The sequence below is a fragment of the Agelaius phoeniceus genome, chromosome 14 (genome assembly GCF_051311805.1).
Source record: "Agelaius phoeniceus isolate bAgePho1 chromosome 14, bAgePho1.hap1, whole genome shotgun sequence".
Taxonomy (NCBI): Eukaryota; Metazoa; Chordata; class Aves; order Passeriformes; family Icteridae; genus Agelaius; species Agelaius phoeniceus.
In genome coordinates, this window is record NC_135278.1 from 4,125,001 (window position 1) to 4,182,662 (window position 57,662).

At 44.3% G+C, this 57,662-nt stretch overlaps 2 protein-coding genes across 2 annotated transcripts in view; both read right to left on the reverse strand.

Annotated features, from left to right (window-relative positions):
- Positions 1 to 12,987, reverse strand: part of ALG13 (ALG13 UDP-N-acetylglucosaminyltransferase subunit) — a 27,053-nt gene extending 14,066 nt beyond the window's left edge. Inside the window, exons 1-14 of the mRNA XM_077186159.1 lie at positions 12,602 to 12,987; positions 12,027 to 12,192; positions 11,705 to 11,843; positions 10,405 to 10,498; positions 8,513 to 8,740; positions 8,082 to 8,165; positions 7,230 to 7,280; positions 6,469 to 6,515; positions 5,306 to 5,378; positions 3,909 to 3,990; positions 3,383 to 3,563; positions 2,589 to 2,694; positions 1,769 to 1,877; positions 504 to 568 (exon numbers count right to left, since the gene is read on the reverse strand). Coding sequence (XP_077042274.1) covers positions 504 to 568; positions 1,769 to 1,877; positions 2,589 to 2,694; positions 3,383 to 3,563; positions 3,909 to 3,990; positions 5,306 to 5,378; positions 6,469 to 6,515; positions 7,230 to 7,280; positions 8,082 to 8,165; positions 8,513 to 8,740; positions 10,405 to 10,498; positions 11,705 to 11,843; positions 12,027 to 12,192; positions 12,602 to 12,682 — 1,506 coding nt within the window. The 5' untranslated portion in view covers positions 12,683 to 12,987. The remainder of the gene's footprint in view (positions 1 to 503; positions 569 to 1,768; positions 1,878 to 2,588; positions 2,695 to 3,382; positions 3,564 to 3,908; positions 3,991 to 5,305; positions 5,379 to 6,468; positions 6,516 to 7,229; positions 7,281 to 8,081; positions 8,166 to 8,512; positions 8,741 to 10,404; positions 10,499 to 11,704; positions 11,844 to 12,026; positions 12,193 to 12,601) is intronic.
- A 12,540-nt stretch (positions 12,988 to 25,527) lies between these two features.
- SERTM2 (serine rich and transmembrane domain containing 2) lies at positions 25,528 to 35,039 on the reverse strand. Its single transcript, XM_077185949.1, has 2 exons — positions 34,553 to 35,039; positions 25,528 to 31,704 (listed from the first exon to the last, which is right to left on the reverse strand). The coding sequence occupies exon 2, from the start codon at positions 31,108 to 31,110 to the stop codon at positions 30,835 to 30,837; it is 276 nt and encodes a 91-aa protein (XP_077042064.1). The 5' UTR covers positions 31,111 to 31,704; positions 34,553 to 35,039; the 3' UTR covers positions 25,528 to 30,834.
- Between the last annotated feature and the right edge of the window lie 22,623 nt (positions 35,040 to 57,662).

The window sequence follows — 57,662 nt, forward strand, 5'->3', positions numbered from 1 at the left end:
GCCCTCACTACATATAACCTCAGAATACAAAGAAAACAGACCTTCCTTTCAGCATCTCCTGTCCAGATCATTCTACTCCTCCCTTTTTAGCTCTTCCCTTTTTATTTTATAAAAATATTTTGCTACTTCACTTTTGAGAAAGATAAGACTATCCAGAATTGTTGCTTAGCCCAAGTGAAAAATCTAAAGACAACTACATCAAAAGCACCCCCGTGTGCATTTTGAGCTCTGCCTGGAACTTCCACACTCAGAGAATGTGGATGACAGGTTTACACTGAATCCACAAACTGCTTTTCTATCAGACTACCAAGTTTAAAGGTAGATTTTTAAATGTAAAGAAATTACATTTAAAAGTAAAGAAATTACATTTAAAAGAACACCTATAGGGAAGAGAATTAGAAAAGCATTAGAGAATTCTATGAAGTCAAATGACTTTGTTTATCATAGTCCATTTAAAGTAGTTTTAACAGTTGATCATAACTGAGTCTCCTTTGAGTACTGACCTGACACTTATCTCCTAAGTAGTACTGTCTCCCAGCAAACACCATGTAGTCAGTTTTTTGAAGCTCTAAAAGGAAATGAATAAATAAATAAATGGGGGGAAAAGCCTTTAAGCTACTGTTCTTTCTTCACATATTCTACAAGTATTTCATGACAGCAGCCAACTACAATTTATAGGCCAATTGAATTAAATACTTCCTGTGCATACCTGAATATTCCCCATAGTAACAGTGGAGTAACTCTAGGTGTTCTTACAATAGCCCATAACCAGGCTAAGTCACATGAGACCAGCAACAGCCAGATAATGCAGCAAGCAGCACTGCTACAACACTGCAGCTTCTGTGGTGGCACAGAGCTAATCCTGCATTTAATATAAATCCTGGAATTCAAAATGTTGGACATCTCTTATCTTGCCAGAGTCCCAGTGGCACTTGGCAAACATGAAATATCATCTAGGAAAAGCTAACATTGCCTAAAGTCTCCTTGCTGTTAGATTTCAGCTTTTTTTACCTCTGTTCCTTGCCTGGCTTTTCTGCACGTCAGTATTCTACACAGATAATTGGTTACCACACTCTGTTCCAAGAATTTTAATGATCCTCATTACTGATTACGCTGTGGTGAAATGCTGGAGTTCGTCAGCATGCAAAGCACTTTGGGTCAGACATCAAGCATCACTTAAAAACTTATCTTTCTTGGTAGCTTCTTGCTTTACAGATCAGCCACACTGAATGCCAAAAAGCAGCCAACCTTTCCCAAGCCACAAGAACCACAAAATCTCTGCAGAATGTTCAAGCCCAGGAGGGCTGGGAGGCAGGAGAAAAACTCATCTGACAGATCTCAATGCTAAATTTGAGATCTTCATTATTATACAATTCTGAGGCCAAAATCGTGCTCTAAAAAGAAGTCTTTGCACACATGCAGTAACAAAAAACTCTCACATTTGAATGCTTTCCAATACAACAGAATGGCTACAGAGTTCTGTGCTCTGCTTTGAATCCTCCTATTTCCTGTGTACAGTCAATGAGTAGCAGAGATCAGGTTTTTAGCAACCTTGTACCATTATACAGTATCAAAAGCTGGGTATTCTGTGCTTTGAATGGCAGACAGGACACCAAGAACATGTCCTACCTACGGCTATCTGCTGGGTTCACCTGTGTCCTTCACATTTCAGCTGTGAAGAAACAGGTGACAGGACTCAAGATTCATAAATGTAATGGTAACCCTACTACAGGAAGAGTTTTTGGCTTTTCCCATTTCCAAAAGATACCTTTTCTACTGTCCAGCCAAACATCAAACTCCACATTTCGATAGATGGTAGAGTCCAGTGCCTTTAGCACTTTATAAGGAACAGGCATCTTTGGAGGATTTTCTGGAGGCTAAAAACAGAATTGGAATGGAGCATTAACAAGTGCATTTCATGTGTTCAGCATAGTCTCTATTCTGCCAGCATCTGTGCACCATTTAAAAAAGTACAGATGCTATTTTCCAAAATTTTCACTTCCACTGTATTTCCCTAAAAACTAAAACTCAAGAGTATGAAAACAGATCCAGGCACTCAGGTGCTGAGCAAACTGACTCTGGAAAGCAGAACAGGCTCAAGAGTAACACTTGGAATTGTTCTGTACTCAAAATGAATCAAAGGAAGCCAACCAGACCAATGAGATGCCACAGCTTCAAAAGTAAGTGAGCATTTCAGTTATTGCATCTGAAAACTCTGTACAATTTCCAGAAGTATTCTGAAGCAATTTATACTATGGTCAAGACAAAAGTGAATTAATTTAAACCACATTCTGGGAAAAACAAACAAATCAGGAAACATCTGCTAAGCTCCATCTTTTGGGGGAAATAAAAATCAGCTAGAGAAGGACTAGAGAATTTCAGAAAGTAAAAGAGCCATTTTCAGTTTGAGAGAATCTCAATGGCAAAACCAAAAGACAAGTAGGTGAAAGAAATAAACCACCTACTAACCAAAAACAGATTTGTAGAAAGTGGTAAAGAGTATTTAGCCCTAACAAGGGTAACATCATACAACAGGAAAAAAAAACCCAAAAGCAAACTCTAAGGATTTTTTTCCTGAACTGCCAAACCTTTTGTTCTTCAATGCTTTGTTTGAACTTGCTTTCCTGTGGATTGTCAGCATCATTGCCTTCCCAGTCATCCAGTCTAAAAAAATTGAAAATAAGATTACAAAAGCTACAACACACAATTTCCAGCCAGGATTAGTAACACCAACTGTTCAGACAACCTGAAAAAGCACCATGGTGCCATCAAGTGGCACATTGTGCCTTAAACACCAGCAAGGTGCAATGCAGTGCAGGACCAGCCTTTTCCAAGCTTTAAGAACTTGACCTTTGCTTGTTCCAATACCCACCCCTAATGAGGGCTACTGCTTGCATTAGGAAAGGATGAAGGTGATGCCACTGACTGAATTCTTGCAGTGTCAAGGATAAAAAGACACTCTGTGCCAGGTACCATCAAAACCAATGCTGTCTGCAAGCATTCAGAGGCAGCTCTCAAGCCTTTCAGAGCTATGGAGGCTTAGAATACGTCTCTCATTAAAATATAATACAAAAGCTCTAATGAATAAGGACCAATTTTACTTACAAATAAGCTGTCATTTTACACAGTTACACACAACTATAGCAGAGCCTGCAGCAGAGGACAGGCAATTATATGGCACTTCCCAGCTCCAAGAAAAGCACACTCTCTTCCATGATATACTTGAGCTTTGTGTTTGTGTCATAACACAGGAAGAAAAGAGTTAATATTCCATAAAATTCATAGAAACTTGGAAAAGTTGTCCTCTGCAAGGTTTTCAAGTTTTGTTTTGTTGTTTTTTTTTTTGCTTTCCTCTTACCAGATCCCCCTCCCAACATACTACCTCTTTTCTGATGGATTTCGGGGCACTTTTTCATGGAGACAACCAAAGTTTGCATCCTCACTTCCTACAGGAGCACTGTTTCTGTTCTTCTTGGATCCACTTCGAAACACCTCAACTGCAGACCTTAATTCTTCCTCATCCATGCCAAACACATCTTTGTAGAGGATCTCATATAATACAGCTGAACAAACCAACACAAAGCTCGATAATATGAGATCCATAAGAACTCCTGCAGTTTAAGGCAGGCAGATCTTCAGATATTATCTACTGTTACAAGGCTGTAGTGACATCAAATGCAGGTAAGGACAGCATCATAAAGTAACTCAGTTGGGAATAAGGGACCTCTGGAAGTCATTTATTTCAAAACCCACTTAACAGGTGAAAAAAAATGAATCTATGCATAAAAATATACTAGAAGTGAGCTTCCATCTCTCTTCTCCCCACCCCTGAAAACTGAAACAAACCCTGCCTCTAAACATATGAAAACACACAATTCTCTTTCACAGAAAAACGATTTCAAGTTTACCCTGGCAAATGGCAGCATTTTCCTGAAATTGTTTTGTATACACAGAGTCATAATGGCCGTTACCGGAACAACACAGTAAAATCTGGGAAAATTAAAAAAACAAAGTTTTAAGGCTGGAATGATGTAATCCCATCAATTATGATGAATTCAGTAAATTCTGATATCCTTTTATTCTACAGTTGACACCAACTCACCAAGAAAACAGTAAATATTCTCAATATAAACATGAAATGCTGAGCTTTTTTTGAGCTGCACCATCAGCTCAAAACTGAAATTTAGGTAAAGTCTCTAAGTAACTTTGTATCATACAAAGAAAAAAAAACCCATCTGTACATCCTGCTGTATTGAACATGAAATAGGAGCTTGTTTCCAAGACCACCATTTGCTCAGGAGGTAAAATAAATACAACCCATTGCATGCAAACTATCCCAAGCGTCAAAGGCACATTTCATCCTTCTCTACCTGCAAGACTAGAAGAGCATTTACTTCTGTAGCCCTTAAAAACTTGCTTTTAAGAAGCAGAAGAGATGCTTTCTGCATCACAGGCATTGACACATCATGTAAACACGTGCCACCAAACTTCTTGGCACACAACCACAGCCAACTGCAATGGGCAGAAGCCCTGAGGCAGCTGTCAGCACACTGCCAGCAAGGATGCTTCCCAGAAAACCAGCTCCCAGAAGGAGCCCAGATGCCAGGACTCTTAATTCTGGGTGCTCTGTGGATTCTGCCAACACAAGCTCTCCTCTTGTGCTGAGGAGGAGCAACACCAGAAGGAGCTGCTGCCCAAACTCAACAGTGTAATGCCAGACAGCTGCCAACACTTAATGAGACTTCTGGTGGGAAAGCCTTGAGCACTTGGACCATGCTGCTTGATTTTTAAACTCAGCTCATTCTGGAATTAAATTAAGCTACACAGGAAACTGTGTAGATGAAGAAAGAAGCACATGTAATGAAGACAGCAGTGCTCATCAACAGATCAGTAACAGCTGCAGCAGCACAGGTTCAGAGCAGACTGGCCACCTTGGCAAATCTAGCAGCTCACACTGAAATCTACAGCACAGCAGCTTCACTGGCATCGTGCCTGAAGTAGCCACATAATTGTGCACCCACATCTACACAGCTCCAGAGGGGTCAGATATAAGGTAACACACAGTATTTATCCTTTATACCCCTTCCTTTTGCCCCTATCAGTGCTGATGTAGATAAGCTGTTCCAGTAACTCACTCTAAACCGGGATCAGTTTGTAGGTCACAAAAATCAATTTGTTACAGTCATCCCTTCCCATTAACTTCCCCTTTTCAGGAAAAAAAATTGCACAACTCATCCAGCTTTAGGAAAAGTAAGGAAACAGACTGGCAGGGGAACAGCAGGAAATTGCCCCCACTTCTACTGACCTTGTCTTCAAAGCCATTGTCTGTAGCACGTGTGGGTGCCTTCCCGGGGTACCGGTACACAATGAAGTCTCGCCTAGGTGAGCAGAGGGAAAACAGGACTTGCAAGAGCACACTCTCAGTAAATCATCTTATGAAGAAGTTTCCAGGGACCAGTTTAGAACTGTTGGTTTATAGAAAATCAAGCAAAACATTTTCCCTGATAAATGAATGCTACCATAAAGGAATAGCCATATGAGCAAACCTATCTTGAGGGGAAAACAAAAGTTATCTGTGAAAGACCATGCTGCTTACTCATAGATTAAGTCAAGTACTTACACTTACAGAAGGGTGTTCTATTCAGTCTAAGTGATTTAGGCACCCTGCAAAAGGACTAGAACCTCACTGCAGGGAGCTAATAATTCCTGCTTTACTGCTCTTACTATTCAGTAGGAACAGTAACAGTAATTATTCTTACTATTCAGTAAGAACAGTAATTCCTGCTTTACTGTTCTTACTTAATTTCTGTTCTTACTATTCAGTCTAAGTGATTTAGGCACCCTGCAAAAAGACTAGAACCCCAGTGCAGGGAGCTAGTAATTCCTGCCAAACTTCAGTTGTTCCTTTAGTACTGGGACAGCGTGAGCCTGCAAAAAGGGGCTTCTATCTCCTACCACTAGAGAGCCAGACTGCTTTTTACAATTGGCATCATTTAATTAGCTAAATTCAGCAAGACAGCAGCACCTGCACAATTCTGTGTTACCTCTGAAATAACCAGCAGTGTTTACACACCAGGTAGGGCAGGTACTCCTCACTGCTGGAGCTTTCAAGAACACCTACATGAGTTTTAGCCATGCTTGAAACTACCACACAGTGTTTGCACTGCACACAGCTCCTCAGTTTTGCCCATTTTCCAGTCTTCAGCCACTAGAAGCAAACACTTGACATTCAAGTTTAATATCAGCAAAATGATAACAAACAAGCATCTCTGGAAAGTGACCCTGCCCTCAATCCCCATTAGAACAGTGGCTGTGATGGCACCATTTACATGTCAGTTAAGGTTTTAGGGAAGCATTTTTCATCCTGTTTCACACATTCACCTCTCAGTGGCAAACACACAAAGTTTTGGGGCCAGAATCCCCACACCAAGGGCAAAACAAAGTAAACCTTAAGAAAGGGGTACGTACTTGTACATCATCGATAAAGCACTCAATTCCAGCTGGCCAGCACTTTCCTATGCAATAGGATGAGATTATGTCAGATAGCAGAAGAATCTAAACATCAACAACTATATTCTACATTTCTCTAGTATTAAAATTCTGTACTATTAAAATAGCTATTCAAAATCATCAGTTTGTTAAAGCAATAATGCACTGAAAGTTGAGATATAAGGATTTGGGGGAGAGTGAGGTAAAAGGAGTCTGCTGCCTGGGGTGGCCACAATTACCAAAATTTTTAAGACTGAGCTGCTCCAACACATCACTGTAGATATATTTTTTTTTAACCCACATTTGTTTCAGAAAGTGCTGCACTCACCAAAGTTACTGGTTAAAGACTAAAGAACTAGAAGTCTGAACAGCAAAGGAGGAAGCAGGGGATTGTAAAGCCTGACAGACATTTCATTTAAGGTACACTCTGCATATTTAGTTTTTTTCTTCTTTAAGAATTACAGTTATGAATAAGCTTTTACTGTCCAGCCTGCAGACACTGCTCCTTTGCACCCATGCAAATTCCCTACTAAAACTGGTATTGTTTATACATGTACACTTTGTTCACATTTATCAGTACAAACCCTTAGTATTACTTATGTAATTCATTCCCCAAGATCTGGGTCTATCTAAAAAAAAACCCCTCAAACTCAAATAACCACATTTCAAATAACTATCTAAACACCTTCCTGATCCAGTCTCTTCAAACTTAAATCTCTTAAGTCTCAAATCAGGCTTACCTTTGGATCTCCTAGTCGTTCTAGGTATTTCTCAAATGAGCCTTCCACATACTTTAAAACAAAAAAAAAAAAAAAGAAGAAAACAGATATAAAAACTTTGGCAGTTGGAAAGCAAAGTTAAAATTAAACCTAAAGACTGCTTAACAGCTACCAGCTGTTGATTTGGAGGGGGCAAGGCACATAGAACATAGGAATGATTTGGGGTATCAAGGTGAGAATACCAAGAGATTCTAAAAAAGTATTAAGGATATGAGTCCAAGTAATATTCAAGTTCCTCCTACATGAACTTGATGATTCAAGATCATCATTAAATGAAGCACTTAAATAAAGCACTAATCATAGATTAGATTAAGTGCTTAAATGTGATTAGAGGGAAAACAAAGAAAAACCCCAAAACACATCAAAACCCTACAATACGAACCACACACACACAAACTGACACAGATAAAACCAACCAAAAAACATACCTCAAAAGTCCACGACTTTACAAAATTATTCCAGAATTTCCCACCATCTTTCAGTATTCATTTCTTGCTCCAAAAATCTACACATATCCCACCTACTAAATCCTGCAATGGTCACGCCACAGAGAATATACTACACAAATAACTTGCCCCACTCACTACTAAGGTTTTAATAACTTGCTTATTTACAGGAACTTAGAACCAAAGTCAAATATAACTTGTGCAACTGCAACTCAATATAAGGAAGCAGTCACCCTGGAATTTCTCCTGTCTTTCAAGCACCAAGCGTGACAAACCATCGTGTTCTCGGTGCTAAACCAGAGACCTTCTCCCACAGCACCTCCCAACCGCACGGACCCAGCTCAGACACAGAACTCACGGTACTCACGGATTCAAACCTCGACTGGTGCCGCCTCATAAAGGAGACGCAAGCTTTCCTAACTTCTGCGTGATGAATTTGAGATGAAAACAGCTGGGAAAATAACGGTAACAAAGAGATAACGTCAATAGTTTAACTCACGCCTCGCGTTAGGCATGAATCCTCCAGTCTAACGCCACCACAACAGGAGGCGGTGCAAAGGCTGGGGGCACCTGGGGCACCTGAAGCTGAGGGGAACCCAAGCGCCCGGAGCCGGTCGCACCCATCCCCACACACACTCCCGGCCATCCCCACACACACTCCCAGCCATCCCCACCCATCCCTCTGCCACCTCCTCGCTCTGGGCTCACGGCCGGCTCTCCGGGAGCTCTCTGGGGGCACCCCCGGCCCGCCCCGGGCCTGAGGCGCCCCGGCTGCCCCCAGCCCGGCCGGCTGCGCACCTGCTCAGAGACGGCTCGGAAGAGGCAGGAGGCGTCCTTGGCCGTCATCTTGCGGTACAGCCCCAGGCTGCCCAGGTACTCGTCCATGGCCACCTCGCTGAAGGACTTCTGCCCGAAGTACTTCTTGGAGCCTTTGTGCATCTTCCCGGCCGGGGCGGCTGAGGCAGGCGCGGAGACGCGGGCGAGGCGCGAGGCGCCAGGCTCGCGGCCGCCGCTAATGAGGCGCCGCTAATGAGGCACCGCGCCCACCTGCGGGACGGGACAGCCCGGCCCCGGCCCCTCGGATCCCGCCGGGGCCATTTTGGGTTGCTTTAGGACAGTTTTTAGAGTGCCCGGCGCCCGGCCTGGGTGCGCATCCCAAGCCGTGGGAAGCGGCTCCTCCCGCAGCTGCCTTGGCTGAGCTCGCTCCTTCAACTTCATCGCTCGGCTGCGGGGAAGCAGCGCGAACATCGCTCCGGTGGTTATCCAGGATTGCCTCTGCGCTCCCGGGCTGGAGGCGAGTTGTTACCAGTGGGTTTGAAATAACTCCGTAGAAAACGTTAAGGGAGTGAAGAATCTTAGTGGCTTCTAATCAAATATTTGCGGCAAACTTTGGGGGATTGGCAAAACTGAGCCTTGCACAGCTGTGCGGCCTGATTTCTGATTTATTTCACCTGTGGCCCTTTGTGTTTGATTTGAATGCTTCTATGTACATTTAACTTCCTCATGAAAATTGTACTAAGACATCAGATGGGCCAATTCAGGAGTTTCATTTTCTTGTTTTAAACAACAAAAGCAACACTGCCCCCCCCCCCCCCCCATCAAATAACGTCCCTGTAGGAAGGGCAATTAGCACCAATTATGCAGTTCTAAAGTTCTAGAGCATCAGAAGCCTAAGAACATGAGCATGAACATTTTAAAGTCGAAACCCCCTTTGGTTTTCAAAATATTTACTTGAAGAAATCGATGTAACACATCATTGTTAAATTCGATACTCTAAATGGGAAGCTCTGATCAGCATCGAAGAATCCCAGAAAGGCTTGGGTTTGCCAGGACCATGAAGTTCATCTGGTTTGAACACCCCTGCCATGGGCAGGGACACCTTCTAATATCCCAGGCTGCTCCAAGCCCTGTCCAGCCTGGCCTTGGACACTTCCAGGGATCCAGGGGCAGCCACAGCTGCTCTGGGAACCTGTGCCAGGGCCTGCCCACCCTCACAGGGGAGAATTTCTTCCTTATATATAATCTAAATAGAAACACTGGATGTGAAGAAGTCCAAACTGATGGGTTATGATGGGGTAACACCATGCAAAAGGAGCGATTGCATTGCCAAGCCCATTCCTGTCCTATGTTTTACTTTGTGGGTAATCACCCAAACAAAGGGCAGCAAGTTTGCAGCTCGTGACTTTTTTCACCAGGATGCACCACATGTCTTTTTCCCTTTTCAGGCTCAAATAGCTCAGTTTTAAGCTCTCTTTCAGTGCTTCTGTAAACACATGAACTAAGAGCTGAAGGCATTTGCAGGACATCAAAGGAACATCAACAAAGAGAATTTATTTCCACCTGTACTTGGCAAAAAAAGGTCAAAAGACCACAAGGCATATGCCATGCCTGTAAAGAAGTAGTTTAGCTTGTCCTCATCAGTGGAATTACCATCCCAGTGCAGCTTTTGTGATAGAAATATGTCTGTCCGTGCCACAAGACAGTTCATACTCCCTCCTTGTTGGCATTGTACTCTTTTAAGCATAAAGCTGAATGAGTTTGACACTAAATTGGAAGCCATTTAATATCAGTTAATATTAAATGATATTTTCTTTGAATGTTTGGCCCAGTTGCAGATCTTAAGTGGAGGAGATGAGACATTTTATTCCAACTTTTTTATTTCTCTGTTTTGTTTATTGTAACTCAAGAACTTTATCCAAGAATGAAGCAAACTTTTCTGGCTGTCCAGGAGGAAAAGGTTTCAAAGCTGCCAAGTCCATCGACTGCAGCGTCTCCACAAGAGTGCTGTAAAAACAGACCAAAAGCAAAAATTAAAGAAGAAAGACCCATCCCACAGGGAATGTTTTTATACAGTTTTCTTTCTAAGCATCCATATGTAATTCTTTAGCATGGAAAGGAAGAGAATGCCCAGAGCAGCAGGCCCCAGCCAACACTGGCTCGTAGGCAGCATTGCTGAGAACACACTTCCATCAGCTTCCTGAGACAAACTCAACTTTTAAACTTTCTAATCTTCTAAACTTTTAAACTTGTTAATGCTGGGAGACTGAGCAAGATCTGAGGCTCTGCTCCATAAACCATAGGAGGAAATCCTTCCTATTTGAACACATGGCAGAGTTCTCCCCTGATCACAGAGCCAGAAAGAACAGCTACATCAATCTGTTACTTGCTATTATCAGGCTGCAAATAAAGCTCAAATGCTTGGCACTGCCCAACACAAAGAAATAAAAATTCCAAAGCTGACAGAAGCACCAAGATAATGAGTTTAAGAAACTTGCTCAATTTAAATGAATGCCAGGCCTGGTCTGTTCAGAAAGCTCTTCTGAAACATATGAAATTCTGCTTGCAGGGTAAAGGAACAAGATGCAGACTAAGTAATGGGAGTTACATTTTTTCTGCCTTCAGTTTAAAAGTCATCTTTTATTTTTAGAGTAGATTTAATCACAAGTAAAGAGAAAACAGTAAGATACAGTCAAAACCAGGAGAAAAAATAAACCTAACAGGAATCAGGATGAACTTTAAAAAAAGGAGCTAGGAGTTTTGGTGATGGTGGGATTTTTTCATGCATTGTTTGTTTGTGGGGTGGGTTTTTCTCCTGAAGGGACAGGCAGTAGATCTGTGAAATTCCTTGTCAGAGGGTACGGTGGATTCAGGAAGTTTGGTTAAAAGGGCAGCCTGAATGAGTACTTGAAAGACAGGGGTATTTAAAGTTACTAACCAGAAAATATCTGATTTATTAATCCCCTGAATCCAAGTGTTTTTCTTTTTTTCATCTAAGTACATGTTACCTCAAATGGAAAAAAATAATTATAAGAGGTCGTGGTCAAAAGGCTTGGTAAGTGTGATAAATTTCTACCTAGTGTTAGTCTGTTCACTCTGGAAAATGTAATATCCAGATGGAGATTACAGAGAAGGATGTAAATGTCCTTGTTGCATTCTCAGCTGTGCAGTGACATGGACTGAATGCTCTTGCCCAGCAGCTCCAATCCATACCTGCAGTTACAGTAGAGGACATAGCCATCTCTGTGCAGCTGTTTGGCCAGCTCAAGCTGATGGTTGTGCATCAGCTTGTCATTTATTACTACTATTAGTGGTTTTCCTTTCTCTAGAGTCTCCAGGCAGCTACCAGCACCTATGAGAGAAACAGAAAACATGGTGAGAGATGAAATATCCCCTTACATGCTGCTGAAACAGGGAAGCCTCTTAAACAACCCAGCTCTAGCTGCGGACCTCAGCACTCCCAGCCAGCCCAGCCCAGGCCGGAGAGACCTCATCCCACGGACCTCCCGCAACCCCAGAAGCAGGCGGGCTGTACCTGCGTGGCTGATGACCAGGTCTGCTCCCTGCAGGTCCTCAGCCAGCGAGTCCTTGAATCGGAACGCTTCCACCGCCACGGCCGGGCTGCTGCTGGGCTGCGGCGGCGGCAGCGAGCCCCGGCCCACCTGCAGCACCAGCTTCTGGTACCCGCGGCTCTGCAGCGCCTGCGGGCACGGCACCGGTGAATGGAGGGGATAACGGGGTGGGGGAGATGGTGGGGAGGGAGGATGAAGAGAGAGATGGAGAAGAAGGGGGAATGATGAGGGTGGAATGAAGGGGATGAGGCGGGGATAGAGAGGGTGTGTGAGGGGTGTGCCCAGCTCCCGACAGCCCCGGTATCGCCGCCCGCTCCCCGTCCCACCCCGCTCCACAGGCCGTCCCTCCCGTTCCTCCACCAACACTTCAGGTTTCTCCCCCGGGAATCCCCGAACGGCCCCGGCGCCCTCAGGCACCCCGGCACCGCTGCCGGGACGCGGCAGGGAGGGCGGGGCAGCTCGTGGCGCGCAGGCGCCAGCCCCGGGAGGGGAGGTCCGGCCTGGCCCGGGGCCGGTGTCGGTGTCTGGGCCGGCTGACCTGCAGCGCGGGCGGGGAGCTGGCGGCGGCGATCAGCTCATCGAAGCTGGTGGTGCCCACGGTGACGAACACGGACTTCATGGCCGCCGGGACGGGCCGGGCCGGCCGCGGAGCCGCCAGGGGGCGCCGCGCGCCCGCGCACAGCTCCCGAAATGGCGGCCGGGCTGAGGGGAGGGACGGGGCGGGCGGGAACGCCTCCTTCCCTCACGGGCCCGGCCCTCCCTGTCCGTCCCTGTCCCCGACCGTGGCTCCTCTTCACGGGTGTTCCCCTGTCCGCCCGTTTCGGCGGGGCTGGTGCCACTGCGCCGTGGGGTTCTCCCTGCGGTGCCACACCAGCAGCGATGGTGGCCGCTCTAACGAGCCCACTGTCCGGCAGCGTTTAGAGGCTGTTTCAGGCTTTTAGACTTTAAAGGAGAAGAGGTAAAAATAAATTTGGAAAAGAGATTCGGAAACTTTTGGCCAGTACGTGTTATTTCAGAATTGGGGACGCACATAACTCGCGGACAGCCCGTGTGGGTGTGTTCAGAAGTGCCATTGCCAGAGCAGGGCCACAGCCACCTTCCCTTTACAGACTGACCCTGGCCCAAGCCTCCCACAACACTTACTGGGGGAGTAACACTTTAACTTCAACCCCAAAATCATGAATATTAAATGTGCTAGCACAGTTATGAATATTAAATGTGTTAAATGTGTTCACTGAAGAGTAAGAATGACCCCTGAACAGTTGCACAAACCGAGCTGGCAGTTTTGTTTCTTATTAGTAAGTGTAACACAATGCACAATTTGCTACAAAGATAAACCAAAGTTAGGCATCTAAATCTATTTATTCCCTGAATTAAAGTCAACAGATGAGGTCACAACTGTATACACAGTTGTGTATAGATGGTGTTGGAAGAAGGATGCAGCTTCTTGTGGAAACCTCTGATTGCCATGTTAATGCCTTGTTCACAATGCTCATTAGCCCCCTGTTGTTTTCATTTAGTATAATGAGCCACGCTGAAATGTTTCTTTATTTTTTGATTAAAGCAAGTAGTGCTGACAGCAGACACTGTCTGGGGGAAAAATGCTGTAGAACAAAACATTATTAGTGTCCTGAGTGCACAGGGACTTAGTGGCTCTGCCCAGCCTCATCCACCTCTTGCTGTTGTCCCTCAGGAAAAGGAATCTGGGAGCTGAGGGTGGCCACAACACCAGCCAGGTAAAGACCTCACCCACAGGGCATGGTCCAGTGACCATCTAGCAAAGACATGGACACAATGTCTGCCCAGGAAACCCAAACAGCACTTCATGAATAGAATTAGCAGCAAAGACCCCCACAAGTGACCTCTGTCATCCCAGCATGAGAAGGACATGGTTAGGTAGGTTCAGAGGAGGACCACAAAGAGGCTCAGGGGCTGGAACACCTCTGCTGGGAAGACAGGCTGGGAGAGCTCAGTGTTCAGCTTGGAGAAGAGAAGGCTCCAGGGAGACCTTGGAATCCCTTCCAGTGCTTAAAGGGGCTCCAAGGGAGAGCTGGAGGGACTTTGGACAAGGGCCTGGAGTGACAGGACACAGGGAAATGGCTTTAAACTGAAAAAGGGCAGATTTAGACTGGAAATTGAGAATTAATTCTTCCCTGTGAGAGTGGTGAGGCCCTGGCACAGGGTGCCCAGAGAAGCTGTGGCTGCCTCTGAATCCCTGGAAGCATCCAAGGCCAGGCTGGATGGGGCTTGGAGCAGGAAGGTGTCCCTGACCACGGCAGAGAGTTAAAACTGGATGAACTTAAGGTCCCTGCAAATCCAAACCATTCTATGGTTCTATTTAAACCCCAAGGTTAAATAAAGTCCCTGGCCAAGAGTGTGAGTGGAAGCCCCAGCTGAGACTGGTCGACAATTAGTGCAGTCAGGGCCCTGACAGCTGTGGGAGAAGAAGGTAGATTTAGGATGAAAAGGAAAATGCTAAATTTTTCAGGTGTTGGAGATGAGGTTCAGCACCTGGTAAAGGACAGGATAATTAAATGTTAGGGGTTTTGGTTGTTTTTTTCCTGTGTGTCACTGGAAGTCAGTGTCCTCTGAAGCTAGCACTTCCAGATTCATGCTGTATAGGGGTTAGAAGAAAAAATATTCTCATGTAAAATTGCAGTGACTTAAATTTGAATTTTCACTGGAGGATACATTCCACTTGCACATTGAATCAGGCTTGTTAGGGTGATTTTAAATGGAAGAGAAAAGGGAAAACCATCCATTAAGGGACTCAATTTCATGCTAATTTGTACCTGCTGTTTTAATTAGAAGTTGTGTAGGGCATAAGTAGAATTTTGCCCATGAGTGCTTATGCTGAGGTCTGTGAGAACTACAGATCACTCTCAAAATGAGATACTTGGAGCTGAGCCTGTGCAGTTTTAAGGCAGGTAGAGGTCATGTAATCCAGGCTTGGTGCTGTGCCTTGTTTCATTGCTGCCTCTGTGATAAACCACACAGTGGTCACAGAGCTGACCTGCCAGTGACTTGTTTGCAGTAGATCAGCTCACTGGGCTGCTCAAGGGAGAGCTGTGCTACACTGGATTGAGTCTGTTTTAAACATTGGGGGATGACACCTCCATTCACCCTTTTGTTGCCAAAGCTGCAGGCACATTCTCTGAGCCCTGTGTGCTGCTGAGTGCCCATAGCTTTGGGGCAAACCTTGTGAGCACCTAGCCCTGCAGTGCCAATTGTCTCTGTCCAGTCTGTATGTGTGTGTGATATGATCAGGGACAGTCCAGAACTAGGGGCTCAATCTGACATGATGTGGTCCTAGGCCCCAGGGAGGGGCTAGCAAAGGGCTGAAATGGAAAATAGGTTCTTGTGAGAGCTTGCTCCCATCTGTGCTTTACAGGGCATAATTTATATTCTATTATTTTCTTCCTGTGACAACATCTGGGCAAGAAAGTGAAGATGTCAGGAGTGCAAGCTGGTTTTTGTTGAGAGAGGAATGACATATCCCTCCCCTCTTCTCCTGAGCTGGTGTTTGAAATGTTTCTGGATGCCTCAGTTCTGAGCACTGTCACTTTGTATTCAGTTCAGCTTGCCACAATTTGCCCAGAAAGCTCTATAATTGTATTATTCAGGGGTGAGAAAGTGAATGAAAATAAGCTAGTCAGCTCCCATATTTGTTTCTGAAAACTACATCCTGCCTTTAGTTTGCTCTTGAAGTCTAAAGGCTGACCCACAACTGTGGAGAAAAAACTCTGATGACCCTTGAAATGCATGGGTGTATTAAATAATGAATCATTAAAACATGTACACCAACAGGAAAGCAGGAAACCTGTATGAGTCTACAAACTTTGATTTTCTTTGAAGGAAAAAAAGCCAATGACTGGCTAGTTATTGACTTTCCCTTGTATTTTGTGCACAGATTGATTCTCCATATGGCTTGTGATATAATGCTGCAGTGGATGACATGAAGCACAGGAGAGCAATTAGACTTCTCCACACTAAATTTATGGTTTTTCTATGTTTATAAATGTGCAGAAAGAGTAAAGGTAGTCTTACTTCTCTTTTTGATTTGCTTTATATAAATTTGAACTGAAAAAATATTTGCTTCCTTTTCCTCTCTTATTGAGATACAGTGCTGTACCTTTGAGGGTTGATATTTTTGTTACTGTAGGGAGCTTTGAAAATCAGATGGAGGATCTTTTGGGGAATAATTCCTTCATATTACTGTGATTCAGAGGTGCTTGGCCTGGGAAAACAACAGAGTAGCATTTGTCAGGCAAATGTCAATTTGAAATATTTCATCACTTTTCTACATCCTTTGAATTGTGTCTTTGTGGGCTTGTTATTTAGCAGCTGGATTGACAGAAAGGCTCAGGCTGACTGGAGACAGGGAGATGTTGGATCACCTCCTCCTCAGGGCTGCTGGCAGAAGACAGACCCTGAAGCACAGGGAGGAGCTCCTCTGACTGAACATCTCACGTTGGAGTGGAGCAGGAGGCTGTGGCTCAGCCACAGTGAGTGTCCACCATCTGACAGCTCTCATGGATTTTTCTGAATTTTGCCACATTTTGTGGTGTGCCTTGAAGCCCCTAGTTCTAGAATGATGGAATCATAGTTTTTAGGGCTTTATGTTTCTGAAGAGGAGAGAGAAAACCACTCAGTGACTCTCAAGACACAAACACTATTTGTTGGAGATCTATAACTATGTATCTGTTTGTTACTCCTGTTTTGCTTCCTATTTAAACAATGTAATGATTCGAGGAGGCCTGAGCTTCAGGAAGCTGAGTTTTTACTCATTTATGAAAGCAAAGTGCTGCTGGCCTTTGCTCTCCTGTGAAGCAGGAGGGCATCTCTGCCCTGGGACACAGCACATGCTATGCTTCCATCCTTGTTACAGGACTGTGGCTGGGCTGATTGGTGCCTGGAGCTGGATCCTTACTGATGCTCGAGGCCTCTGCTAGTTTTTCTGTCATAAATGAAATGCTCACCTTAAAGAACTAGAAAATGGGCTTCGTATCAAATAAATGAAATTTCTCAAAGCTGTCAGTTTTCAGTAGTGTTTGGGTTATTGGGAGATTAAAGAAAATCATTTGAAGAGCGGTGGCAAAGCAGGCCAGTGTGCAGAGGTAGGAGGGCGTCAGGTCTGTTGCAAGGACATCACATCAGTGTTGTGATGTCTCCTGGCAACTGGTCCCCTCAGCTCCCCTGGGATCCTGCTCCTTGCTGGCTGTGGAAAGCCCTGGCCACCATTCCTGCCTGCTGGCCACCAGCACACACCTCCACAGCAGCCACTGGGTGAGCACCCTGCCCCTTCATATTCCTGCATAATCCCTCTGACAACCACATCTATTAAAAATGCATTTTCATCCAGGCAAATCAGACTCCCTGAAATCAATTGAGCTTTGTTCTCTCAGGGCAGCTTGTGCTGGTGCAAATATAATCAAATCCTGAGGTGCCTTGCATGCATTTTTACAAGCGCTGAGATGGAATTCATGTTTCAATTATTCTTTTTGATGTGCATTTTTAAAGGAAATTAGAATATTATGCTCAAGTAAACCAACAGTTTTAGATCTTTAGGAAGGAACTCCAAGTGAGCCAAATTCCTTTTCCCAGACAGTCCCAATTATGCAAGTACATACAAATATCTCTGTTTGCCATGCAGCATAAAAATAGGTAAGGAGGTGAACCCAGTGTGAACTCTGACTAAATTTCACTTCTGTCCATTTGCCTGCTGTTCTCCAGAAGCTGGCTTGAGACAGCAGCAGTTTATGTAGACAGTTTGAACTGTTCTCCAGAAGTATCCAGGGACTCCTAAGTCAGCCCACTGATGAAGTAAATGGATTTTGGAAATATGCAGACTTGCTGAAAATGCCCTACAATGAATGAAAAACTGCTCTAATTCTGCCAGAAAAGCAAAGGGCTGTTGGGCAGACGTGAGCAGTGGTGTTTACACCAGGAGAGGGCTGCAGTGAGGGCACCCAGCCTGCAGGCTCCATTTTGCTCCATCCTTCCTGCACAGCATTAGCATCTTCCCATTGGCAAAGCCTGGTTTTAATTATCAGGCTGTCTCTCAGAACCAAAGAGAAATGGTGAAAGCATTTGAAGTTCACTTCCCAGCCACAGCCAACAGAGATCTGCTCAAGGTGTGAAAATCCAGTGATGTTTCATGGACTGAAGCTGCCTGTTTGCAGCCAGTCCTGTTCAGAGGATCTGTGCCCTCTGCATCATCCCCTGCAGCTTTGCAACAGCAGCAGGGGTGCTAAAAGCAGTGACAGTCATGATTCATTTCTCTCTGCTGTTTGTTTGTGCTAACAAGATGATAGTTTATTATTTACAAGCAGTCTAGTTTCCATTAGACATTAGGGATCACAGCAGCCACAAGATACTCAGCAAAACCACTGAGCTCAATTTGGAGATTCTTTAACAGCTCTGGGCCATCAGTTTTTTTGTGTGCATGATCTACAGCATGTACTGAGAAGAATCAATACCAGAAACATTTTTGCATGCATTTCCTGTTTATGGCCTTCTTTTTATCACCAGAAATGCTAGAAATGTTTTATGTAGAGGCAAACCAGGAGGTTAATGGTATGCAGTGAATTTCACAAAGATGAAAAATTGTGGCTCTTATTTTTTAATGTTCTAAAGATATATGCAGAGAGACATGTAAGAGAGTTCTAAAGTCATATTTACGCTGGAAAATTGTTTTGAGTGTGTGTGCATGTGTACTTTACAAATAAATCCTCTTATTTAGGTATCTTCTATTTAGGTGAATCTTCCTTCAGGATTTCTTGTGTCATAATTCCAGGATAACATTAAGCTGTTTGAAATAAATCATCATTCTACAACTTGCTGGGAGATATTGGACCAGATTCATCCCAGGTGTGACTGAACTAGCTTAGATCTAAACCAGAGCTTGGTGTTACATTTGAGAGAGCCATTATTACTGCATGCACTAATGTCAAAACAAGAATATTTTTCATTATCTTGCCTCTAGAGAAAGCTGCTGAACTCAAATTAGTCCTGTTTGCTTCACCCTTTAGCACACTTATGCATGGCCACCTGTACTTCATCCACAATAGTTTTCCTTTTCCTTTTCCTTTTCCTTTTCCTTTTCCTTTTCCTTTTCCTTTTCCTTTTCCTTTTCCTTTTCCTTTTCCTTTTCCTTTTCCTTTTCCTTTTCCTTCTTTCCTTGCTGAAACCAAGAGCTGTTCAGCTGCTGACTGTTTGTGTTCATTAAACAAGTCTTTGTTTGCCAACATTTCCTGTGCCATCTTAAAATGGTGATTAATGGTTAAATCCATGCAAAAGAAGGGCCTTGGTTTTGTTTTTTGATTTGTAAGTGTATCACAGATTGGGCTGATGGCTGAGGGTAGACTGAAGCCCTAAATCTGTTAAAAAGTGGGGTGAAGCATGGCAGATGTACAGACAGCTCAGCTTTATGTGCCTGGCTTGGAAGGTGGAACTATTAGAGCTGAAAAATTCTTCCCACTTCACAGCATGGTCCATGTTTGATCCTTTTGGTGATGGCTCTGAGGTTTCAGTGTGGGTGTGGGCAGCTGGCCACCAGAAATTGGACTGGGGACCCTTGTGGGTTGCTGGGCCACCAGCAGTCAGACAGTGCTGAATTTGACCCCATGCCTGTGCCATGAAGCAAATGGTGTTACTTTTCTGTCCCTTATCAAAGGGATGGAATTGCCTGGCAGCACCCACACTTACATATTGACATAACTTGTGGCATAACTAGTAAAATAAATTAATTTTTCCAAAGGTAATGAGCTTGATATTAAAGAAATGATTCATGCCTAAGATCAAAAGGAAATGTCTTCTGAAGGAGTGTCCCATGTCCCTCCAGGGCCTTAGATTTCTGTCATCATAGGCAAAATCATTCCCTTTGGTTTCTCTGAACCTGGAGTTTTATTTTTTATTTTGTGAGGCAGTGACTCGGTGAGGATTCAGGTAAAATCTTCATTGATTCTGAGATTGGTATTACACAAGGCACTGCTGGGATGTAGTGGTCCCTTACTGTTTTCTGTTTATGAACAACCTACCCCAAGGTGCTAATTAGCTGGAGGAGTTGCATGTACACAGAGCATGGTTTGTTCCTCTGTAAAAATACATTTGGGGTTGATGTGACTTGGCTTAATTGTGAACATCCTCTGTTTTCTGAAATCAGCAAGGTAATAGCAAAATTTTGTGGGACTGGTATTTTTCACCAGTCATTTAAAACCAACTTACAAGTATTTGGTTAATTCTTAATAACAACTATCCTCAATAATGATTTGTTAGATGCAATAAACACATTTAAATATTTTTGTTTATCTTCCACAAAATCAGGCCACATCTTGTTTGCACTCAATAAGATCTGTTCCTAGGGGTTGGTACCTTTGTTCTGTGGTTGTCACCAGCTATTTTCCTGTCCCAGGTGCTGTGCAGGCTGGAAGAAATTCTTCTGTGTGTCTTATTTTGACATACAGATATCATTTGTGCCATGCCAGGTGTTTGTGTTCTGACTTTGAGGATGCCTGAACAAACACAAAGCAAAGCTTGGCTGGTTGTAATCTGTGGCTTCTGAGATTGGGTAATGCAGATGCCTTAAACTGATCTTAAGTTTTATTTTGCTCAGAGGAAGAAGGTTCAAGTCAGACTCAGATGAAAGTCTTGAAGATATTTGTGGGTTCTAGATAATAATGATACATCAATTTTAAATTGAACTGTGTGCTTCAGAAGTGGCTGCAAGAGGAGGAGCCAGCATGATCTCCATGGGTTTATGTAACAAAAATGAACACCAATTACAGTGCATTTTTTCCACTGGGACTTAGCCCATCATTTTGTCTAATTATGGTATGAATCCCACAATGGAGAAACCCTTCCTCTGTATAGAACTAATTCCCCCTAGAAATGCTAAAAATCTTAAAGAACTCCAATTACAATGAATTTTGCAATAGATAAAGAGAGCCTATGCCAGCCACAGGAAAAAAACCCAAAACAACAAAAACCCAAAACCAAACCAAAACCAACCAACCAACCAAAAAAAAAACCCCAAAAAACAAAACAAACCAAAACAAAAAAAACCCCAGAAAAACATGAAGGACTAGCCTAGAGACAAAGAAGGAATGTGTAATAGTTTGTATAAACTCCTCTCATACTTTACCTAGGCTTGTATTAAATAAAGTGACTGATATATGAAATGTTACTGTCAATTGATTGCTGATGGATTTATTGACATACAACCAAGGAATATTGTTGGATTAGAGAAATTTGGGAAGAAAATGGCTGAAAACATGTTCTACACCACTAAGAAATTCTGAGACAATGAGACCAGTGGTTCTGTCACCAGGCATGTTACATCCCAGAATGGCTTGCCTGTGGTCAAGAAGGGAAAATCTCTGATTTCCTCACTCACAGCTCTATTCTTCAGCCCAGTTTCCAGCATTGATTTGACTGGATTTCTGCAGATCTGAGATGGTTCACTAAGCTGCAAAGCTCTGCTGAGGGTTGTTCAAAAGACTGCTGAGGGACAAAAAAGTCAGCAGAGAGAAGAGCTGCAAGGCTTCTTTGGCACAGTGGAGGATGAAAATGGCAAAGATTAGGCTGTGGTCACTCGGGGATGAAAACTCCACATACACATATTTTATTTTGCCTGATGTTCTCTTATGAGTTTAAAACCAGCAGTATTAAATAAAGAGGCAATGTTTAATATTGAAATTGCCTTCCCCAGCTGTCTGGTGAAATTGAATCCAAACTCTTATTTTCCTTCAATAGAAAGCAATATATGTTCATACTTCATAACACTGAATGAAAGATCTTTCAGACTCACTTACAAGAAAGATGAAGCAGCCTTCCCCAGAGCAAGACTGCATTTATTTACAGATTGGTCTGCTAAAAAAACCCAAACCAAATGATTACTGCTGAAAGATGATACCTTGGGATGTGAAAACCTGGTACAGCTGGATCTAATCATGTGGGGCAGTGACAACAGCTCTCAGGCTTCCTGGTTGTAGGGATGTTTGTCCCATTTGTCTTTCCTTCAAGGAAACCATTGAGAGAATTTATACACCCAGAAAGACAAAACCTTGCAACTCTAAGATCTTCCTGCTTCAGTAATGCTGAACTCAAACCATGTAGGAGCAGTGCAGAGAGAGCTGGTTGTTTTCTGCTTATTTTACCTTTTAATTGTATTCAAGATTTTATCTAGATAATTCCTTGCTCTCAGTTTCCTGTGTCCTTCTGGGAGTGGTTGTCACAGTGATGTGCCAAGGAGCAGCAGATGGAATGGGGCAAACTGGGCACAGCCAAGCAGCAGTTCCTGAAGCTGACCCCAGTGGAAGGGGATGCTTGTCCCAAAAGGTTTTCAAAGCAGGGCATAGCTAGAGAAAGCAGCCTCATGGTCTGTCTGCATTCCCAAGTCCTGGGCTGGCAGTGCAGCTTGGACTCCTGCATTTGCTTTGGCTGTTTCTGGTTTCTCAGCTTCTGCTGCCTGCTGAGAGGGAGGGCACCTTGCTCTGAAGTGAGAAATCACTGGGCTTTTTGTCTGATGTATCCTAACATGTATTTTTACTTTCTATGAACATCACTGGCACTCTGCTGTGATTCCTTCCTGTGATTTGCTGTGTGGCTGTTGCGTTTGGATTCAGCTGGACCATGAATAAAACAGTAGGAGAAAGATACAGTCACACATCCACCCACAACAGAGCTTCTTTGGCCTTGCACACCTCCTCCATGGATTAATATTCTCTGTGTCATGGGTACTTGTGTGCCTGCATGAACTGGACACTCTGCCCTAAAGTTTTCATGATTAATATCTTGCTCTGTCCCCTGCTCTCGAGGTGTAAATAATTCTTGTGTTCTCAAGTTTCCTCAGGAGGATTAAAAAAAAAAAAAAAGAGGTAACAATGATGAACTAATCAGTATTCATAAGATGGAAAGACTTATCTGAGCTTTTAAGTGGCAGAAGTGACAGCAAATGCAAAGGTGTTGTCTACAAGCTTTATGTCTGAACTGTGACTTGCTCATGGATATGGAAACAGCTTTCTAGAGAAAGGCCTTCAAGACACCCCACAACTCAAAGTGTGATAAACTTTTCCCAATCTCTTTGTAATTGCTGTTGTCCAGCATGGACCTTGAAGGCACTGTGTTACTCTAATTTTTTAAGATTTTCTAAACTTTCTGATGTTTCCATTCTTGTAACAAACTTTCTCACACGCTTTCTGTAAATAACTTATTGTTTTGCATTCTTTTATAAAAAAAGAGAAATTTAATAAACTGTTAGTTTGTCCAGTGTCATTGGAGAGGTAGCACTTTCACCCTCCAATCCACTGTCACTTTTAGAAATCTATAAATGTTTAAGTCAGAAAATAAAATTCCCTTTTTTCACCTTAAAAACAGCAGTGTGTGAGCATTGTGTTGTTTTGTGTCCTGTAGTGACAGCACTGAATTTCCACAAAAGCAGTTTCCTTTTGGAGACCTTTTTAGAATTCTAAGCTAGCAAAATTAATTTAAAAAGTAAAAATAGAACAAAATCTCACCTAGGCTAAGTATACACTCAGCCTGTCAGCATTTATTTTCTAAATTGCTCTGCAGCAAATTATTATTCATCTGAGCAGTGTGAGTGGAGGGAAGCAGGTCAGCAGAATGATGATGTATCTCCAGTAAATTGATGGATACTTACCAGCAAAAGTCAAACAAAGGAAAAGCAGCCTCAGCACTCTGAGTTTCTTTCTTCCTGTGAAGCTTGCAGAAGTGCATATGGAGAATACTGCTGTGCTGTGGTTATCTGTTACCCATCTCTTCAGTGCTGGTCATGTCTGAAACAATAAACAGCTTGGGAATTCAGGCCAGCATTAGCCCAAACCAGGTGCATTCAGGGTGCTTCCTGCTTTCCTCTGTTTTGTTGGACACAAACAAGGAGAAGAAGAAGAAGAAGAACAAGACGAAGAAGAAGAAGAAGAAGAAGAAGAAGCAGAAGCAGAAGAAGAAGAAGAAGAAGAAGAAGAAGAAGAAGAAGAAGAAGAAGAAAGAAGAAGAAGAAGAAGAAGAAGAAGAAGAAGAAGAAGAAGAAGAAGAAGAAGTCACATTTCTTCCGCTCTAGGTGCCAACATGAAGCGCAAACTGGCGTGGTGTTCCCATCCTGACAGAGTCAGTGCTGAAAGAGCTGTTGGGAGCTTTCCCAGGGTGTGAAAGCATGAAAAATTTGTGAACAACACAAGCCCACGTCAGTTTGATCCTGCAGTGACAAGCTGTAAGATTTGCCACTGAGTCCATTGAATCAACCTCACCCCAGCCCAGATCTGAGCTTCCTGGGGCATTATGTGCTGCTCATGCCCCAGCAACTTGGACAGGTCCTTGTCACCCAAAGATTATGGACTAACATGACAAAAAGTGCTGCATGTAACTGCTGGGAGCATGCATTAATTTGAATTAGGGTTGCTAAGGCATAAGGAGTAAACTGGAAACACTCACTTGTGAGTGAGACAGAATTCTGGTATGGGAAGAAGAATGGGAAGCTGGAGGATGCCAAAGCCTGTGGTACATTCAAATCCAGCTCATGGCTCTGTGTTGTCCTGTAGAGTTTCCCAGTGCAGCACTTGCTTGCCCACACAGTTCAAAGGGCAGCCCAGGGCCAGTTTGCTTCCAAATCTCCCCTGCACTGCAAGGAGGAGCTTCTCTGCCTGTTGTTTGCACACACATGTGAGCAAAATATCACACAGAAATATCCCAGATGGGTCCTACTTGATCCTTCAGCATTGTTGGTTGGATGTGGTTTGGGTCTCTTTTGGTTTTCTTATTTTGTTTTAGGTTTTTTTGTGTTTTGTTTTTGTGTGTGGGTTTTTGTTTTTGTTTGTTTGTTTGTTTGTTTTGATTTGGTTTGGGGTTTTTGGTGGTTTTTGTTGTTTTTGTTTTTAACAAAACTGCATAAATAAATTTCACCCAGTAGCTAAGGGTTTGAGGACTTATAGAGGAACTGGCTTCAGGACAACAGCCCAGTTTAAATAAGATAAATTTATTGCTTGCAGAGAAGAACAGACTTCAAGCATCAAAGAATGTTGCTGAGCTCTCATTTGGCTTTCAGGTGCCTTTTGTTGTTTTGTAATTGATTTTTATTAGATGGTACTGTGGGAGTAGGACTATGGCCATGCAGAGAGAATTAATGCAGAGAGACTCAGCTTAGGAAGTCTGTGGCTATTAGCTTGATCAAATTATACTTTGAAAATGGGTTAATAAATCTAGAGGAGAAGGGAGGGAGGAGAAGGTATTTTGAATTATTCATCATTTGTTTGACAAGTTTACATAGCCATGAAATGCAGGTGGGAGTATAAGGAGTGGGTTATTTATTAATTACATATGAGTTGCACAGACCTTTCCCTCTTGTAGCCAGATCTGCTTTCACAACTTAGCTTTGACTACAGCTGGGCAAATTCTTTTTGCCTTCAGCTGAAGAATTATTCTAAGTACCTTTGAAAAATCCAATCCATCAAAATTCAAATCCAGTTTATTTTTTCACTCTTAACATCAGTCATCTTAGATGACAATTTAACTATTCTTCATAATGAAAGGACTGAGGAGGAAATGTTCATATGTCACATTCTGGAGAGCAAGTGTACAAGAAACCAAATGATCATTGTGGGTTTTTTAGGCTTTATTTTGATTTCTGTGCCCCCAGAATAAACACAGGGAGTTGAAGACTGCTCTTACCCTTGCTGGAACTCCACAACCTTCTGGAAAAGCCTGAGGAAGGTGGAGATCTGAGAGGGCTTTATGGGGTAAGGTTTTGGCAGATGGAATGCATAACATGCAGTTCCTTTTTGTGAACAAATGTGAAATATGTGTCAGGAACCATAACTGAAAATACTTTCTCCAATCCACAAGTATTTGTCTTTTTTCCTTAACATTCTGTGTAGCCTTTTTTTGAGCCCACTGCAAAGATCAAGCAAACTTCACCATCTCCAGCTTTATTTTCCTACCAAAATGTCAACATTTGAGTCTACAGTTCATGCACCAATTGTTTGGGATTTCCCTTTTCCAGATCTATCTGCATCTGAATTGTAGTCATGAATGTCATTGCCCATTTTTTGCAGGGCACATGGATAGACTGTGAACAAACTTTCTTTCCATACCAGAATTTAGCTGAATTATAGACACAACACAAAGATGCCTCTTCTTTGGAAAAAAGTGGAGCCAATCCACGATTTCACTTCCCTTACTGCCCAACCTGTAGAAAAAGCAGATTTGTGGCATTGCCACAGAGGAGTTGTCTGCATGTCTCCTGCTCTCCAGCCTGCCCTAAAGCTGGAGCTGTCTGTCTGTACTTCCCTCCTAAGCAGTTGCCTCATCAGTGGCTGCAGGGTAAGGATATGTTGGGAAATATCAATTCCTAGGGAGGATAAGTCATACATCTAAGTTTCCATTAATGTTGTCCATTAAATGGATGGGTGACTTCACATAATTTTTGGATTTTTAACATTTTTTATTTCTTTTTCAAGTAAAATCTTAAAATGGTCCTTTGGGAAGGATCAAGGATCAGGGTTGATCCTCTGCTGAGTTATGTTGTTTGCAAAATCAAATTTTTCTCTGCAGCTCTGAGAGGGTATTGTGGGATTCACATTCTCTGGAAAGATCCCTTTGCCCAGGATTTTTCTCTTGGGAAGTTGAGAAACCTCAGAAAAAAAGGAAAACAATTCTTATCTCATTTACTTCTGTTTTTTGCTCCTTTGGAATGTGTTTGGAGATTGTTTACCCACAGGTGGTTGTTCCATTGGTTTCATGTGAGTTATTTTGACTCATTGGCCAATCAGGGCCAAGCTGTGTCAAGACTCTGCAAAGTCAGGAGTTTTCATTATAATCTTTTTAGCATTCTGGAAGTGTCCTTTCTGTACTCTTTAGTATAGTATTCTTTAATATAATATAATATAGTATCATAAAATAATAAATTAGCCTTCTGAGAACATGGAGTCAGATGCATCATTCCTCCCTGCCACGGGGGACCCTGCAAATACAACAGGGTATGAAAATATTTACGTTTATTCTGACATAGAGAAGGAACACATTCTGCATATCCACCCTTAAGGGTCTGTTAATACAGAAAATTCATGCTTGTGGATGGAAACCACGTGGGTGAGATTGCTCAATATTTAATCCTGTATGGTTTGGGGAGTCACACCGTACCCCTGACAGCTCCCAGGCTAAGGACCCTGGGAGATTTGGGAGCATTGGTGGTTTTTTGGTGAGAGGAGGCCCTCTCTGGCCTCACAGCCCCACCCAGCAGGGACAGGGATGCTCGGGTGTGTTTTCTGCTCCCTCACAACAACAGGTGGCTGTCCTCCCCCGCAGGCAGGGCGTGGAGGAGGTGAGGAATTTACTCAATACTCCATTTATTCCCAGTGTCTGATGGGAGTAAGGTGGGGGCAAACTGTGCTGGTTCAAGTGATACTCACACAGACTGGTAGAGGGTTTTCTTGCCCACTTGGTTTGGAATAGTGGCACCTCCTGAGCCTTTTTGGGAGCTGGTCCTTCAGACCCACACGTGGGAACGTACAGAGTAGTCAGTGACTCAGCATTGGTAGCACTGTGCCTCTTTATATTTTGTAAAAAAATCCCATTTTCTATAGCACATGGACAAGTGGGAAGGGAACAGCCTGCAGGAGGGGAAGGGTATGGCTGTGAGACCTGCAGTGTTCCAAGATGCAGCCAAAGTTCCAAAAGATGCTCCAAAACTGTGCAAAAGTTCCAGTAACCACTTCTGAAAGCCAAAGAATGCCAAACTCCACTAGAGGCCACTCACCAAACACAGAGCAGCACATCCAAACATTCTCACTTCCCAGACACATCTCTCAGGTCTGGACACTGCAGATGATAATGAAAAGAGAGGAAAGGCATTCTTCTATTTCTCAGTGGGAAAAGTTTTAAAATATACTGGCATTTTGCAGACAAATGAGGCACCCTGAGTGCCACTGTAGATGTGTCAAGTGGGACAGAGGCTTTATGTGAAATCAAGCTTTGGAAAGGAAAACTTGTCATTTTCCTGTGAGAAAATAGGGCAGCCTTCCATAAGAGTACTTCATAAAAATACCCAGTCTGCCCAAATTTACCATTTGATATATAAAGAGATTACTCATTTATTTAAAGGATAGTTACTGAATAAGTTTTAAAGTGTTGTGAGACTCTTGTGAATTAACATTCCTTAATGTGATGGAAAGAAGCTCAATCCTGACCTGAACTTCAGGGGCCATTTGGGCTGAGAGCAGAGCACTCAGAATTTGATACTGTCATTTTCCATCAGTAGGTCTGATATTGTATATCAATAAAAGTCTGTCAATAAAAGCTGAGCCTGTCCTGCAGACTCTTGGATACAAGGCTTTTCTGCAGATAGCTGTGCTGGGAAGCTAATGTGGTTTGGTTGCTGATTTAGTAAGTTAGAACAGGTAAGTGGTAGCTTTTGAATGGAGAACTTTTCCAGGGTAAGTCAGATGCTGAGCCTGGGCTGAGCTGCCTCATGATGGCTCAATGAGTGACACATACCAAACCAATTTGAGCAGCATGGATTTTTGTTAATTTTAAATGTCATTGTCTAACTCAGTAGCCATCTGTCTTAGTTGGATTAATATCCTAATCATCACCAAAAAAATTTGGCTCTTGTGCAGTACTGAGAGTCGAGGAGCCAACCTTCAGATGCTGTGTGATCCTGCCTGGTGTTGTCCCCATAGAGGATAACCTGCATCCTGCCATTTTTCCAGGGAAACACAGCCAAGCATGGCATGGAGAGACACTGCTGAGAGTGAATGTTTTGCTGTGTTCCCTCACAAAATCACTGTTCTGGTTCACTGTCCCAAGCAAGGCTGGACAGGGCTTGGAGCAGCCTGGGATAGTGGAAGGTGTCCCTGCCTATGGCAGGGGGTGGAACAAGGTGATCTTTAAGGTCCTTTCTAACCCAAACCATTCTGGGATTCTGATTCACAGGGGTTAATGAAGTAAAAAGGAATTATTCAGCATAAGGAAGCAATGTTTAAATGGTTTTGTACTCAATACATCAGTGAGAAGTTGCACTAATCCTGCCCACAGATCCAGTGTATCCAGGGGGGATTTTACCTGTCATTCTGCTTCCTCCCCAACCATCTGTAAAAGTCCAGATATTCCCAGTCCAAACAGCTCACCCAGACCTTCAAAGGGAAGCAAAAAAACCTGTTGTACACAGAGCATTTGAAGAAAAAGTTCATGCTACTATCACAGGCCCATGTGACAGTGTCTTCTCTAATTTTGCACTGGGTTTCTGTGAGGACTTCACACTTTCCAAGCCCTTGGAGAGAGGAGAATTGGCAAATAAGAGTGTATGTACGTGTGGAAAACATCCAGGGGATTTTATTGCTGAACTGGAGCTGGACTGTAATAAAGTGGATAAGCTGTGTAAAATACCTGCCCTTTAGAGATGTGGCTGAAACAATTCACTGAAGGTTTTGCTGTGAGAGGCAGTGGCTCTCCCAGGAGTGCTTTCCCATATTTGGTTCCATCTTTTCCATCCACAGCAGCAAAGGCTACCTCTGTACGTCACTCATAGGGCTGGGTCAGATTGTTGTTCCATAAATCCAAATAAACATTTCTTTCCCCTGTGAGATTCCATCAGGAATTTGAATCCAATCATATCTTTCAGTGCTCAGTGAGTTTATTTTCCATCTGCATGTTCCCTGTTAGTCTGTGTCCAAAGCTGTTCCCACTATTCCTTATTGCAGTGCCAGGCCTGGGCATCTCCTCAGCTTTCTTTGGAGGAAAACAAATGAAAAATCTTTGGAAGAACTCATCTGTCTTTTGAGGAAGAAAACCCAATACAGATATGAGAGAACATGTTATTATGAACTGGGGTCTGTTAGGAGAGCAATGTCAATTGGGCTCCCAAAACTTACACTGCATTTTAATTACTGAGTGATACTGGGGAGCCTAAAAGCATGGGAGCATAAAATGTTTGCATTCAGCTCAGTTCATATAAAGCAGGACTAAGGAAGAGGTAGAGTGTCTTATAAGTTTTTTAATCTCATTTCCTGCTGCTGCTGCTTCTTTTTATTTTAAACCTTGCTTAAATTTTGGCTTTATTCTCTTTCCTCTTTAAAGTTCTGTCTCTTTTTGATATCTCTGAATAATTTTTTATTTTTTTATTTTAAACCTTGCTTAAATTTTGGCTTTATTCTCTTTCCTCTTTAAAGTTCTGTCTCTTTTTGATATCTCGTGTGCAACTATTCACTAAATGGGTTCTAATGTCAGAAATACATAGTTCCAGCAGGTGATGAAACATTTCTATATTTGTGAAGCTCCATTGTTTAATTACCATTCAAGTGAAAGAGAACAATTTAATGTTTTCCCTCTTGAATGGGAGAAATGCCTGAGAATTTTCAAACCACCAACAATTCCTGTGTGTGCCCTGTGGGCTCTTCGCACTTACACCACTTCAGCTTTGTTGGTTCAGAGAGAGAGGTCAGCAAACACAGGCTCCAGGACACATTCTGCTATGTTTCTCTGGGTTTTTGGCTGTCATTAATGTGGCTTTTCCCATCTTCTGCAAGGTTTTTAGAGGGGTGTGAGCCTTTCCTGGCAGCAGCAGGTTTCTGTGATGTCCATTTTATGGAGGCTGCTGCAGACATGCTGCCTGTGGTGCCAACAGCCAGCAACACCCTCCAGATGCTGCTGAGGCTTTGCAAGAACTTGTGGGGCTCAACAGGCAGCCAGAGCTTCTGTCCACCACCTTTGCTGCACAAAAACCACCTTTCCCAAGCACGGAGCCCTCTTTGCTGGGGTTCCCTACGTGGTGGGGATCCTGCTGTGCATCTCCACGTCTGTGAAGTGCTGCACGTTCTCAGTGCTCTCTGGGGAGGTGATGGGGGACACAACGTGCTTCAGGCGCAGGAGCATGGAGAAGAGCAGGATCAGGAGGAGAGCCAGGAGGGTGAGGAACAGCCCCACGTACACATAGAGGCCAGAATATTTGTCTGCTGTTGTGTCTACTTCAGTAGCCAGAGTTGGAAGGTGGACACGGCCAGTCAGGTTTCCGCGGAACTTGAAGTAAATCTCAGTCATTGCTCTCTGTCAGCTTTGGTCCATTTTCTGTATTTACCTTCAGATCTCCTGTCTCCCCTCACCAGACTCACAGAGGAGGTTCAGGAGAGGAAACTCAGCACAGATGGCAGGATGGCTTCAGCAGGAGCTGCTCCATCCCCTCGGTGTCGAGGCTGCTGCTCACACAACTGAGCACGCTGGGAGGGACAGGCCTGTGCAGACCATTTTGCACCTTGCTGTCATAATGACAACGAGCATCACACTCCTGCTTTGCACTTCCTCCTGGCTTTTATTTCATCCTAAAAATACTTTGGGCCTCCTTTTGCTAGGTCACCTCCTTTGGATGGTGGAAAGCTTTGGTTCCTCTCTCAAGCGGAGCTGCGAAGGTTGGCACAGCTTTGGTCTTTGCAAGTGTTGTTTTTTCCAGACAGACTGAGCAATCAGCTTTCTGCCAGCTTCTCTCTCCCACAGCAGGTGGTTTATCCTTGGGTGAGCTGGGGAAGGTTGTTTTCTGCTTTGCCAAACGTCTGGAAGGATCTCTTCTCTCCTAATTCAGGGGCTTAAGGAGTCTGGAGTTCTGAGTTTCTCATTAGGAACGGTCAAAAAGTCAGATTTCTAAAAGGAAAAAAGTGTGAGAGAGAGAAATGACACCAGGTACCAAAATAGCCTAGCCTGGATGTGGTATCTTTAGAGCAAATAGATAAGAAAACCCCTGTCATGCTCCTGGGAGACACTCTGAGATGAGGAGAAGCACTGAGTATTTAACTTTAGAAAAACACAGTGCAAATCTAATTGTTATGTCCTCTCTGGTAACACATTTTAAGGGTACAAGAAGGCCCCCCAAGCTGTGCAATCAGATGTCAGAGAGGAAGGGGAGATATGAATCCAATCAGTGTTTTTCACCATGTGTCTCATTTATTGTGTATCAGCACCCTCTTTTTCTGATGCTGGGTGCAGCTGGCAGCTGTCCAGAGCCCTCCCTGTCCCCCTGGAGCAACTCTGCTGCAGGATGGGACACTTCCCTCTCCTCCTGGCAGCACAACTTACTAGAAATTGGGGGAATCTTAATATTTTTGCAGTTTCAGTTCTTCCAGCTGGAAACAGAAATGAAAAATCTGAAATTTCACTGTAAATGGTGCACTCAAAAGCATAATGTTCTGCTCTGATAAGACCAGAATTTTGGTTTTAGCTGAAACAAAAATGGAAGCACTGAACAAACTGATGCAATGATTTATAATGTCCACTGCCTATAAACCTACATGAGATGTAAATAGAGTAATATTAACATGGTAATATACTATGATAATCAGAATAAATGAAACATTAGGTCAATATGATAAAAGCTCTGACACATTTCACTTAAATGACAAATTGCTGCAAAACATTTTGACTTTCAAGGGACTCAAACTTTCACTACAAGCAAGAAAAACCTGCTTTGGCTCATGGGATGAGGAAATATCTGATTTGCTGAGTTTTGGAGAAGGGACTTGGGGGCTTGGACACACTTTGCCTCCCAGCTCCTTCTTCAGGACCGAAGCATTTGGGCTCAGTGTTCTTCCAGGGGCTGGCCCAGCCCCTCTGGAGCCAGTTACTCTGGCAGAGGCCTTGGTGCTGATGCAGAGGTTTGGGCAGGGCAGCCAGGCCCTTTTGCTCTCAGTTACAGGGCAATAACCGTGATTTTCACACTTGGAATCTATAAATGGAAATTCTTCTCCTGTGAAGAATATTCTCATGTAACACAGCAGGTGGGAAATAGAGGGTGTGAAGGTAACTGTATTAAATTCTGTTCTTACAATATGATTTCTGTGCTGATAATGAAGTGCAAGCAGCCTGGAATCTGACACTTGTGTGAGTTAAAGCACAGAGCCATGTCTTTGCCCATCCCATCTGCTCTGCTGCTGAGAGAAAAAGCCAGAGCTGGTTTCTCTCCTTAACGAGCAGACAGCCTAATGGCTTTATATCCTTCATAAAATTAGACTGCAGAATGCTAAGGACATTAGTCTGAAGTTCAATAATTAACTACAAACCAAGATGCTGAATTAGTAAAGCTCAGCTGGGTATTTATTGAAAAAATGAGCAGATTAATAGTAAGAAGTATTAGCAATGGGAAGCTGGCACTGTTTGGGGTTTTTTAGGCTCAACTATAGATTTGTCAGGAGCAATCAACTATTCAGACTATTGAAAGCTGCAACATTAACTGCATCTTCTCCAGAAATGAGCCAGAAATAATTCAATAGCTCCAGGCAACCCCAAAGATTTTTTGCTTTTCAATCTACCAATTATCCCATTGAGCACATCTCTTTGGATACCATTAGATTCAGATTTCGTACACTTCCCTTTAAGGAAGAGAAGCTGAATGACTGTAGAGACCAATATGATGTGAAAATAAGTGGTAGACAATAATTCTGTGTGTAAAGCAGGTCAGACTATAGCTGTGTATGACTCATATTAGAGGAGGCAGAACCTCACTGGTTACCACGAGGAGCCCTCAAGTTCATGGACACAGGAGCATTCCCTGTGATCTCAGTTTCCAAGATTCAGTCATTCTCTGGCTGAACAATGCTCCAATTCTGAGCAATCACTGGTGCTCCGTGGGTGCAGACTGATTCCAAGCAGACACTTGGGATTTTTTTATCAGTTTGTGGCTTTCTTTAATCAGGAATTAAAAAAACCCAAACCCAACACATTTCATTTAATAAAAATCTGCAATGAAAATAGAAGCCTTCATACACAACAGGAGAAGGGTTTTTTCCCACAGTGTGTCTCTGAGCCAGGAAATTCATCAGCCAAAACTTCATGGGCACTGACATTAGCAGCCTCCCACTGCAGCTCTCAGGGTGTGGGGAGCTTCAGCTCTGGGGAGCATTTATGAAGCCTGCATTGCTCTACTCTGCACCTTTGGAGCTCACAGGGGAGCAGAAAGAAAGATTTTCCCCAAACTCTGCACACAGGCAGTACAAACTGATCCTGCAGCTGCAGTAAATGTTTTTGTCTTGCCCACCTGCTTCCTTCTACTCCCGTGCTCAGTGTGAGCACCACTTGCCAGCACAGCACCTCTGCAAGGGCAGGCAACTTTCCTGAGCTCCCCTTGGCCTCTCCAACAAACAGGTAAGTGGGACAAAATGGAACAATTCCTTGTGTAGCTTCTTCGAGTGCACCCAACTGGCTGGCAAGTACAGGATGGTTTGGGGTTGAACACACAGCACCAGGTGTGTTCTGTCCAGGTCACCTTTACAGAAAAATATCAGCACTGATAAACACCAAAAACCCCATCAAAACTATCAATTCCATCCATGGCTTGCATTTTCTCCCTCAGATCCAGGGAGGGTCTGGAGGGGACAAGAAAGGCAGGGGGGTGATTGTGTCTCCTCTTCTAGAGGCAGAGGAGATATTTTGTTCTCATGCTGAACACGTGTGAGGGTGCTGGCCGTGCTGGTGCACAGGGAGAATAAAGCACAGTTACCTTTCAGAGCCGGCAGCAGGGCTGGGACGAGGCTCCAGAGTCCCTGCTCCACACCAGGAGCTCGCTGCTGGTGTCCCCGGGAGCATCTCCTCGGTGGGATCTGTGCAGAAGGCTCTGCTGTCCTGGCGCCACGACCGTGCCCTGCAGCCCAGCGCACTTTTCCTCCTCTGCTGTGGATCTCCGAGGCAGGGGTGGCTCTGAAATCCCGACCCTGGGATGGCACCAGGGCAGGGTGGCTCTGCTGATGGATGGAGGGCACTGCTGGTGATGGGCACGGCTGATGAAGGAGGGCACGGCTGATGAAGGAGGGCACGGCTGATGAAGGAGGGCACCTCTTGGTCTCTGCAGGGGCAGGGCAAGGGCCGAGGAGCTGCTCTGGCTGAGCTGCTGTGGGATGGAGGCAAACAGAGCCTCCCTCCCTCCCTCCTTCCCTCGGCAGCACCAGGAGGGGATGAGCCGAGCTCCGGCTCCGAGCGAAGGGAGGGACGCTCTGAGCTCAGCTCGCTGCAAAGTTTGTGCGAGGCTCGCTTTAACTCCTTCTCTCTCGGTTTAACCCTTTCTCTCTCCGTTTAACTCTTTCTCCCTCTCTCTAACCCTTTCTCCCTCTCTCTAACCCTTTCTCTCTCCGTTTAACTCTTTCTCTCTCGCTTTAACTCTTTCTCCCTCTCTTTAACCCTTTCTCTCTCCGTTTACTCTTTCTCTCTCGCTTTAACCCTTTCGTGCTCGCAAGGCTGCGCTGCCCGCTGGTTGAGGAGTGAGACATCACCCTGGAGGGCAGCTTAGCCGTTCCTCTCATTTTCTGGGACGTTCAAAGTTTGGGGTTTTTTTGTTTGTTTTGTGCCTCCTGGTGAGGGCTCCTAACCCCTCCATTAATCTGATCAGTCCTGACTCCTACTTCTGTCCCTTCCAGTCCTTGCCACAGGAATCACAATACTCCTCACAGACCGTAACCTTAACTCCACATTCTTCGACCCTGCAGGGGGAGGAGAGCCTATCCTATGCATCCTGTCTGGAGCACGGACAAGGGTCACCTTCCAGCCCTCAGGACAGTCCCCAAGCGTTGCTCTTTGGCCGTGCAGCTTTGGGTGCATTTTTGTCCCTGTGCCTGCTGGTTGGTGGTTTGGGAAGGGCTATGTTGAGTTTACAGGTCCTGCCCCCCGCCTCTGAGTAGCTTGGAATTGCAAGAATAAGCATAACCCCAACCCTGCAGTGCTGTGGGCAAAAATGATTTTTGCCAGTTTACGAATGTGTGAAGCACAAAAGAGAAATGTACAGACACAGAAATGAGGCAGGAGGAGCCAGGGCTGGATCCCTCTCACTGCCACACATGGATCCCTCTCACTGCCACACCTCCCAACCTGCATTTCATCACCTTCCCAGGCTGACAGAGCGGGGATGTTCTGTGACAGATGCCGCTTTGGGATGCACTGCAGCTGTCCCCAAGGTGTCCCCAGCACAGGAGATGCAGTTTGCAGCTCTAAGCACTCAGCTTGGGCAGCTGTAATTCATGTGCCCATGTCCCTGTGCCCCAGCAAGGGCTGGAGACACCTTCATGGGGTGAACCTCACCCACAGCCCCACTCTGACCTCTGGGCTTGTGGAAGTTCCCAGTTGTTGTTCATGGCCTGTGTTTGGGCACTGGAAACGAGCTTCCCCTCTGAAAAGTAGGTCCTGCACAGGGGTTTTGGGAAGACCTGTTAATTCTCTGTCTCTGCAGCTTTCTGTGTGACAAAATAGAGACATTTAATCTCCAAACTGTCTCCTAGAATAGCTTTCCCTCTCTGGTTCCCCATGGCCACAGCCTGAGCAGAGGGGCCAAAGGGTAATGAAAGCCAGAGCTGCACAGCTCTTTCATCCTCCTGGGATGCATTATAAATCCATCTCTCCAAAGGCTCTTCAGTCTCTGGAGCTCACAAGCACAGTGTATTATTACAATGCAGCACTCTTTAGATAAATAAAACATAGTCCCTTAAAAGAAAGCCCAATTCCTCCATGCTTCTGTGCAGGGATGAACTCTGTAAACTAAGACATAAAAGGCAGCTTTGACTGCTGATTTTAGTTCATATTTCCTTTGTTGCAATATCAAGTGCTGTCCCCAGAATTGCAGTCTATGCCACCATTCCCTGCTAGGCACATAGGAATGAAAGTGCAGTGGTAAAGCAGAAGGAAGATTGTGTATTTTTCCCCTGGAATTGCTACAATTGCTGCTTTACCAACAAACCACCTCCAAACCCTTGGTACACATCCTTGTATTTAAGAAGAAAGAAGTGAGAGCTCTGTTTAAGCAGGAATTATGTTGCTGGTTGAATTTATGAGACCCAGAAGAGACAGATATGTTGAAACCTTGCATCCTTGCTTGCTCTGTAATGCTAATGAGCAGTGCTGAAATGAAAGGCTCTCTCCCTGTCCATGCCATCCAGCTTCTCTGCTCAGCTTTTTTTCCCCCCCTTTGTTGATTTTGCAGTAAATTATCTCTCCCTTTTGTAGGACCAAGCTGCTGCTTGCTGGGTGGGTGCACTTGGATTTCTTGTTTGTTTTGTAGCAGGGTATAATAATGACAGATGAATTTTAAATACTGCCACAATTTATACCAGCTGAGGCTGATGAATACTTGACTGAATGATTGCTGAGTTCCCAAATTGTTGAGAAGTATGTAAATTTTTGGGACAATCAGTGACAAATTTGTGTTACATAGAATAAAGGTGCACAAACTCCCTTGGAGATACTCAGAGATATGACCCCAGGGAATGTATATTTTTAAACAGCCTTTGGGAATTTAGGGACAAAACCCCAGGGAGCTTGTTGGACTCTTTCCTTTGCACCATTTGGCCTGTGTCTCAAGCTTTTAATCAGGTCATTTTACACATCTTTCTCATAACGATCCCCACCAGTCTTAGAGTGAAATTTGGGTTTAAGAAGCAAACAAGATCTCTGCATGATTGTTAGTGAGTATAATCTGTGTGTCCCTATAGGCATTCTTGTGTTACCCTAACTCATGGATCCCATGAACAGAGTAAATGCATAATTTGGGTCTTTAAAATTTCCTCTCAGTGCAGCTGCAGTGACTGGGGACATGCTGAAGCAAGGGGTAGCTGTTTGTCTTGGCACACTGGGATCTGTTTTTGTTCTAATATGTTTTGTTCTGTACCACAAGCAGGCTTGTAGAGCACGTACAAAGACATGTTCTGGTAGGCTTTGAACCAGGGGTCTCTAAAGGAGGGAATTTAAAATATAAATAAATAAATATTAAATATTCAGGTTCCTGTGAAATGTGTCCAGCTGCCACCAGCTTTGAGGAGAAACCACACAGTGCAAGGGGTGGCAACCCTGAAAGCAAAGACATTTTCCTCAGGCTTGTTCCTTGCTTAGGCCCCAGCCAAATGTACTGACTTCTCTCTGTCTCTTTTCTTTTTCATGAAAAAGGAGAAATTATTGGTCCCTCCCCCCTCCAAGGGCTACACAAATGCAGTGGTCATGTGCCCCCTGCTCCAGCAGCACCCTTTCCCTCCATGCATTCCCACACAATCTCCTTTTCTCCAGCACACTGAGTCTGAAAATGCTCATGAGTTTGGGCTGAAAGAGTTTTCTTGCTTTGAAAGGCTCTGGGGCTGTTTTGACAATTTGGCTTTGTTTGGAACTTCATCATGGCAATGCTTCAGTTTATTTATAGAAACTTAGTCTCCCACAGATGACTGAAGAAATTCAGTGTTGTCTGATGTTGCTGCTAATTTTTAGGAACGTTTCTAATTTGATTTACAGTTGTCAGTGAAGGGCTGCATTGTTCTGCACCGAATTCTGTCTGGAACAGCCCTGAGCTTCATTTTTGTGAGTGAGCTTGTGGGGAAGGCATTGCATGTCCCCAGCATGGCATTAGCCCCATTTGCAGAAGGATAAGTCAGTGAGGGCTGGCTCAGGTAGGGCCAGCTGGCAGTGAACAGGGTCCCTTTGGAGCAGGGGGTGTTTGGGAAGCAGATTCCAGCAGGATCCAAGCCACAAGTTCATGTCAGCCACCCTCCATCAAGATCCCACATGGATCACGTGGGCCTTGGCACAAATTTATTGCAAAATAAACAGATCTTGTGTTCTCCAGCCTACAGTCTGGAATATTATTATTATTGTTTCTCCTGAAGTAGGATAGTTCTTGCAGTAGTGCCTATTTTTAAGGGAGTTCAGCACAAACTCCAGATGCAGGAGCTTCATGCAGGTCTGGAGAAACTTTGAGATGTGCTGATCCTTTGGTTTTGCTAAAATACAACCTGAGAGGTAACAGTGAGCCACTGTGCTTCAGTCACTGAGAATGGGTGTGCCATTCACATTCTCTGGAAAAATCCCTTGGCCCAGGATTGTTGTCCTGGGAAACTGAGAGGCCTCAGAGAAAAGGAAAACAATTCTTATCTCATTTGCTTCTCCTGTGTTGTGCTCACATGTGGAATGTGTTTGGAGGTTGTTTACCCACAGGTGATTGTTCCATTGCATTCTGCTGGGAGTTGTTTTCATTCTTTGGCCAATCAGGGCCAAGCTGTGTTGGGGCTCTGGAAAGAGTCAGGAGTTTTCATTATTATCTTTCTAACATTCAGTAAGTGTCCTTTCTGTATTCTCTAGTAGAGTATTCTTTAATACAATATTGTATAATAAAGTAATAAATTGGCCTTCTGGGAACATGGAGTCAGATGCATCATTGCTGCCTTCATCAGGACATTTCCCAGCACATACAATAAATGGGATCTCGTTTTTCACCCTCCCAGCCCAGCTTGTCCCAGAGCTCACCAGGGCTGCACAGTGAACACCACACCTGGGCCTGGCTGTGGCCACTGAAAGCCTCCAGGAAATGAGGCTGTGTCCCTGTCTGATGGACAAATCACCCATGAGGACAATGCAGGCTTGGTTGAGTCACTCATGGAATTTTCTCCTTCCCATCTGCAAGGCAGGGTTAGTGCCCCAGGAGACACCTGGCATGGGCCTCAGCATCAAACCAACACCTGAGGTGTGTAGATGTGTGAAATCTGCAGGTTTAGTGCTCTCTGCATTCCTCTGGGCATTCTGGATGGAGCCTGGAAATGTATTTTGTATTCCCAGCTCATTTTCCCCCGGCAGCTCCACGCTCTGGCTGAGGACAGCATTTCCCTTGGTACTGAGGCACTGAGGACACCTTGTCACCACAGAGCCCCTCCAGCCCACCAGAGCTGTGTGCTGAGAGCCCTTGCACCCCTGGGGGCTTCTCCCAGATTTCTGCCTGCAGGAACAGCTTGTAGGGTTAATGCAGGATTCCCTGAGAGGTGCTTTTCACAGCACAGGGGGTGTCAGGGGGGTCTCAGATAAGGTCACACGTGTTAAAACCAAGGCACCCCTGAGCTTTCCAGGCAGCCCTTGTGATCACAGCACTGATCAGTAATTCCTGAGCAGAGCCATCCCTAAGCTGGGGCTCCCTGTTGAGCAGGATGGCATTTTGGTCTGAGCCCAGTGCTCACAAACCCAGGTATTGACCAACTCCCTCCTGCCAAGGGACCCACGAGGCAAATCTTTAAAATATGAACAGATAATTCCTGGATTGTGACCAAATCCCCCCAGCCAGGCCACGAAGCTGAGTGCAGGGTGGGTAGAGCATGGGGAATGTGAGCTGCAAAACAGTTAAAGCCTTCTCTGAAGGGTTGGTGCCACATTATTTGCATGATTCACAGTTAACAGATGGGCTCCTGCCTATACTGAGGGGGGACCAGCTCTCCAATTACCATCATTAAATAATAATCATGACCATTTACACTGAAAGGAAAACAATTTTGTGATGACCCCATTACACCAATTTTTATTTCCTTGGTTTGTTTGTTTTAATTCCAGTCTTAGGGAAGAAGGTGTCTTTTCTCAATTCTCATTTACAGAATATGCAGCTGAGAGAGCTCTGCCCACCCACACACTTTAACATTTCAGATATCAGCATTTCCAAGCAGGCTGGCTGAACTCTTTCTAAACCTGTCTGGAGGAAACATGGTTGAAATCTTCACAGCAGAAGAGTGAAAAACAGTGATAGATACAAACACTGCCATCTCTGCTCTGCCACCCATTTCCACTGCATTTTTGAGGAAATCCTCTGTTTGGATGTATCTGTTCTGTACAGGACAGCACAGCACAGCAATCCTGAGCTGCTGACAGTTGTTCTGAAAGAACTATTGTAGTTTAAGCTAAAAAAATTAAAATCTTACAAGTGATACAAAAGCCATTCAGGTGTTTCTCCTTAATTCCTTCTCAACAGCAGGGACCTCTCTCTTGCCATGACTCCCTTGGCTTCCACCCCAAAGCATTTGTACCTCAGCATCTGCCATTTCCTGACACAGAGCCCATGGGTTGCCCTGTGCAATGTTATCCCCCTTTATTCTGCTGCACTGAGGCAATGAGCAGAGAGTTAAATCACATAAATCAATCCTGAAATCCTCTCTGATTCATGGGGAGCCCAGTTGTGTCATAGGTGGGACAGTCACAATACAAAGCAACGCTCCATTTTCAAAAGGCTTCAAACCCTGTTTTATTATAGCCTGCATGCTTTTTATACACTCTTACAAAACTCATAACTTTACATTTTACTCATTGGTCACCAGAGACAAACAAAGTGCTCATTGGAATAGGCAAGTTGCAGGTTTCTCTTATTTATTCTTCTTTCTTTCTTGGTTTCTACATCAACAACCTTGGTAGAAAATTCTTTCAGGGGTGAACATGGATCCTCTTATCAAACATGGATCCTCTCATCAAACATGGATCCTCTTATCAAGCTCCTCTCTGGCTCACAGAAGTCACTGTAAAACCTCTTCCACACAGTTGGTGCCTGGGGAGTGCTGAAGGGGAGAGCAGGCAGGATGAAGATGTGAGCAACAACTGCACAGTTCCCATTTTGTTTCACATGGGGCATCTTTATACAACAGTTTCTAACTTGTGCTGTTTTCATGAGAGAGTGGAGACAGGGTGTTTCCACTCCAGAGAGCCCCTCAGTCTGAGCTGTGGCAGCAATTCCTACATATTTCTAGTAAATCTAAATGGGGGGATGTTTCCATTTGATGCCTTTGTTTGTCTAATAGCAGCCCCAAGTTCCCTGTTCCCCAGCCTCTGGGTCAGTAGCAGAACAAGCTCACTGGGCAGTTCCACCTAATTATTGTTCATTTTTTTGGTGAAGAAAAGAATAAGCATCCCTGTGTGATTCTGCTTAACTGATGAGCCTGGTTATTAACAGCCAGTTTTGGTCCCCCTTCCAGCCTATGTGCCACAAAATACATTTCCCTTCTGTCTCCAGGATCAAGCTGTCTGGGAAGAAACTGTTCTGTGAAAACACTGGACAAAAAGCTTATTGAACAACCCTTCCTTTTGAACAGAAGACTGATCTCTCTTTTTATTTTTAGCCTGCCTATTAACAACAAATGTTGCTCTATTGCCTCACTTTTCATAGCTGAAGATATGTTTTCAATTTGGAGAAAGATCTTCACCCAGAAAGATTCACCACATGGTTCTTTTCCTCTGCCTTGCTCTACACAACCTCTCTGAGTTCTCACTGGATGCAGGTTTATCCATTGTGAAAAATGTGTATTTTATGATTGGCTTTTCACAAATATTCAAATGAATATTATATGTGTTGTGTTAGAAAGTTATGCTGTATTAATTCTCTTCAGTAGTGTGTTAAATATAGTTTTAGGTTTTAAAAATTGTTAAAATAGAAACTATGCTGTGTAGGATACTTTTTTAAAGAAAGGATTTGCACTGGGATAGCAGCCACAGGACACCTGAATCTTTCAGAGAAAAAGAATTTATTGCTCCATTATCAGAAGAAAGGAACTTCTTCCTGCCTTGAAGGCGCTGTTAGGATTCAGAGGAAAAAGTTGACACTGCCCAGACAGAATCCTGTGTTTGAATGGAATTTATGCATCATGGATAAGATGTATGAATATGCAACAGGCTGTTGCTTTTAAGGGTTAATCCTCTGTTAACGTGGGTCCTTTTTCGGCCTCGTGCTGCCCAGAAAAAGGTACCCGGCCTGTCTGTAACTCTTTGTTTCTATTGTCTCATATTATCCTAATTCAAATTGCCCAAATTATTATTACTCTAATTGTATTACTATTTTTATAACCATTAAACTTTTAAAATTAAAAAAAACCCCAAGTGATTGTCATTTTTCACATCCATGCTCCAGACTGACTTTGCAGCAAGTCCCAGCTTCTAAAACCCCAGAACATTTCTAAACTTCTAAAACTTTTCCAGTGCCTGGGCATCAGCTCCAAACTCTGACCACGCTGCCACGTGGATCTCGTGCTGGAATCAGGTGATGCTCAATGAGGACAGAGGAGCTTTTGTCCTCCTCCTCTTTGGGCAGCAGCTGGGAGTCCCTGGCTGCAGGGAGGACACTGGGAAGAGGCAGGGTGTGGATGCCAGGCTGTGCTGAAGATGGCTTTTGTCCCTCAGTAATAGCAGCCTCCTTGAGCCAGGTCTCATGAGCTCTCAGAGGTCTATAACACACCCAAGATAGCTCAGCTACCTTTGGAAGCATTAAATCAGCAGGATGGCTTCTGTGGTAGTGTTGGAAACAAAAAGATTTAATAAAAGGCAAAATAACAAACAGAAAAACCGAGCCAGGTGCAAGAGGTTCTTGCTCCTGGTAAAACACCCCACAAAAGGATTAGTTCCTTTGTTCTCTTCTTTTTCTGGTAAATTGCTCAGGTGGGACTTTCTGGCTCCTGTCCAATTGGCCATCCTTAAGTTTGAGGTGAAGTCCCCCAGGTGCTATGAGGTGGCTTTTTCACCTAATTGAGGAGAGAAACTTCTGGGCTTCTTTCCTTTTTGAGGGGACAAAGGAGAGTTTTGTCACTCCATTAACAGGGAGCACATTCCTATATCTCACCCTTTCTATACATCTAAAAAGAAGGAGGAGAAAGGAACATGAACTGAAAAAGTCTCACCCTTGTCGACAATTTGTAGTTATGCCAATAATTTTTAAATTTGGTTCTAATTTTCTATCTTAACTTTGGTGAAGTGTTTTCCTAGGTGAGCCTCAAATTTCTGGCTATATATGATTTGAACATAGAGATAGATTAAAAACTTTTTGACACAACAACATTCCTATATCCCTGTGGTATTTAAGCAGCAGTTCCATGTGCCCAGATTAAGGGACATTTAAAACATCCCAGCTCAGCTCTGCACACCTGACTCCCCCTGGAATTGTAGAGGCATTCAACTGCCAATGGCTTTAGGGAGTGTCAGGTTTGTGTCAGTGTCTATTCAGTGCTAGTACTGTTCTCTGTAAAGATTTCAAATTCTCTATTTCCACTTCTGGAAGGGAGAGGAGCTTTCTGTTTTACCCAGCAAAATCCCTGTCCCCATTCCCAAGGATTTTAGTCCTGTGCTACAGGGAGGACAAGGCACATTATCTGCTCCTGCATACAATTTATTATCAACATTTCTTCCTGCTTCAGCTCTGCTTCTGATGACAGGCCCAAAATAACAAAGAAAAAGAGGAGAAAGTGCAGGAATAATGTGCTGGACTGCACTTTAAGTGTTTTTCTTAAGCTGCACCAGGAGCAAGTAGAACCTGTGTGTGATGGTCTGGGGCTCCCAGCAGAGGCCAGTCCTGCAAAGATTATCCTGGGAATAAACATGTGCATTAAAATGGGACCAGAATGTAAGAGAATAGAGGAAATCTCCATGGCCATGAGCTTGGAGCAGACTCAGAACCATCAGCTATGAGATTTCTGTAGAAATTTCTGTAGAAATTTCCATGTGTGGACCCCAGCAGACTGCAGGAGTGCCCTGCCTGGTTTAATGCAAACAGTTGAATTAATCTTACAGATAACTGTGAGAGTGCAGCTTAAATTCCACTGGGGATCAGTAAAGTCCAGGCCCTGCAGAAGAACTTTACAGCACCCTGCAGTGTAATCAACTCTGCTGATTTAAATATAAGTCCTCTGAAGGGAGTTTAAATCTCTGAATCTTCCTGAACCAGCTGATCTCCTTTCAAGAAGAAGGAAGATTTGTACCACTATTTTTTCTACTCATAAAATGCCTCTTGCCCTTTCACATTTTGAAATATTTAATTTTCAGTGCCCATAAATCCACAAGGTACCTTCATGTTGTGTAAAATACACAGACACTTTGCAGTGCATGACCTGTGGTATAGAAGCTGCCTTCTCCCATCAAATGTTTCCTGTAGGCAGGAAAACACTTTTTAAAAGAAAATAAAACAATCTGGAATTCTCTCCTGCTCTTTGTCCCAGGAAAGCACAACATCAGACCTGATGGTAAGACAAGGTCCACAAAAGAATTACTCTTTCCAAAGGAATCCAAGACAAAGTCCACAAAAGAATAATAAAGGAATCCTGTGTTCATAGAACCTGGCACATCAGCCTCTGCATTCCCAGGTTCCTGTGTGAGGAAATGGTGGCTGTCACTTTCAGAGACACATCCTGTTCTTCCTGGTGCTGGGAGATTGAGGTCTTGCTCAGATCTGCTGACATGTGAGGATTCTCTTTGTTGCCCTGCTTGTGGCTGTCACAGCACATCAGGTTCATTACCAGCTGAGGTAAGATTTGTTTTATGAGCCTGACAAGAAATGTTGAAGTGTCTGAGGTGCTTGGGATAATTCATCTGAGAGAGAGGGTGAGCTCCTTGCACTGGAAAATGCCTGTGTGCTGGAAAGAGCTGCAGCTGAAGGGAGAGCAGATGTACAGAAGAATTCCATCACAAATGATTGCACCATGTCACCTTCCCTTAATGACCTTGGCCTGCCACAGCCAGGTGAGGGATGCAGCTGCCAAGCTGACATTTCCCTCAGGAAATTCTCTGTCCCTCACCTGGTTCCCCCCCTCCCTTCACTTGCAAAATCTTTGATAATTAAATCACTGAGAAGGCAAATGATCTGTTGGTATAATTCATTTGATAATTCAGCCTAAGCCCCACATTTCTCTTTGCACAAATGAAATTAGCTCTGCTCACAAAAGATCTGCTCCTGAGCTACCTGCTCACTCACACAATCCCTTTCCTAATTAGATGGCTGATACCAGCAAAGCATGGCTTTCTTCCCAGCACAGGGAAACCAAAGAGGTGCTTTTCACTGGAGAGGTCCTGGAGACCCTGATGTAAAGGAGAGGGAGAGATTAATTCTGATTTCTTATTCTTTTTCTCCCATCACTCAGCTATGCTTCCTTTTCTTTAGTGTGTGTTTCTGAGAGAACGGAATGAAGTTTTCATAAATCCCTATTTAGAGAAGAAGAGCAGTCAGGTTTGGCATGGAGAACACAGACTTTTTGATAAATACCTTTTTGAAGAAGAGCAGCATCCAGGTTTGGCCTGGAGAGCACAGCTTTCCCCTGCTCTGGAAGTGCCAGCAGACACCTTTTTCCCATTGCATCCCAGTCCAGCTGCTCCAGAGGGATGCAGCACCTGCAGGGAGGGTTCCACTTGAAACAAACCCCATGGATTTCTGTTGTTGCTGCCCATGGATGAAGCTTGAATGTTTTTTCCATTAGAAATCAGAGGGGTGTAATGGTCCTTGGCTCTGCACCCTCCCACTGCATTCTCCAACCACGAATCCCCAAAGCTCTCTGGGACTGCAGAGATAAAAGCAATGCTCTCTGTAATTAATATGTTTGATAAGTAATGGGCAGCCAGTTAGAACCCAGGAGATGCAAGGGATGGCAGAAATGGCTGAGGATGGCAGTGAGAGAGGGGTCAGAACAGGAGCTGAGCAGGGACTGGGCTGGGATAGGAGCTGCTTGTGGCTCACAGGGCAGGTTCACTGGGACTCCAGAAGAAAGGGGCAAATGAAAATCAACACCCTAAAAAGCTGTAGCTGACATAAAAGGGTCCTGCTGCAGCATCAGCACTGCCAGAACTTTACATGGGCAGCCAGCACCCAGCTGGGGCTGACCAACAGCCCCAGGATGAGCTTCTGTCCCAGCCTCACTGCTCAGATTGTACAGAGCTTCAGAAGCAGCTGTCATGTGCTGGGAAGGATGAAAGTTGGACAAGAAAGTCTCACAGACATGTGTGCTTAGCAGAAAGATTTTTAAATGTAGAGTCTGAAGAAGGAATACAGATGGAAGCAAGTTTTGATATAGAAGAAAAGAATTGCTGAGCTAATCTCACTGGATAACCAAGGGTGTGTTAGTTACAAGGGGTTTTTATGGCTTAGAGCAAAGGATAAACCCACCCCAAACAAGAAGATGTTTTTACCAAGCAGAAAGACAGCACAGGCAAACAAGGCAGCAAATGTTGCAAGTAGAAAAAAGGTCTCAGAATTTCCCACTGCAAGAAAACTGAAAAACAACTTCTAGTTTAAACTGTAATGTACTGACTGTTAGTGATTGGAGAACAGTAAAATGAATATGGTAATTACAGTAGTTATGATAGGCTAGAGATAATAGTTAAGGTATAGATTGGTTCTGCTGTATTAAGATGCTCAGCAAAGTATAAAATGCATTGTAACCTAAACCAAAGGGTGTCCAGGGCTGCCTGCAGCTGGAGCTGGCAGCTGTGGGCACAGCTCTGTCACCCACAACCCTGGATGCTGTAACTCTTGGATAGAATAAACTGCATTTTGGAGAGCCCCTGGAGTCCCACATCCCTCATTCAGGCTCTTCCAGTCATGCTTTGTCCCAGACCAACAAAACCAGATCAACCCTGCTCTGATCTAGCTTCTAGTTGGTGGCTGGCTAAACCAGTGTTAGCTGCTGCCCTCCTGATCATCTGGTGTCACATTTCCCCCTGGATTCAGCCCAAACCACCACATTTTAATTTGGGGGAAAGGCAAATCTCTTTGTTGTGTTTGACCTAAACCTCCAGCTTGCCTGTAATTCTCAGGGAAGGCTTTGCTGTCCCGTGCTTGCAGAGCCAGGGCCCAGCTCAGCAGCACAGCTCGGCTGCCTCAGCTCCCTCTGAGACCCTCACATGTGCCTCCAACACTGGAACAGTTTCCTTATGGGAGCCTGAGGCAATCAGGGAGGAGAAAAGGGGGGAAGCCATTCCAAGCCTTGATTTCTGAAGAGGAGAGCACCACAGGCTGATTGATACCCTCACACTAACAGCAGGCAAACCCAGCTTTCCTGGCTTCTCTATTCAGATTTTGCCTGTAACTCATTGAAGCACAAAGGGCTTAGACTTCAGGAACCCATAATGACTGAAAAGAGAAATAAACATGTTGTACTACAAACTTATACACATTTGAAGTCTTACAATTTCTCTACTACACCTTACAAGTATCAGCAAACATTAGGAAAACAACAAGGAAATTATCACTTTTATTTAAGGTACTCTGAATGGCCAGACCTGGCCTTTGTTTAAGAATTGTTGAAGTTGGAAAAGTCCTTAAAATTCATCAAGTCCAGCCTTTGGCTGAATACCACCAATAGTACTGGAATTTTAACCTGAAAAGGAAAAATATGCTTTAGACTGTGCAAAAGGCCTGTTTTCACCTGAGTGCTTTTTGTGCTGTAGTATCAGAACAAGGCAAGGGAAGTCTGTGTGTTGTGCCAAAGATGCCAGGCAGTCCTATCCAAGTCTGTGTGCTGAACTTCACAGACTCTGGACTCCCTTAGCAAGTGAGGCAATCTTTGTTTCTTCAAGCGTGGCAGAGAACTGCCTGCTGTGATGTCCCTGCTGTCATTTTGGTGTTCACATCTGCTATTTTCACTGCTGGTGGATTTCCTGACTCAATGGGGCTAAGAACTTCCCTGAATGACTCTTTCTCTTATTTTTCCCCCCTGATATTGCTCTCAGGTTAACTCTCCTTTCCCTTTCTTCATGTCAGCAAACAGACTAAAAACATTTCCTACAGCTCCCAACTGTGCTTGCTCTTAGTGAAACATCAATTCCAGGCTCTTTAAGAGCAGCTCTCCCTCTGTTTGCTCCTTCCCTCACTCTCCCTTCTCTCCAGGCTGTGCCTGTGCTCCCTGCTCGGAGTCACCCAGCCCCGAGTGCTGCTGGCACGGGGCCACCTCACACCCCAGATGGTGCCACCTGCTGCTCCTGCCAGGGGCTCGGGAGACCAGCTCCTCATTCCAGACACAAATCCAAATGTTGGGGAAGAGGAAACGGGAAAGCCTTATAAATATCAATATATAAATATATATTATATTTACATATAATATATAAAAATATAATATATAAAAATATAATATAATATAATATAATATAATATAATGTAATATAATATAATATAATATAATATAATATAATATAATATAATAATATAATATAATATTTATATATTCTCTTTTGCCTGGCCAAAGATTTTGAGAATATGGAAACTAGAAGCGAGATTGAAATGAAAGCAAGCTTTGAGATACCTCAGTTACTGAACAACTGGAAAACAATGGCATGGCCAGCTGAAGGTGATCCCCTTTTGATGGAACAACACCCTCTGCTTGCAGACAGGCCCAAGGCTCAGAGCAGACCCTGCCAGCTTGGCAGAAGGGCCCAAAGAGGAGTTTTTAGGGTTTAAAATGTAACACAGGATGGTGATGTAATGATTCTTATAGGCTGTATGGAAATGCTATAGGATTTGTATCTTGTACTAGATTGGTTAGTGAGAATCAGAATATTCAACACAGAAGAAGATTTATTGTATTGTAATGGGAACCTTGCTCTCATCCTCTTTACCACGTTCTTGCCTTCTTTCTTGTCACTGTCATATTTTCTGAAAAATCCCTTTGCCCAGGATTTTCTCCTGGGGAGTTGAGAAGCCTCAGAGAGAAATGAAAACAATAATTATCTGATTGCTTCTTCTGTGTTTTGCTGCTTTGGAATGTGGCCTGGAGATGGTTTACCAACAGGTGAATGTTTGATTGGTTTCATGTGAATTGTTTTAACTTAATGGCCAATCACGGCCAGCTCTGTCGGGACTCTGGAGAGTTACGAGTTTTTTATTATCATTCTTGTTAAGCTTTCTGTATGTATCCTGTCTCTATTCTTTAGTATAGTTTAATAATATATTATATTATATTATATTATATTATATTATATTATATTATATTATATTATATTATATTATATTATATTATATTATATTATATTATATTATATTATATTATATTATATTATATTATATTAAAGAATAGGGACAGGATCCTTACAGAAGGCTTAACAAGATACTAATGAAAAACTTGTGACTCTCCAGAGCCTCAACACAGCTGGCTGGGATTGGTCATTGAGTAAAAACCATTCACATATTGGATAAACAATCTCCAGCCACATTCCAAAGCAGCAAAACACAGGAGAAGCAAATGAGATAATATTGTTTTCCTTTTTCTCTGAGATTTCTCAGCTTCCCAGGAGAAGAAACCCTGGTGAAGGGATTTTTCCAGAAAATATGACAGTACCAGGATGCCTTCACCCCTCCTGAAGACATCTTTGTTCAGCATCACCTGAATCTGCTCTGGGCTCCCTGGCTGAGGCATGGAGCAGGCTGCTGCTCACAAAGGTGTAGTAGCACCTCTCCTCCTTGCAGCTGCTGTCCTGCTGATGACTGTCACTTTGGGGCTGGTTATTCTTGGTTCTATCCACCCCATGGTCTGTGGGTTTTTTCCAGCTGGTGTGGTGAACATAAAGGAACCAAAAGCTCTTTTGCCAGCTGGTGTGATGCAACCTCTGCCAGCTTCTGAGGAGCTTGCTGGTGGTTGTTTGGAATGGTACTGCTCCACTCACACTGTGCTCTTTGGTTCAGTGCTCTAGAAATGTGGATTTAGGGCTTTAGGTCTTGTAAGTTGTGATTTTGCTTATGGATCCTATTGTACCCTCTGGAGACTTCATAGCACCAGAGATTCTACAATAGGGCAGCCAAACCAATGAATACTTTTCTCCTGCTGTGGCTGAAACCAGTATGGGCTGGCTACAGCGAAGATGTTATCCTGGAATGTAGGCACACAGTTTGGGGTCCCTGGGATGGGGCTGTGCTGTGTGCACACAGTTTGGGGTCCCTGGGATGGGGCTGTGCTGTGTGCACACAGTTTGGGGTCCCTGGGATGGGGCTGTGCTGTGTGCACAGTTTGGGGTCACTGGGATGGGCTGTGCTGTGCTGCAGGCACAGTTTGGGGTCACTGGGATGGGGCTGTGCTGTGTGCACACAGTTTGGGGTCCCTGGGATGGGGCTGTGCTGTGCTGCAGGCACAGTTTGGGGTCACTGGGATGGGGCTGTGCTGTGTGCACACAGTTTGGGGTCACTGGGATGGGGCTGTGCTGTGTGCACAGTTTGGGGTCACTGGGATGGGGCTGTGCTGCAGGCACAGTTTGGGGTCACTGGGATGGGGCTGTGCTGCAGGTACAGTTTGGGGTCACTGGGATGGGCTGTGCTGTGTGCACACAGTTTGGGGTCACTGGGATGGGGCTGTGCTGTGTGCACACAGTTTGGGGTCACTGGGATGGGGCTGTGCTGCAGGCACAGTTTGGGGTCACTGGGATGGGGCTGTGCTGCAGACACAGTTTGGGGTCACTGGGATGGGGCTGTGCTGTGTGCACACAGTTTGGGGTCACTGGGATGGGGCTGTGCTGCAGGCACAGTTTGGGGTCACTGGGATGGGGCTGTGCTGTGTGCACACAGTTTGGGGTCACTGGGATGGGGCTGTGCTGCAGGCACAGTTTGGGGTCACTGGGATGGGCTGGCCCAGCCTCATCCCCAGTGGGCACAGCTGTGAGCAGCAGGTGAGCAGCACTGGCAGCAATGAGCCATGGAGTGCCCAGGTGTGCTGAGCAACCACCAAAGGGAGCAGAGGGCACACAGGGGCAGTGCATCAACGTGAGGGGGGTAAAGGGTTGGGCTAAAGAACAAGAGGAGCAGATGCTTGCAGCCTTCTGAGGTAGCATGGGGCTGCTATGTGAATTGTGGCCAGCTTGATTGTGGTGCTTGCTGCAACACTGGAACCAGTTCTTATTGATGGGCAAGTGAATGGAGGTATGTGGAAAGGTCAGTGCATGGCATATGTGTGCAGACAATCTAGAAAATGGTGCTACTTTTTGGGATGCCCACATCCAGCTGGATTGTGGCTAAACTGGAGGGAGGAGTTCGGGTGGGGAGTAGCCAAGTTGAAAGTGTGATGAGTGATTGTTTCATATTAGCAAGTATAATTTGGGTTTGAGCTCTCCTTTCCTTTGGGGCAAAGGGATGTATGAAGGTGTTTGGGAAATGCAAGACAGAGAACAAATATTATGCAAAGGAAAGGCTCACAGAGCCCCTGAAGAGTAATAAGATAAAGCTGAGCTCTACCTCCTCTGCAACTTGAAGTTAGTTTGAGAAGCCAGAATTAGAAAAAGCCCAAGAGACTGTGTGTGCTCATGCTGGGACTTGTCCAGCTCCTGTCACTGTGGCAGAAACACAGAAATGCCACCTACCACATCCCACAGCTGTGAGCTGTGCCCACCCTGTCACAGCTCTGCTCCAACACCCCCTGACCCAACATGACCCCTGCTCTGCAACACATCCAATGTGTGCAGTGACACAGCTGCCATCCACAGCCTTCTAAATCCTGCAGTGGATTAGAAATGTATTTATAGGAGCTGAGATGAATATTAATAAGTAGTTCCTCCCTGAAATCTAAATGTCTCCTAAAATCACCAGCTTTTCAGCCAACATAAATTAGCATAAAACTACTGCTAATCTGTGTCCTGGGTGAGGGGTTGGAAAGCAGCCCTGCAGCACAGCAACTCAGAGTCTAATTAAAAGCACCAGCTCAATCAGTAGTTCAGTGGATGGGACCTCCTGTCTATTAATTAGCAGGATGCTGCTGTAATCTCATCCCTCACCAGGCAGATCACTCATATCCCCTTTAATGGCTCCAAGTGGTCACTACAAGTCCTTCTAGATGTGTTTGCCATAGCAGTTGCTTTGCCCTGTGGAGGGATAATCAATAGTTTGTCTCTTGTCAAGAAAACTCACATTGGTGAAAATGTGCCTGGGTTTGGGGTTTGTTCAAGTGCTGGGAAGCCTGAGCAGGGTTCTCCATTTCAGATCTCAATTCTCCACTTTGTAGATGTGGAAGCACAGGTTTAAGAAGATTCTGGACTCTAACCTGGGCAGGTATCTCTCATGTAGACCAGGTAAGACACAGTCACCAGACTGTGGGCTCTTTCTCAGCACAGAGCTGAGCCATTGACAGGAACATGAGGGAAAAGCATGTGGGCTGTGGCTTGTCTGAATTCCTACTCTAGCTTCAGTCCTTGGGGTCCTGCTGTGTCCCTGGGCACCCTGGAACTGTGGCTGATTTCTGTTTCTGTTCCAGAGTGGATGTAAATCGTTATTGGGACCAGGCTGATTAAAAAGGAAGTCTTGACTGTGTTTATAATTGTGCTGGGGGTATTTTTGAGGTTGTTGGATAGAAGAGGGAATAGGATGGGGGTGGAGAGGGTTACTAGGGTTAAGAGTATGAATGTGTTTAGGACCAGTGAGAGGTCCATTACTTTCACTTGGACTTGCATCAAGATGAGTTTTGCTCCTTCAAAAGGGGCAGCATAGCAAATCTGTAGGGAACATCAGACCTGCTCCCTGACAGCCTCTGAAAGTCCAGGAGAACTTTGCTTAAAGCACCACTGAAAATGTTTCTGCATTTAAACCCTAATCAGTTGTTGTTGGAGGCAGAGGGAAATATTAACAGCAATTCACTGCATAAAGTAGGAGCTCTTCTAGAGCTGGCTGAAATGAATTCCTGGGCATGGGGATGTGAGAAGATGGGCAGAGGGCAAATGGATTTGTGCTGCCTGAAATGCCAGAGTGTGTGAGAGCAACACTGTGCCTTGGACAGCACTGCTCAAAGGAAACCACCTGCACCCAGCCTGCAGGGGTGGGAGAGAAGAGGGACTCTCTGACACTGCTAAATCACAGTGATCACTGACCATGTGCAGTGGGGTGAACTTCCATGTGCCAGCACTGAGAGGCCAGCAAGAATTCCATGGGAAGAGTTAAAGGCTACTGAAAGAGCAGGAATTTCATGGGATGAGTTAAAGGCTATTGAAATGGGTAAGAATTCCATGGGATGAGTTAAAGGCTACTGAAATGGGTAAGAATTCCATGGGCTGAGTTAAAGGCTACTGAAATGGGTAAGAATTCCATGGGATGAGTTAAAGGCTATTGAAATGAGCAAGAATTCCATGGGATGAGTTAAAGGTTATTGAAATGAGTAAGAATTTCATGGGATGAGTTAAAGGCTACTGAAAAGGCAGGAATTTCATGGGATGAGTTAAAGGCTACTGAAATGGGTAAGAATTCCATGGGCTGAGTTAAAGGCTATTGAAATGGGTAAGAATTCCATGGGATGAGTTAAAGGCTACTGAAAAGGCAGGAATTCCATGGGCTGAGTTAAAGGCTACTGAAATGGGTAAGAATTCCATGGGATGAGTTAAATACCCATTACTGAGATGGGTATTTTGGGGGATACCATGAAGGTGTCTCTACTGCAGAGTGGTTGGCTGGAGTCTAAAACACCCAGGTGTTCTCTTCAGCCTCTGAGCTCCTTCAGAGGTTTGGCTGCAGTGGCACAGTGTGGAGTCTTTGCTCCTTTTTTGCCAGGGTTGGGATTAAATGCCCAATATGAGATGCTATTTCTTATTTGGGCTCAGATGTTTATTAGTTTTTATCTTTGTCACAGTCTCACAAACCCTGAGTTCTACAGCACTTCAGTCTAACAAACTAAAAATGGAGCCCCATCTCTCTCTATAAGGCCTTTTAAGGATAAACTGTCCAATTAAGAAATGACACCTAAATTATTTTACTTTTATGTAGGGCGATAGAATATAAGAAAATAAAGATAGTGTAGAAACTCACCTTACCCTTAAGGAGCTGCAGCTGGGCCAATGATCAAAGATTGGGAACAGGCCACAGCTGTGACCAGTGAGAAGAAGATGCTATAAAAGAGTGGGGTGGTGTTGAGAAGGGAGCTGGAGTCACTTGGTCACTTTGTGAAGAAGCAAGAGTCAGTGCTCTGAGGAGCTGCCCATGAGAAACACCAAGAAGGTGTGAAACTTTTGTGATAAGGACACAACAGTAGGGAACCCCTGTGATAAGATGATAACACTTTTAACCCAATAACCAACCACCCATGGCCTGCAATGGGGACTTTTTTTATCCAATTACACAAAACCACCCAAACCCATGGAGAAGAAGAACCTGCCTCTGACCCAGCTTCTGACCCACCTTAGCTTTATATCTATTACTGTATTCTAAACCCTTAGCTCTAAGTTTTCCACCCTGTATTAGCACACACTTCTATTCAAACTCCACACCCACAATCCCAGCTCTGTCATTCCATTTTGGAATCCCTCTCCACAGCCTCAGGCCAATGCAGTGTTCTCTTGGGGGTCAGTGCCTGGCAGCACAGACAGTCTGACATTCTCAGCAGCCAGGGTTCCAGCAGAGCTTGTCCCTGCTGAGGCAGGGAAGGCAGCTGGGCCCCGTGGCTGTGACAGCCCCGTGGCTGTGGCAGCTGCTGGGAGCTCAAACCCTTCTTGGATTGCCATCTGCTGGCACCGCATTTAACTGCTGGGGACAGAGGGGACACTGCAAACCGGGACAGAAGGTGAAGTGTCCTGTGACTCCTCCTTCAAGTGTCTTCCTTGGGCTGACCCCATGAGGTGCATTACAGCTGTTTCAATGCAATATTACTGTGTTAAACCATCTCTGGAGGTTTTTACCCCTGAAATAGCTCAAATTATAAATTGGTGTAGCCTAAGGAAGGGCTATTGTGCTTCTGATCCTGAATGAGTAACCATTCAGAATGGTTTGAGAGAAGCTGAAGAGGGGGAGAAAGATGTGATGAAAGGCTCGTGGGGGAGATAAGGCCAGGGAGATCACTCAGCAATTACTGTCAATCAAACGGATTCATCCTGGGGAAATTAATTATTACAAATCAAATCAGAGCAGGGCAGCGAGAAATAAAAGCAAATAATGAAATACCTTCCCCCCACCCCTCCCTTCTTCCTGGGCTCAGCTTCTCTCCTCACACATCTCACTCCTCCCTGAGCGCTGATGGTGCTGCGCAGTTTTTGGGGTTTTTTCCCATTTTTAATTGCGCTATCCCAGAGCCGCTGCTGCCGGCGCTGGTGGTGTCGGTGTGCGCCGGTCACCCCGGTGTGCAGGGACAGCTCTGACAGCAGCGCCAGCGCTGCCAGCCCGAGCTGCGCCGGTCCCGCTGCTCGGTGCCACCACCGGGTGGCACCGCGGGTCCCTCGGGTGACCGAGCCCGCACGGACACCGCGCCCGGGGCGCTGAACTCACAAATATTGGAGCCTCACCAGTGTCTCCTGTCCTTTCTTCCACACTCCCAGGGACGCGGTGTGTGCTAATGTCACTGTCTGCGAGTGGGGTGAGCTAAAGGATCACTGAAATGAGCATTTTGGGGAGTACCACAAAGGTGTCTCTGCTGCAGAGTGGTTGGTTAGGGTCTAAAACACCCGGGTATTCTCTTTAGCTGGGATGTGTGACATAATTATTTAATAGATTAATTAATATTTAATATTATCTAATAAAATAATAGATACTATAATTATATATTAGACAATATACTAAATAATAATATATATTAAATATATGTTATAATTTTAAAAAACTAATAATATTTATTAAATATATATACTAAATATAAATACCATATAAATACCATACCATATACCAATACTAAATAATAATACTATATATAAATATATACTAAATAATCATATATAATAAATATATATTATAATTTTAAAAAACCTAATAATATATACTAAAATTATATACTATACAATATCTACTATACCTACTACAATAATTTAATAGTATTTAATATAATTTAATACTTAGTAGAAATAATATATGCAATAATAATAATTTAATAGTATTTAATATAACTTAATAGAAATATATTATACTTAATAATAGAATAGAAATATATAATAGAAGTATATGATATTTAATAATAGTTTAATATAAATTATTTAACATAATGATTTTGCTGGAGTATGTGACATAATAATTATAATTACCATATAGAATTATTTTTTTAATAATTATAAAAATATAATAATTAGCACTGCAGGGAGCACAACCAGACCTCCCTGCAGGTCCTCTCTCCATGGAAGAGGTGAGGAAGGAGGCCTGGAATGGATGTCCTGTCCCACAGTGAAGTGAGGGAAAAGTGCCATCAAGAAGAATATGAAAGAATCTCTGGCTTGACCAGCCAGGAGGTCACTGGGCCTAAAAGTGAAACAAGCCCTGCCTTTCATAACTCTCTGCCAGGGTTATGGCCACAGCCTGAGCCCACAAACTGGAGATTTGGGCTGCTCAGCAGAGCTGGGGCTGCAGGGTGAGCACAGTGGAACCAGTCATGGCCATGGCCAGGGCTGTTCATGCTGGGTGGGCCCAGAGTTAAACTGGGTTTAACTGGGCAGAGTGCTCCCTGTGCAGGGCTGCTCATGCTGGGTGGGCCTGCAGTTAAACTGGGTTTAACTGGGCAGAGTGCTCCCTGTGCAGGACTGTTCATGCTGGGTGGGCTCACAGTTAAACTGGGTTTAACTGGGCAGAGTGCTCCCTGTGCAGGGCTGTTCATGCTGGGTGGGCCTGCAGTTAAACTGGGTTTAACTGGGCAGAGTGCTCCCTGTGCAGGGTGGGCTCACAGTTAAACTGGGTTTAACTGGGCAGAGTGCTCCCTGTGCAGGGCTGTTCATGCTGGGTGGGCCTGCAGTTAAACTGGGTTTAACTGGGCAGAGTGCTCCCTGTGCAGGGTGGGCTCACAGTTAAACTGGGTTTAACTGGGCAGAGTGCTCCCTGTGCAGGGCCATTCATGCTGGGTGGGCTCACAGTTAAACTGGGTGTAACTGGGCAGAGTGCTCCCTGTGCTTGCAGGGCCCAGAAATGTAAGGATCAAATGGAAAATATTTGCTGGGTTGCCTAGAGAGTGGAAGGCACCTAATCCAACAGGCAGTTTGGGTTTCTAATTGGAAACAGAGCAAAACCTGGGCTCAGAGCAGCAGAGCATCTCATGGATACAGAACCAAACAATGGCCTGTCAGTGTTTGTGGCTCACCCTGGCTCTGCACTGGGGCTGCATCAGCTGAGCTGCAGCTCTGGGAGTTAGAGCAAAGCAGGAGCTGGGCAAAAGCTGTGCCTGTAGCAATTATATCATAATAAA

Excerpts from the sequence above, each read along its gene's own strand:
- SERTM2 (XM_077185949.1), bottom strand. The coding sequence starts at position 31,110 with ATGACTGAGATTTACTTCAAGTTCCGCGGAAACCTGACTGGCCGTGTC.